The following is a 72089-nucleotide window of genomic DNA, read 5'->3' as shown; positions in this document are numbered from 1 at the left end:
CAGGAAGCTGAAGATGTTTCTATTAAACAGGAAGCTGAAGACGTTTCTAATAAACAGGAAGCTGAAGACCAGCCAAACCTCAGTAAGTTTCATGTGCTCTTCCTTTCTTTAGTCCATTAAGACCTGAGACCAGTAATTAATTAATATCAAGTAAACTCTACAGCATTTCTCTTAGCAAAATACAAGTACACCATTCCCGATGAAGCCAGTCGATTTGACATATGGCTCAAGTGCATGCCGTCCAAACTGTGGGAGGAGTAGCGTTTCCAAAAAAGAAAGAATAATAAAGTGTTACAAGTACTATAGTGTAGTTGCCCAACGACACTAATAAACTGTCTCAGCGATATTGTCAGGGAGTTGTCTTTGTGTCGTCACAACTGTAAATAAAGAAATGTGTCAGTTGATTCTTTATATTTATATGAGTCAAACCACCGCAATAATGGGAAATGCATGGGAGTTGACATCCCTAATCATTATTCATTTTGGTGTTAAAAGTAACAAAATAAATTACTTCACATTACTTTTTTAGTATTTTGCTAAAATCTTAAGAAAACTTTCATAACTGTAATAGTAACCTGTAGTTAGTAACGGTTTAGTCAATCTTATCTTGGTAGGTAAAAGCAAAATTTGTTCATGGAACATGGAAGAAGAATGGATTTACATTTTAGGAATCCAGTGTTTGAAAAAGAGAAAATAACCCGCACACTCATCTGCTCCAAAAAGTAAAACTCTATTGACCAACTTTCTAGCCAAGGCTCTTAATCAGGTATTATCTTATATCCTTGAATTATCAATTCAAGGATATATAAATATACATAATAGTTACAGTGAAGAAGATATAAAAAGTGTCTGATAGTGGCTGAAAGGAAATGTCCGAGCATAGAAGCAGCATCCGCAACCAATATCCTAAGAGCCCTGTTGCAATGCACTTCTTGTCCGCTAAACACACTGTGGACACTTTCATATCAGGGGATTGAACATGTAAAATGTCCCAGGCGAGGAGGAGATCTGAATTGAATGCTGTTACAGCGTGAATCCTTTTGGATTCATACCTTAAAGCTGCTATAAGCAATATTTATCAATTTTGTTTGGTATTCAGACAGCCAATGAATAAAAAGCTCCCAAAAAAGTAGTTTCTGTGACACATCTAGCGGCCACAATCTGCATTCAAAGGTTTTCCAAGAAGCTTTGTCATTGGTCGAAAGAAAACCCTGAAATGACCAACCAATCAGGAAGTAGACAGGCAAATCGACCAATGACGAAGCTTCATTTTAACTATGATGACAAAGCTTCACTGTAACTATGATGTGTATATATATCCTTGAATTGTTGCCTAAGATAATACCTGATTATTCCACTGTTTATAGTGATATTTGGTTAATTGATTTGATGACCATGTTGTGTTGGTTCCACCCATTGACTAGTAACGTGACCCGTGGGTGTCTATTTAAATGGGTGGATCACTCACATCTTGAGTTTGACCAGATGAAGAGCCTTCACTGGAAACGTTGTCAATAAAGTTTAACAATTGGAACAGATGAGTGTGCGGGTTCTTTTCTCTTTTTATGATGCTACTTTTGAACACAGCACCTCTACCAAGTGATGTGCATATTCTATTAGTTTTTGTAGGAATCCAGTGTTGACCATCATGTTATGTTTCTGCTCCTAGACATCCTGCATATGGTTGTGTGTAAAGAGGAGGTTTCTCCTGAACAGGAGAGGAGCCCCAGTCTGCTCCAGGAGGAACCAGAGCCTCCACACATTAAGGAACAAGAGGAGCTTATAGAGGAACAGGAGGAACTACTTCAAAGACCAGAGGAACCTGTTGGCTCAACGTTGACATTAATAGCAGTGAAAGGTGAAGAAGAAAATGATGATGAAGAAGAAGAAGACATAGCTTCCCCCTGCTCTGAGGTTGAAGTTGAACTTGAATCTGACACTGAAGTCACTGAAGACGGTGATGTTTGGGAGGGGACCAGTGAAGACGATGATGACGAACGGCGTGACAAGAGTTTCAGTGACTCAGGTTCCCTGAAGAAACACCAGCGTGTCCACACGGGAAAAAAACCTTACCACTGTAAACATTGTGACAAGAGTTTCAGTCAGGCATCTTCCCTGAAAACACACCTTCGTGTCCACACTGGAGAAAAAACGTTCCAATGTAAACATTGTGACATGAGTTTCAGTCAGTCATGTGACCTGAAGACACACCAGCGTGTCCACACTGGAGAAAAACCTTTCCAATGTAAACATTGTGACAAGAGTTTCAAAGATTCAATTTATCTGAAAATACACCTTCGTGTCCACACTGGAGAAAAACCTTTCCAATGTAAACATTGTGACAAGAGTTTCAGAGATTCATATCATTTGAAGTCACACCTTCATGTCCACACTGGAGAAAAACCTTTCCAATGTAAACATTGTGACAAGAGTTTCATTCAGTTAGGTAACCTGAACAATCACCAGCGTGTCCACACTGGAGAAAAACCTTTCCAATGTAAACATTGTGACAAGAGTTTCAGTGATCCAAGTAATTTGAAGACACACCAGCGTGTCCACACTAGAGAAAAACCTTTCAAATGTAAACATTGTGACAAGAGTTCCGGATACTCCAGTGACCTGAAGAAACACCAGCGTATCCACACTGGAGAAAAACCTTTCCAATGTAAACATTGTGACAAGAGTTTCATTCAGTTAGGTAACCTGAACAATCACCAGCGTGTCCACACTGGAGAAAAACCTTTCCAATGTAAACATTGTGACAAGAGTTTCAGTGATCCAAGTAATTTGAAGACACACCAGCGTGTCCACACTAGAGAAAAACCTTTCAAATGTAAACATTGTGACAAGAGTTTCGGATACTCCAGTGACCTGAAGAAACACCAGCGTATCCACACAGGAAAAAAAACCTTACCACTGTAAACATTGTGACAAGAGTTTCAGTCAGGCATCTTCCCTGAAAACACACCTTCGTGTCCACACTGGAGAAAAAACGTTCCAATGTAAACATTGTGACAAGAGTTTCAGTTAGTCATGTGACCTGAAGACACACCAGCGTGTCCACACTGGAGAAAAACCTTTCCAATGTAAACATTGTGACAAGAGTTTCAAAGATTCAATTTATCTGAAAACACACCTTCGTGTCCACACTGGAGAAAACCTTTCCAATGTAAACATTGTGACAAGAGTTTCAGTGATTCATATCATTTGAAGTCACACCTTCATGTCCACACTGGAGAAAAACCTTTCCAATGTAAACATTGTGACAAGAGTTTCATTCAGTTAGGTAACCTGAACAATCACCAGCGTGTCCACACTGGAGAAAAACCTTTCCAATGTAAACATTGTGACAAGAGTTTCAGTGATCCAAGTAATTTGAAGACACACCAGCGTGTCCACACTAGAGAAAAACCTTTCAAATGTAAACATTGTGACAAGAGTTTCGGATACTCCAGTGACCTGAAGAAACACCAGCGTATCCACACTGGAGAAAAACCTTTCCAATGTAAACATTGTGACAAGAGTTTCAAAGATTCAATTTATCTGAAAAGACACCTTCGTGTCCACAGTTCTCACGGGACAATACAAAATATGTCCAATTTAAATGGTGTGACCAAAGTTTAAAATAACTCTGCTAAGACACCATTGCATTCACACCATGGGGTAAAAAACAAGGTTTCCAGTATAAATGAGCTCACTGGGAGGATCAAATTAAACAGCTGTATGTTCGTATGGAGGTCGATAGACAAGGGCAATATTATGGATTACTATACTGCTCCTATATTTCAAAACAAATATGGGTCAATTCTCCTTCTACAGAACGGCCACCCAGACGTGGAATGCCCTGACCCCTAACCTCGAAAAATGCAATCGCTTACATATTTTAATACAGGCCTGAAAGTCCACCTTTCAGCACGCCCAATGAAGAGGAAATGATCACTTCTCCTTTAAACAGGTGATTCCCCCCCATAACTTTTTTCCCACTCTGTACAGTGTTATATATTTCCCTGTAATGATATATTTTGTTGTCGTTATTGATGATCTTGAAGTTTTGTTGACACTAGCCTCTCCTCTCCTATGGGGCTCTGTATGTCTTTGTGTGAACGCAAACACGATGAGCTGATTGGCTAATGTACATATTGAGGATAAAAGGTTAGGGCAGAAAAGTCGCCAAAAGTGATTGGCCGGATTGTTATGATTGGATTGGCTTAGCATGGAATGTGATGTGTGATGCCCCACACATATAGACACACAGTATGTGTAGTGGTTAGGGAGCACCTGCCTAATTGTCTCCCTATACAGTAGGTGAGCCTGGGTGGGGCACTCCATCTTGATTGCTCATTGGAGAGCACCTGGGCCCGGTGCCTCCAGTGAGCTATAAAAGCAATGTCCCTGCCATTCACACTGAGAGATCCAGAGGCAGACCTGCTGTCCACTACCTGCTTGCCTCCATGTCCTACTAGTTATGTTTACCATCCATCCACACACACACCACAACATGTTCCACACATCCATCACCACCACCACACCACTGATTACTGACTCCACACCTCATAGGATCCGTTGCCTGATTATGTTGTCCTCCAGTTCTTTAAGTTAATGTCTACGCCTATTTTATAATAAATATAGTTTATTACTCTGTTGCTCTGTCTCCTGCCTCCCAATCTTTACCATAGCATGAGCCATAGCCATAGCATGAGCCAGCTAACAAATTGTTAGTGTCTATTTTACGTTATGGTGATGCACGATGATAGCTGTGGCCCTAATACATGGAATGACCTGCAAACGGCATTGAAACTGACCCCATTGTTACCCTCATTGTCTTAAAACCTTGGTGAGCATACAGACCCCCACAATATGTAATTGTTTTTAGATCGTTTAGAAATTTGTCTTAGCTTTTTGACAACCAGCAATGTCCGTGTACACCAACCTATGTACCTTGAGCCATGAGCCATGAGCACCAATATATGGCTATAGAGTACCAGTAGGGGGCGCCAGAAACAGAGAGAGGGATAGTGCTGCAATGTTGCCTGCTAATGAGAGAGAGAGGTGGGGGGGGAGCTGCACCACTCAGTTCACACAGGTGTGATTTTTATTTGTAAATCCATGTAATTCATATGTATATATTTTGTTTTTTTCTTTTCCTGATCTTCTGATGTATTGTGATGTTTTTTATACATAATTATTGTATTTCTCGACGACACTGAAAATGAGTTTAATATGAGTTTGTAGTCCCTTAGTAGTCAGTTGTTCATTCAGACACACAGAAAACAACTACTGTACCAAATGCAACTCATTGAGTCGCAATGAGTTGCATTGGTTGACCTTAAAAAAATGATTTGTCCCGACCCGACCCTTTGGTGTGTTTGGGCTTTAGACACAATTTAAAATCAAAATGTCCACTCATGGAGGTGAAAGGTCCTTTGTACATTTTGTGGAAAAACCTTCATATGTAACGATAAAAGACATCAGTGTCAGGCAAGTTCCATTGAAAAAGTTACAGAAATTGCACAGTAGGGGACTAGGGGTGCACGATTATGACATTATGACCGCTATCCGATTATTTGCAGACCTGACCGATTCCGACATTATACGGATTATGCTGCCTTCAAACATTCAAATTCACAGAACAAAACCGACGGAGACATTGACGGTATTATTGCTTCATCGATATCTGTGAAAATAATCTGGATTATTTTGAGACTGATCCGCAGTGGTGGAAAATAACGAAGTACAATTACTTCGTTACTGTACTTAAGTACACATTTTGATAATTTGTACTTTTATTTACTATTTTTATTTTTCTGTACTTTTTACTTTTACTTCGTTACATTTACAAGTAAAAAATCGTACTTTTAATCCGCTACATTAAAATTGGACACCTTTCGTTACTCGTTACACAGCCCCACGAAATATGCGGGGCTCACTTGATTCCACAATCTCCGCATTTTCCGCATAAAGTTTATAAAGTCATCGCCTCACTCATTCGTTCACATTCACACAGAAGCCTGGTGGTGCGGTGCGGTGCGGTGAAAAAGCTGGACATGAAGCGCCCGTCTCTCTCTCTTTCTCTCTCTCTTTCTCTCTCTCTGTCTCTCTCTGGTGCGGTGAATAAATAACAGCGAGCCGCGCTGTGTGTGTGTGTGTGTGTGTGTGTGTGTGACGTGCGCTGCATCTGCTGGTTATTGCAGTTCACATACACACATACACAGCTTAACGTCAGGAACGTTACACGACTCACCCATCCAGGTGATTGCAATAATAATCACTGACACTATAGGCATAGTCTTACCGTGCATTGCATGTAAACGTCTGTCGAACGGGATGGTCGTTAAAGTTGATATTGGTTTCAACTTTATCCCCCAATAATGTAATCCACATTTGTGCATAGGCCTATAGCCTACTGTAGGCTTTACTCTATTTAGAAGACATTTTCAAGCTCTTGCTACTGAAATGATCGATTATTTTTATGGAGAAATCATTTACATGCATCTCAATAGAGCGCCGCAGTCCCCGCCCCCTTTCAGAAAAGCGAGTGGCCCAGGAAGTGGAAGCCCCATGCATTCTCCCATCGGCACTTTTAATATAATTTATTTAAAGACGGTTACGCCACGGACAAAGCCAATTCGGATCGTGACGAATCATGACAATGAACACAATATTTTGGGACGATCAAATCATTAGAAAGAAGAAAAGAAAGTCAGGAGACAACACTATTTGTTTTATTTTTTGTCTTATAAATTATTTGATCGGCCCAAAATATTGTGTTCATTGTCATGATTCGTCACGATCCGAATTGGCTTTGTCCGCGGCGTAACCGTCTTTAAATAAATTATATTAAAAGTGCCGATGGGAGAATGCATGGGGCTTCCACTTCCTGGGCCACTCGCTTTTCTGAAAGGGGGCGGGAATGCGGCGCTCTATAAGGCCTAGCTGCTGCGTCACAGGCCACTCGAACAATTTCCTTCTGCCACAGAGCATGACAGAAGGGTGTTCAGCGAAGTATTTCGCTCACTTACTTTTAAGTTGTGTTCTCGAAATACTTCGCTTATGGGACCTTATGAACTCCCGTATCCAGAACTAGCCAGTGAGTCCTAGGACTTGGGGATAATTTAAGGGCTCGGGACAAACCTTAGGTTTGTGGCCCGGTCCCACCTAGTGGCTAATTGGGGTAGAGCGGAGGTTACCCCAGGTAGCCTGGGTTTATAGAGGGAGGAGGGGGCGTTGTCCCCTTCCCTCCGGGGCTCTGTAAGGTGGACTTTATTATAGTCCACCTATGGTGCGGCTGCTCCCAAGACCGCGTGCGCCATAGAAGGCACTGCCACATCTAGGTTATAGTATGTGGCAAAGGTCGAGGAGGAGGACCAGCTCGCTGCTGTGCAGATGTCCTGGATCGAGATGCCCTTGTGGAGCGCCCAGGATGCTGCCATGCCTCTCGTGGAATGAGCCTTTAGCGTAAGCGGAGGCTCTACTCCTTGAGTGGTATAGGCCAGACGAATGGCCTGCACTATCCAGTTGGAGATAGTGACCTTAGTGAAAGGGTTTTCCCCTGGTTCTTTCACCCCAGGATACGAACAGTTGATGGCCTATCCTGTAGGGGCCTGTCCTGTCCATGTAGGCGCGGAGCGCTCTTACTGGACAAAGGCGGTTCAGCCTCCTGTCCTCTTCCGTGGCGAAGGGGGGAGGGTGGAAAGCCTGTAGGTCCACCGGTACGCAGACTGAGAAAGCGTTCTTTGGTAAGAAGGCTGGGTTTGCTTTGATGGTGACCTTGGTTGACCTGTCGTCGAATCTCATGCACTCTGGAGTGGTCGAAAGTGCATGTAGATCGCTGACCCTCTTTGTGGTCGTCAGAGTGACTAGGAGGGCTGTCTTAAGAGTAAGAAACTTTAAGTCAGCCGTCTGCAGTGGCTCGAAGGGCTCATTGGTTAGAGCCCTGAGTACTAGTGACAGATCCCAGGAGGGGACCAGGGGCCTGTTGACCCTACAGTCCCTGCGTACGCCCTTCACAAACTGTTTTACCAGCGGATGTTTCCATACCGTCTGGTTGTCAATGCCCACGTGGCAAGCCGAGATGGCTGACAGGTGGGTTTTCACTGAGGAGAGGCCTAGACCTCTATCGAGGAACTCCTGCAAGAATGTCAGGATGTCGACTATTGAAGCTTGGAAGGGGATAACCTGGTTAGGTCGTTCTAAGCACCACTGCCCGAACACGCTCCAGGCTGTTTCGTAGCGTATTGCTGTTGACTGGGCTCTGGCCCTCTGAATTGTTGCAATAACATTCGGAGGGAGGCCGGTTTCTGTCAGCATCACCCTCTCACGGGCCAGACCCATAGGTCTAGGTCCCTGGGGCAAGGGTGGAAGATCTCTCCTCTCGCTTGCGTGAGGAGGTCCGCTCGTAGAGGGAGCTGCCATGGTTGGCTGTAGAGGAGGGGAGCTATCTCCGACCTCCACACGGCCCAGGCTGGTGCTACTAGAAGTAGCGTCAGACCCTGAGTCCTCACTCTGTCCAGAGTATGGAGAATGAGACTCAGTGGAGGGAAGGCGTAGAGAAGGGACCTGGGCCATTGGTGAGCTAGAGCGTCTAGTCCCAATGTCGATGGTCCTCTTATGGCGAAGAAGAGAGGACATTTCGTGTCCTGCTCTGAGGCGAACAAGTCTACCTCGGGCGCTCCGAACCTGCCCCAGATCTGGATCGCTACCTTGGGGTGTAGTGACCAGTCTGCGTATCGGAGGTCTCCCCTGGACAGCAGGTCCGCCCCTGTGTTTAGAACACCCGGGACGTGGAACGCTGTAATGGACAAGAGACGAGCGTTGCACCACAACGTGAGTTTCTGAGCCAGTTGGTGCAAGCGGGGGGACCTGAGTCCCCCTTGCTTGTTGATGTAGCACATCGTTGTCGTGTTGTCTGTCCTGACCAGGACGTGGCAACCTTGGATGCGCGGTTCGAAGCTCCTCAGTGCGAGGAACACCGCCATCAACTCCAGATAATTGATGTGGCAGGGCAGTAGTTGTCCTGTCCACAGTCCTCTGGCTGTAGTGCCCTCCAATGTGGCTCCCCAGCCAGACATGCTGGCGTCTGTGGTGACGACTTTCCTGGTCAGATGTCTGCCCATAGGGACGCCTTCTGAGAGGGCTCGTCTGTCCGCCCACCATTTCAGTGCTAGCACGCATTGTGACGTCACTGTTACCCTCTGGCGGCGACGGTGCATGGGTATGCGCAACGCATTCATCCACCGTTGAAAAGGTCTCATATTTAGCCTGGCTAGGCGTATTATGTAAACCACTGAGGCCATAAGCCCCGACATCCGCAGGCATGCATGAAAAGGAATCGAGCGATCCCTTTTGAATGATGCCGTGGACTGTATTATCGCCTCTATTCTTTCTTGGCTCGGACGAGCCGTGAAAGAAATCGAGTCCAGCGTTATACCGATGAAGTCTATAGACTGTGTCGGAGTTAACACGCTCTTCTCCTGGTTCACTCGGAACCCTAGAGAGTGGAGGTGGTTGAGCACTTGTTGAGTGTGCAACAGCGCCTCCTGTTGTGAGTCTGCTGACAGGAGCCAGTCGTCTATGTACGTTGCTAGACGAATGCCCTGTCGTCGGAGTGGAGCTATAGCCGCGGCTGTAACCTTCACAAAGACTCTCAGACTCACGGACAGTCCGAAGGGGAGGACGTTGTATTCGTAAATTCTCCCTTCGAACCCGAAGCGCAGAAATTTTCTGTGCGGGGGGTAAATTGGAACGTGAAAGTAGGCGTCCTGTAGGTCTATTGACGCGAACCAGTCCCCCTCGCGGAGTGAGCGTAGTAGGACTGGCGGCGTCAGCATCCTGAATCGAAACTTCCTCAGAAATTGATTCAGGGCTCTGAGGCCTAGAATGGGGCGAAGCCCGCCCCCTTTCTTTTTTACCAAGAAATAACGGGAATAAAATCCGTTGAGGGATTGGATGGTAGGGACCTCTGAGATGGTGCCTTTCTGCAGGAGGGAATTGATTTCCCCCTGTAGAATGCGCACCGCCTCCCCGCTTGCTTTTGAAAAGATGACCTTGTCGAAAGTGGGCGGCTTTGAGGCGAATTGGAGCATGTAACCCTTTGCTATAGTGCGCATGACCCATGGGTAATTCCCCTGCGTCTGCCACTGGGGTAGGTGACGTAACAGGGAACCCTCTATGTTCAGAGGGGATCCTGTCCGTGGTGCTCTGGCGCTCTCTAGCGGCTTGGGCGCGTAGAGGCATGGCCACTTGTTCCTGCTCCACTGTGTTAAAGTGTGAGAGGAAAATCGGGCGTGACGGCTCTGGCCTACGACAGCTAAGGCTGTCGTAGAGTGGGTTATGCCTCCCACATGTGGGCTTGTGCCCGTCAGAGTGCGCTTTATTGTTTTGTTTTTATTGAATTGAAAACATAAACATGTGAATTCTTTGCACATAAAACAACATTTTTTTGAGAGACAAATACAGGGGCAACAGTTGCATGTACAGTCTCTCTGAAGCGCTTGTGTTGCGGTTCGGGACTGAGGTCCGTGACCACTAGTCCCCTCGCTGAACTCTGAACTGTAGGAAGAAGGGGGGGTGCGGCTCCTACCCCCCTCTGTACCCGGCCGGGCGCATCACTTACGCTTCCCATAACCGCGTCCTCTGGGAGCGTCCTTCTTGTAGGGCGGGGGAGAGCGGCGGCTGTCGTCTCTCTTGGGACGTCCCCGCTGCATTGGTCTGTCCCCGCCACGGTCCTGGTTCCTGGGTGGTACCTTGATGTCCGATCTGGGCTTCCATGGCGCCTTCTTAGCCTGTTTAGGGCGGGTGGAAGGGGCCTGGACAGCCAGAGGTTCGAGAGCCTTCATTGTTTTAGTGGAGGACTCGGCCTGCTGTATAGAAATGGACATCTTCTCTAGGACCCCGTGGAACAGGCTCGTAGGAGAGATAGGGGCTCCTATCATGTCTCTCTTGACGGAGTCTGAGAGAGGGGCTAGATTGACCCACCTCATTCTCTCCTGTAGAACGGAGGACACGAGGGCTTTCCCCGTGTGCTCCGCTATCTCGCACTGTAGAGACGCCATCTCGTGATTGAGACGGCGGAGCTCGGCGAGGTCCTCTGGGCAGGACATGTTGCCCATCCGGGCCAGGAGTCTCTCTGCAGATCCCTGTAGGAGGGCTCCGGCGTTGACCGCCTTGGCCACGAAGCACATGTGTGCATGCATCCATTTGTTGACCTTCGCTGCCTCCTTGTCCGCTATGGAGGAGAAGACAGGGTCCCTGTTCAGTGGGATGACGCGTGGGACGGATGGGTTGGCCAGGTAGGCCGCCACGGCCTTGTCCATTGGCGGTATGCCAATGGTGCTAGCGTCCACCATCTCCATGACACCTCTGGTGCTGCGGGTGGTGCACTCTACCTCCGTCAGTGGGTCCCTCCATGCCATGGTAATGGTGTCGAGGAAACCCTTCCGCTGGGGGAGCTTCTGCTTCTTGAGTGGGGGGGGGGGGAGGACAACGTTCTTCGTTCCTGGACTGGGGCCATTCGTGGCCGCAGCGTAGGACCGCCGTCTTGTAAATGCCCATGATGTCAGAGTCATCTAGCAGCATTTCTTCGCGGTCCTGCTGCTGCTGTTCGTCGGTCTGCATGTCTCCGCCGTCCTCCTCATCGAGAGCGCCGCGGGGCATGCTGCCGTCGTCCTCGTTGTTGTCGTCTTCGTAGCCCAGATAGCTGGCCTCGTCAACGACAACGTAGTCCTCGTCGTAGGGTCTCGGCTGATAGGAAGGGAGGCCACCCTCTTCTTCCTCCTCGTAGTACCCTGGGGACTGGTCAATGCGGTCAGCCATCCTCCTAGGCGCGACAGTGTGTGCTGCGCGCTTCGGGGGAGGCTCCGCGGCAGCCTTGACTAGCAGCTGGCGCGGCCTAGTCAATGGAGCAGGGGGAAACTCTTCTACGGTGTTAGGCCGTATAGGATGTAACTTACCCCGCTCAGTCGGCTGCTTTGGCTGGGTCGTGTTTTTCTGCTTCGCTCCACTGGCCCCGTAGTCCAGGGTTTCGGCCCTGGCTATCGGGACCTGGGAGGGGGCAGCGTTGGCTGTGGCCGGGGCGCGGAGCCGGCACAGGCTTTTCTTTGTTAGCCGAGCTAGCACGCGGCACAGGAGTGCTACGAGCTAGCGGCGGCCAGTCGACCCTCTGTCTAGGCGTGGAGCGCGGAGGCCCTTCGCAGACCTGCATCTCCCTTTGAGGAGGCAGGTCTGGGTCGGGTCTCTCGCACTCGAACCTCTCGTAGAACGTCTTGACGCGGTGGAGACGGGACCTCTTGAGGGCCATGTCCAGAATATTGTCGCAGAGGATGCAGCCGGGGCCTTCCCCGGTGATAGCGTCGCGAGCATGCGTCTGCCCCAAACAATAGAGACAAATAACATGATCGTCTCGTATGGCCATGGTGTTGTTACACCCCCCTACGGCACACTTCTTACCGGCCTGTTCCTCGGAGAGGTTCTTCGTCTTCGACGTACACTTAGACATTCTTTTGTTAGCTATTATCACAGTTAGTGAAAGCTAGCTCAAAGGAGCGGGTTGACCCTTTCCTTTGTTCACAAGATAGCTATTTAAGCTAGCAGGCGCGGGTGTTAGGCCCGTGAGAGCGTAGCTAAATGCTAGTTCGCTTCCCTCGAGCGGGAAGTTAGCTTCCCTCGAGCGAATTAGCTGTTGTATAATAGCAGTTTCCTGAGTTTAAAACAAATTTTAGCGTTGAGGAAAAGCTGTAAGAGTTCTTTCTGCTTTACAAGATAATAATGAAACTAACCAGGTACACTAGGGAACCTCACGGAGCTTGAGTTCCTTGTCTCTCGCCCGGTTTGCGAAGCATTGAATTGCCCAAAGCATAGACTGGCTAGCGTTACCATGCGACCTCTGTGGCAGAAGGAAAACGAGTTGCCTGTGACGCAGCAGCTAGGCCTTATATACGCCTAAGGCGCTGGGTGCCTGCGTCACGAGCCTTAAACCCACAGTGCATATAAAATGCCTGTGTGAGTTCATAAATGAAAATCTGCACCTCGCTTTCTCAGATCGAAACCTCCCATAAGCGAAGTATTTCGCGAACACAACTTAAAAGAACAACACTGCTCATAAGTATTGTGTAAGCTTGTGCTTGTTTTACACAAGCGCGCGCACACACACACACACACACACACACACACACACACACACACACACACACACACACACACACACACACACGCACGCGCGCGCTTGAGCGAGCGACAGACCAAACGTGTTGTTTCCCCTGCAATAAATGCCCATATTATGGTGACGTAGGACTAGGTTAGGGAGCCGCGTCATATAAAATGGCTATTTGATGGCGGCTCTGCCGTGGCATTGACTCCGGTGTGAAACCCAACCCTAAAAAAACCTTTAGAGCCTCGTGAAACCTAGAGAGCGTTCGTCTCTGCCCCGAATAAACGTTCAATCGAATCTCCCGCTTGATTTACGAGACGGAGTAAATCTGAACACACATTCTAGTAAACATTTAACACCTCTGGGAATTTCTTATTTTTTTGTCATAATCTTTTACTGTTAATTGGCTTTGGGACACTATACAAGCTGCTAGTACATTGGCCTGCATCGGGTGGAAAACTCAGTCACATGTCCCAAACCTCAGTCACATGTCCCAAACCTCAGTCACATGTACCAAACCTCAGTCACATGTCCCAAACCTCAGTCACATGTCCCAAACCTCAGTCACATGTACCAAACCTCAGTCACATGTCCCAAACCATTACTTTTATCAAGATTCAACTACAATCTTGTGTGCGTGTGTGCGCAGTCTGCGCACTACTGGTGAGGGTCAAATGTCTCCAAAACAAATTGGCTAGGGAAATCGACATTGTGAGGACAATTTATCTGGTCCTAACAAGATACATGTTTGTTTTTATGGTTACGTGTTACAATTAGGAACATATTCTGCATTTAGAAGTCAGGTTCAGGGTTTGGGTTAAGAGTTATATGTCTAATTCATGCTTTTTTGCATGCCAGTTGCTCGACATCGCACTTAAGTCTGAGTGTAACTCCGTTTTTTCACTTATTCGTTTAGTACAAGACACAGAATAAACAAAATCGTATCCATGGTCAGGCAATGCCCTTTTGATTGTTTACTGTCTTAGTATACATATGATACGGTTGATGATGATGCGTGTTTGATTTTTTTTTATTGTATTTTTTGTATTTTTATTTGTTTATCTTGTCTATCCTTGTTTTATATAATGTTTTTGTGTTCATACATAATGTCCATGCATACGTATTCTGTTGTTGTTGTTGCTTGTGTTTGTTTTTTCTGTTTATTTGTAAAAGAAAAGTCAAATAAAGTACTGATCATAAAGAATAATCGTATTAGTAGTATCAATACTATTTATGACTATTATATACTGTAGGTTCACGCCATCTTCATCTTGGGGTCTTTCTGTCCTAGTGAGAACTCTACACAGATAGCTGGCCTCGTCAACGACAACGTAGTCCTCGTCGTAGGGTCTCGGCTGATAGGAAGGGAGGCCACCCTCTTCTTCCTCCTCGTAGTACCCTGGGGACTGGTCAATGCGGTCAGCCATCCTCCTAGGCGCGACAGTGTGTGCTGCGCGCTTCGGGGGAGGCTCCGCGGCAGCCTTGACTAGCAGCTGCCGCGGCCTAGTCAATGGAGCGGGGGGAAACTCTTCTACGGTGTTAGGCCGTATAGGATGTAACTTACCCCGCTCAGTCGGCTGCTTTGGCTGGGTCGTGTTTTTCTGCTTCGCTCCACTGGCCCCGTAGTCCAGGGTTTCGGCCCTGGCTATCGGGACCTGGGAGGGGGCAGCGTTGGCTGTGGCCGGGGCGCGAGAGCACGGAGCCGGCACAGGCTTTTCTTTGTTAGCCAAGCTAGCACGCGGCACAGGAGTTCTACGAGCTAGCGGCGGCCAGTCGACCCTCTGTCTAGGCGTGGAGCGCGGAGGCCCTTCGCAGACCTGCATCTCCCTTTGAGGAGGCAGGTCTGGGTCGGGTCTCTCGCACTCGAACCTCTCGTAGAACGTCTTGACGCGGTGGAGACGGGACCTCTTGAGGGCCATGTCCAGAATATTGTCGCAGGGGATGCAGCCGGGGCCTTCCCCGGTGATAGCGTCGCGAGCATGCGTCTGCCCCAAACAATAGAGACAAATAACATGATCGTCTCGTATGGCCATGGTGTTGTTACACCCCCCTACGGCACACTTCTTACCGGCCTGTTCCTCGGAGAGGTTCTTCGTCTTCGACGTACACTTAGACATTATTTTGTTAGCTATTATCACAGTTAGTGAAAGCTAGCTCAAAGGAGCGGGTTGACCCTTTCCTTTGTTCACAAGATAGCTATTTAAGCTAGCAGGCGCGGGTGTTAGGCCCGTGAGAGCGTAGCTAAATGCTAGTTAGCTTCCCTCGAGCGGGAAGTTAGCTTCCCTCGAGCGAATTAGCTGTTGTATAATAGCAGTTTCCTGAGTTTAAAACAAATTTTAGCGTTGAGGAAAAGCTGTAAGAGTTCTTTCTGCTTTACAAGATAATAATGAAACTAACCAGGTACACTAGGGAACCTCACGGAGCTTGAGTTCCTTGTCTCTCGCCCGGTTTGCGAAGCGTTGAATTACCCAAAGCATAGACTGGCTAGCGTTATCATGCGACCTCTGTGGCAGAAGGAAAACGAGTGGCCTGTGACGCAGCAGCTAGGCCTTATATACGCCTAAGGCGCTGGGTGCCTGCGTCACGAGCCTTAAACCCACAGTGCATATAAAATGCCTGTGTGAGTTCATAAATGAAAATCTGCACCTCGCTTTCTCAGATCGAAACCTCCCATAAGCGAAGTATTTCGCGAACACAACTTAAAAGAACAACACTGCTCATAAGTATTGTGTAAGCTTGTGCTTGTTTTACACAAGCACGCGCAAGCGCGCACGCGCGCACACACATACACACACACACACACACACACACACGCGCGCGCGCACGCGCACACACACACGCGCGCGCGCTTGAGCGAGCGACAGACCAAACGTGTTGTTTCCCCTGCAATAAATGCCCATATTATGGTGATGTAGGAGGTTAGGGAGCCGCGTCATATAAAATGGCTCTTTGATGGCGGCTCTGCCGTGGCATTGACTCCGGTGTGAAACCCAACCCTAAAAAAACCTTTAGAGCCTCGTGAAACCTAGAGAGCGTTCGTCTCTGCCCCGAATAAACGTTCAATCGAATCTCCCGCTTGATTTACGAGAGGGAGTAAATCTGAACACACATTCTAGTAAACATTTAACACCTCTGGGAATTTCTTATTTTTTTGTCATAATCTTTTACTGTTAATTGGCTTTGGGACACTATACAAGCTGCTAGTACATTGGCCTGCATCGGGTGGAAAACTCAGTCACATGTCCCAAACCTCAGTCACATGTCCCAAACCTCAGTCACATGTCCCAAACCTCAGTCACATGTACCAAACCTCAGTCACATGTCCCAAACCATTAATTTTATCAAGATTCAACTACAATCTTGTGTGCGTGTGTGCGCAGTCTGCGCACTACTGGTGAGGGTCAAATGTCTCCAAAACAAATTGGCTAGGGAAATCGACATTGTGAGGACAATTTATCTGGTCCTAACAAGATAAATGTTTGTTTTTATGGTTACGTGTTACAACTAGGAAAATATTCTGCATTTAGAAGTCAGGTTCAGGGTTTGGGTTAAGAGTTATATGTCTAATTCATGCTTTTTTGCATGCCAGTTGCTCGACATCGCACTTAAGTCTGAGTGTAACTCCGTTTTTTCACTTATTCGTTTAGTACAAGACACAGAATAAACAAAATCGTATCCATGGTCAGGCAATGCCCTTTTGATTGTTTACTGTCTTAGTATACATATGATACGGTTGATGATGATGCGTGTTTGATTTTTTTTTTATTGTATTTTTTGTATTTTTATTTGTTTATCTTGTCTATCCTTGTTATATATAATGTTTTTTGTGTTCATACATAATGTCCATGCATGTATTCTGTTGTTGTTGTTGCTTGTGTTTGTTTTTTCTGTTTATTTGTAAAAGAAAAGTCAAATAAAGTACTGATCATAAAGAATAATCGTATTAGTAGTATCAATACTATTTATGACTATTATATACTGTAGGTTCACGCCATCTTCATCTTGGGGTCTTTCTGTCCTAGTGAGAACTCTACACGAGTGATTATGAATGTAATTTAATTATAATCCCCCCCCCCAGTTTGATATACGTTAGACCACAGACCCCCACAAAAGTGTACTAATAGAACCACATGGACCGGTAAGTCCATGTGGTTTGATTTGGTTCCATTTGTACACTCTGAGTTACAGACCTGTAAGGTCCATTTTGTGTCTAATATTTTTTTGCTGCATTGGAAAACCCCAAGGGGTCCTCAAAGACCGCAGGGGGGTCCGCAGACCCCACTTTGACATCCACCGCTCTACACATCATACATTCTCAGAGTGCATTGACACGTTCAGTCCAATCTAATCCAACTATATTTATAAAAGCACATTTAAAAAACATCAGAGTTGGCAAAAAATAAATAGGAGGCTCGCATAAAAAAGCAATGACCAGAATACATTAAGAACAATAAGACTGGAAATAGAAATAGGCACTCAGTCTCAAGCTGTGTAAAAAGTCAAGGAGTTAAAATTTGTTTCAAGACATTAAACAGGTAGCAATTTATCTGTCCATTTTGACACCAAAAAGGACAAGACTCTAAAATTGGACTACTTTTGATCAACATACTGTAACATCAATCTGGAGGGGCTGAAGAGGCAATTGTAGACGTTTAGTTTGAATTCTAACCAGGCTGTTTCATTATGCTTTAAATGCCAGAGTAGATTCATTGTGGGGAGAAAACAGACAGATTTTACTCAGTGAATTGCTTTTCCACCAGTATTGATTTTGACAGTCAGTTTGATTTAGTTTAGTCGTCATAGTAATTTGAATACAACTCTGTTAAGTCATCTGAAATGATTTAGGCAACTTTTAGTCTAGTTTTAGTCGACCAAATATAAGCTTTTATTTTTAAATGTATTTTTGGCGGGCTGTGATGCCATTTAAATGGCAATTTTCACTTGCTTGTAGATCTGCTAATTTCAGAGTGCAACACCCCCCGAGCACAACCAAACTTCTACTGGATCTCCTCCACCACTAGCCCCTCCCGTCTAGCTTTTTATCTGTTGACGATTGTCAATATATTTAGTCTCAGTTTTAGTCATCATATCTGTTTTCATCTGTGAGACAAAAGGTAGCCAGAGACAATTTTTGGTTATGATTTTACTCGACAAAATCAACACCGTTTTCCACATCATATTAATCAGAGAAAATAACCCCCACCCTAGTTCCCTCTCAATATGGTGCATCTCTAAGGCGTGACCCTGGATCAGTGGAGGCTGTGTGATATCTGATGCTTAAAGCCTGTGGTCACTTTAATCCCCTCACAATGAGATTTTCCCTATGTTGGAATAGCGGGCAGTGACCTCCCATCAGATGTGTGTCTAAGGCGTGTGCACGCGCGCGCGCGCACACACACACACACACACACACACACACACACACACACACACACACACACAGAAAAAGAGTGTTGATTAATGATTCCCCTGCCCTACCTCTAATAAGTGGTGGACAGAAGCCTACTAAGTGCAGGGTAATATTGAATGTTTTACTCCATAGCTTTTGATTGTTACTGCAAAACATGAGACATGGACTGAGTAGGCCTAGAAAAACTTTGTGCTATTTTATCAACATCATTAGTGAAGACCAATTATATGAACATAGGTTGAACAGTGGTGAAGATTTGGTTCTCAAAGTGGGGTCCGGGGAACATCAGGGGTCCCTCAGTAGTTCCCCCAGAAATAATTGTTATCATATCCATATAGCGTCACATCATTTTAACCACTTTAACCATATTTCACACGTATAAACAAACCATGAAACCATGTGTTCAACTCAAATCTTTGCTTCTGGAGGTCCCTGAAAATATGTTTGAAGTGGGTCTTCAGCCAAACATATCATTCTGAGCCTCCTTGACATGCAAAAGTTTGAGAACCATTGTCTACAGGTGATTTTGGTGTATAAGTGGTGATATTAGTACTGTAGTATTGCATTGTTTTTGCACTATTTTAACTATAGGGTAATCTGTAAGCCAGTGGGAGCAAAACTTTGGTCATTCATGCTTTGTATGTATTTGGATGACAATAAAGATCTCTCTCTGTCTCTCTCTCTCTCTCTCTGAAGTACTTTTACTTTTGCTACTTCAAGTTAGTGATAGCGAGATAAATAATTGTGGGTTTACGATCACGATAATGCATGCATTTATTTCACATGTATAAAATCACGAAGCAAAACACGAACAATGCAGCAGCCAAACAACGCAGTAGCTAAATAATACATGCAAAAGTATGAATGACACATAAAAAGTACATATTTAAACATCCATGCGGGGCTGCAGGACCTCCGCCTTCAAAGCACTTAAACTGTAATAAAAAAAAACTATTTTCACTTCTTTCGCTTCTTTCTTTTTTCACAGAGACTCAGTTAATTAATTCTGTCCATGTTTTAAATTCACGGATAATAGTAAAACCGTTTAATAGTCCCGTCCTTACTTCAAGTATGCCAATACTTCTGGCCGCGCGCACGCACGCGCACGCACACACACACACACACACACACACACACACACACACACACACACGTTGCAACGTTTACTTAAGTAAAACAGCTCCGACTACACTGTGTGTGTCTAAGACAGACCCCCCACTGACCCCTCTATATGCCACACCTTAGTGACCGGTCCAGTATAAAAGGCCCGGTCCTCAGCAGACAATCATCATCAGTCCTCCAGCAGCAGCTCACATCTGGAACATCCTCACCTGAACCTGACAACCAAGAGAACCATGGAGCTCAAAGCGACCATATTGGCCCTTCTTCTCATGGTGTTCCTGGGACACTCTCACACACACCCGGTAAGAACCTGCCTGATGGCTCAAACTTGCACTATACTATCAACTTTATAGTTTACATTTGTGTGATTATTATAATCAGTTTGTCTGTTATACATTGTTACAGCAGCCGATCTATTACGTCACATCTGCTATTTTCCCTATTTTGGGGAAATGTTTAAGCCTAGAATGCTTTCACCTAAAATGAAATGGCCAAAATGTTGATGCCAGGCTGAAAGTGGTTAAGGGAAGATCATCTTTCCCCACCAAAAAAAATCAAAACAAAACAAATGGATTAGTTCAATAGCACCCCTACTGTCCACGGTAGTGCGGGTGACATATGATAATAACCCCTACTGTCCACGGTAGTGCGGGTGACATGTGATAATATGAAACATTGACCCTGTCTTTTCTTTCCGTCTCAGCACCAGGGTACGAACGGCCACGGTCACGGTCCCGGTGAGTGCTCTCGTCTATGCCAGTTCATTTCTGCATGTCTGTCTTCATTGATGACATTACACTATATACGCCAGTGGTTCTCATCCTTTGGGTCAGGATGAGACCATTATTACTGCATCAAAAGTAACCAACAAACTATACTATGAGAGTTAAACTAAATGTAATGCTTCAAGTCAAATATCATTATTATTATTATTATTATTATTTGGGGGGTCCCCTGTTCAATTATGATTATTTATTGTATTTGTCTTCTACTGTACAGAGGAGCTGCTGGGATTCGACGACACGGACTTCACAGACATCATCTTGACCATGAACAACGGTTAGTAGTCTCTACAGTAGTCTATACTGTACGGGAACTATGGCTCAATGCCATAGTTCCTGTAGATATGCATTAGGGCCATTTGATAGGATTGTTTTATCGAAAGGGGTTGTGAGCTACGTTTACTTTGGTACTTTAAGTCTATTTTGATGCCAATACTTTTTATATTTGTTTCGTACAGTGCACAGTATCAATTATGGAATAAAAGCGTCTAATATATTATTTATGCCCCAAAATCTATAAATCTCAGACACTATTAACAGACAACGTTTAACCATAACACATATAAAGAAAACCTTGAACAAGATGTCTGGCTGACAATCTCATCTGTCTATGTTGTGTTATCTCTGACTACAGGGTCTAGGGACTTTCTGCTGGAGGGAGACATATTTGTTTCTAGAAAAAGGAATGCCATGACATGCTCCAGCACAACATTCGACTGCCGTTGGCCAAAGTCAGCCAACGGCAACGTGGAGGTCCCATTCACCTTCAGCTCCAAATACAGTAAGGTTTCCTACTCGCCTAGAGTCATGGTTTACCATGGTACATCTCTAAATACAGTAAGGTTTAATAATCGCCTAGAGTCATGGTTTACCATGGTACATCTCTAAATACAGTAAGGTTTAATAATCGCCTAGAGTCATGGTTTACCATGGTACATCTCTAAATACAGTAAGGTTTAATAATCGCCTAGAGTCATGGTTTACCATGGTACATATCTAAATACAGTAAGGTTTAATAATCGCCTAGAGTCATGGTTTACCATGGTACATCTCTAAATACAGTAAGGTTTAATAATCGCCTAGAGTCGAGGTTTAAAATGGTACATGTCTAAATAAGTAGGGCATTCATTAAAATAAGAATAAGAATAATGTTTATGGAGATGCGGAGGTTTCTGCCCAGCAGCAACACATTATTTTCTGAAACCTTTAACTTTTATATTTTTGGAAACCTTTCGCCTATGATGGCATACTCAAAATAGTGATCAATATTCTAAGCGATTATTTTTATAAAATTATCTATTATCAGGGTTTTTTTTAATCGATTAGATCCATCAGTTAATTAACCGTTTCTTCACCAATAGTCATTCCACACATCTTGCTCTCCTCTATGCTTTCTGCAGACTCGGCCGAGATAGACGTGATGCTGGGCGCCATGGAGGAGTTCCACTACAGGACGTGCGTCCGCTTCGTCCCCCGTCCCGCCGGGGAGAGGATGTACCTCAGCATCGAACCCAAATACGGGTGAGGCAAAGGCGCAACACGGCCCGACGGCCGTTCACCACTTGCACACTTGTTAACACTGAACCCATTCCCATGGAGCATCACCATACCGCTATAGACCTGGAACGCATCGGTGTCACTTTTTTAGCCTGTGTCATGCCGTGCTACGAGCTTGTAGATCTGCTATTTATTTTTTTTTAATCGTGAAAACGTGTGCAAATCTTTGAATATATATTCTTTCACAGCACACGTTTTCACCTCAAATATTTGCTTCTGGGGGGGGGGTCCCTGGAACAAAATATCTTCGGATGGGGGTCCGCAACCAAATACAGATAATTCTGGGGGTCCTTGACATGAAATAGTTTGTAGCAGCACTGATAAGTTGTTCAGAAAACTGATTTTAGAAGACATTTTGTTGAATCAGGCCCTCTGGTCTTATAGGGTTAAGGGCAGCCCACACCAAGCACTGTAACTGCGTCGTTTAGCACTGTCATCATTATAGCTGTTGGTGCGTGGACTCCACTTGAGTTAGTACGATTATTAAAACTATAGCTTTATAGTTATAGTTTCAGTTATAGTGCTTTAGAGTGCCAGAGAGTAAAATATTGTATTTACACTAATGCGTTCTCTTACAGTATGCTTATATAAGTTTGTTTGATCCTATACAGTATGTTGATGCCAGACGAGTGGACACAATGAAATATAACTTCCGGAAATGTAATGAAATGACAATCCCGAGAGTCAGGACTGTGTTTGAAAGTTAATTTCCAGCGGCTCTAATCTGAGCGCCCTAACGCAAGACTGCACGGCTCCAAATACCATAAATCAAACGCGCAATTATTAGCAAAATGCGATTGGTCTCCAGGCGGCAAAGTAGTGTCTCTCTCTCTCTCTCTCTCTCTCTCTCTCTCTCTCTCTCTCTCTCCCTCATGAAACAAGACAGGACATTCTGCATAATTTACTTTTGAAGTACATTTTGAGTGTTTCTACATTGCAGTATCGATATGTACTTAAGTAAAAAATGTGAGTACTTTCCCCACCACTGGTTACAATACTGATTACTCTCTCTCTCTGCAGGTGCTACTCGTCAGTGGGGCGCATGGGGGACGTGCAGGTGGTGTCGCTGCAGAGGATCGGCTGCGTGACGCACGGCGTGGTGCAACACGAGCTGCTCCACTCGCTGGGCTTCCAGCACGAGCAGAGCCGCAGCGACCGCGACGAGCACGTCCGCATCAACTGGGAGGACATCCTGAAGCGTAAGAGAATGAAGCAATACTAGAGCGGCGCCCGTCGGGCCCACTGGCCCACTTGGAACGATGCAAGTTAGGAAATGCATGCGCCATGCAGGCACCGCCCTCCCTGTGGTGGTGTGGAAGTGGAACATGTGTGTCTTATTTGACAAACCTTGTGTTTTTCCACAATATTTATCTGTGGAACAGAGTCAAACTAATTCCTACAATTCCAAGTCCCTGTCAGGGTGGGGGTCCCCAGTTCAATTATAATTGTAATCATTCTTTATGATGTAGGAAGGCCATTATCTAAATCCTTCCCTACAGCAGATTAAAAACACGGCAGGCTAGTGCATTAAGGAACACAGCTGCAGTGAATCAAATTGATAATGGCCGTGTTGCATTAAGGTGTGCCACTGTGCAAACAAAGTATTGACAACACACACCTACATCCAACACAGCCGTTATTAGCGAGCAGGGGCCATGTCGCTTACACCACACTACAAAGTCAGTCCTGTGAAGCCTAGCCATGTTTTTACCTGCTGTACTTTTTACTCTGAACTGAAAAATAACAACAACAATAATACAATAATAATAATACAAAATCAGCCAAGGGTTTCATTGATCTTTAAAATGAGATTAAGTCCAGGACTAATAAAACGTTATTAAAGTGAATGTTGGTCCACCTTGACACTTGTCTCCTTTGCCTCATCAGATTCCAAGGTCAACTTCAAGAAGCGGGAGACCAACAATCTGGACACTCCATACGACTACAATTCTGTAATGCACTACGGAAGGTAAAGGCAAAGGAACACTTAAGCCACATTAGCCTAGCGTCCGTATTCTGGGCATGGCAGGCAAACATTGGGCCGATCTACTGTACATGCTTTGCATTGTGAGCAATATGTGTCTTTGAAATGTATTACAAATACTTAAAGTACAGACAATCCAAAAAGTACAGTATGCATGTACTTCCGTAACTTTCCACCCAGTGTTGATTTTGAAAAATATTCAGCGACTACTGTAAATATTTTCCAGCCTCGTTCGCCCAGACTTTTTTTTTTCCTTTGAAAACAAACATCACCACACTAACTGCACTGCATCTAGGCCACCCCTGACCCCCCCTGACCCCCCCGCGTCTCTAAATCCACTCCAGCCCTTTGTTTTCTTTCTCCTTTTCTTAATGCTTACGGTAATCCTCTTGCTTCCCCTCTCCGTAGGACCGCCTTCGCCAAGAGCGCGCGGCATGATACCATCACGCCCATCCCCAACGCCAACATCCGGATCGGGCAGAGGAAGGGCATGTCCGACATAGACGTGCTGAGGATCAACAAGCTCTACAGGTGCCCGCCGGTCACCAAAGAGCAGCAGAGGCAAGGCGAGGCGGTGAGGCAGGCCAAGGAGAAGAAGGAACGAGAGGAGGCGGCCAAGCCCAAGGTCAAGAAACAGTACTTCAAGAACAAGTCAACAATGTTTGGTTGATCTACAAGCTTGTGGATCTGCTACATGTTGATGCTTGTGTGATACTGTAGTAGGCCTATGTTCAAGTTAGAATATGGAGATGAGGTTTATTTGCCACTCACTGTATGCAGGCGCATACGCTCTATATACTTTTCAGAGCATTATAACACTGTACACTTAATGGGTGTATTCATCTTGTTTAAATCTGAATTGCATGACACTACACTATATACAGTATACTGTGCATTCACACTGCAGAGAAGCTTCTCTTGGAATACTTGCCAATGCATACATTTTAAAGCCATTAATGTTCCGGACGATAAAACATAGTGAGTTAATTTGCAGTTCTAACTACTGCATCGTGACTGTAATTACATTTAACGCTAAAAGTCTCTGCGCATATACGAGCCAACAATGTGCGCCAGGGTGAGGTAACTTCACACATTCTAATGTAATTTATGCTGTCATGGAAAGTGTCAATTTGTTTATGTTACTGTGAAATATGTATAAATAAAAAAAGCAAGCAAACAAAATGACACAAGTTGCAATTATTTGACTCTTTGGAGATGAAAGCGCACTGAGTGTGGTGGGCCCTCTTGTCATTTGTTTATTCAGTGAACGCGTTGTCGTTCAGAAATCATCATTGAGCCAACTAGCCTCCAGGCTCTACAACAAAGCATGAGACCCTGGCCTGTTCTTGGAGTTCACATGGACTACTGTCATGTACTCTCTGTGAAACCTCTATGCCTTTTAACAAAACACTTTTAAACCAAAACTCTCACCCCAAAACACAATCGTCCCAGGCACAAATCCAGTGACCTCGCTTTATGCCTAAAAAAAAAAAGCTAACCATATTCCTTAACCTCAGTAAAACGGTGCCAAAATCTAACCCTATTCCTAAACTTAACCTCAGTATGCCTAAACAAAAACTAATAGGTTACAAGCATACAGCCCCAGCATGCAGTTGGCAAAAATAAATGGGGGCGTGCATGTTTTGGGGTGAGCCTTCCGGTTACCCTTTTAACCACTCAAAGGACAACTTTGAGCCTCTCCATATAATCGGTCCTCACTAATGCTCATGATAAAATGCTACGATTTTTTTCAGAGGAAGGCTGTGGCAGTTCACAAACCATCCTACCAGTGACATAATTAATTATTATTATTACTATACCGGTAATTATTATTAATGTGAAAACAATAATAGCATAACAAATGATAGATTTAGCTTTAATCAAGGCAAGTAAACGAGCGTGGAGTGACGGGTTGTCAAAGAATGACGCTGACGTTTGAGCTTGTATTGATGAGGTCAGGAGACGAGGCGAGAAGGAACTCTGGCTGTGTCTGTTTCTTCTGGATCACGTAGTGAGAACAGGTACGTAGATGTTGGGGCACGGGTGTATTTATACTGTGGTGATTGTGACAGGATTGGCCAGGTGATAATGAAAGGCAGGTGGGTTTGATAAGGAGGGGAGTGATTGATAAGGAGGGGGGAGTGGTTAAGGTCGAGCGGAAGGAGGCCTCTTCTCCCGAAACTACATTGTATAAATACAACGACTTCCCTTATTATAGTATATTTTCAAGATAAACCCATATTTGCACTAGTTACTGTATACAAAAGGAAATCAGGAAGATTTTTGCACTAATTCAAAATGTTTACAATTGTTCCAAAAAACTTGACACCTTCCAGATAGTCAATATTTTCTTTTCCTAGAAGTTTACAGGTGTGCTGTAAGGGCACTGTCACACCACACGTTCATTCTGATTATGAGGGCAGATTTTCCTATTTGCAGAATTATGTAAAAAAATATATTTACAAGAAAACACTCCATTCCAATTGAAATGCATTCATATCATCATAGTTAGAATAAAAGTGCGGTGACCCTGCCATTAACCTATCTTTTATTTTTTTTACCTTATAACCTTTTGTTATGATACTGTACTAAGTACTGTACCCTCGTCTGGTTCTGACCAATCTGAGAATCCCATCGTCAAATATTCGGGAAAACAGCGCCTCCGCTGTTGTTCCTCGAAATTAGACTCTGGGGGCAAGCTCTGTTTAGAATTTCGATCAACCGGAAAAGGCCCTTGCTTTTCCGCCGAGTTCCACTACTACCGCTGTGCCGCACTGTTTTCATTCCTACTTTCAACCATTCCTTTGCGGAACAAAACATGGATGTAACGGAGGAGGACATTTTTGCTAGTGTGCTAAGGAGAGTTGCTGTTCTACACAATGTTGAACATATCAAACCGCTTCAGCACATTTGTTTGAAATATTTAATCGATCGACGAGATGTTTTATTATGTTTACCTACTGGTTTTGGAAAAAGCCTCGTATATCAAGTAGGGATGTCAGTAACGGATAGTTTCCCAACCGGTTAGCCGACAGGATTAACCGGGTCATTAACGGATAGTGGTTGATTTTTTTCTTTTTTTTAATAGGCTACCCCAAATGTAATATGCATGTATAGGCTACATAATTAAAGTTGGTAGACGAATGGTATACATTTATTTATGCTCCTTTTTTAAAAGACAAACAAAAAAGCAACATTTAACAATATAAATAAATTGTTGTAGGCTTAATCATCAATAAACATCGCATCTGCGCGTCTACAGTAGTCCTACAGAGGTCCGCCGGTTCTAGTCCAAAACATAAATAAATCCAGTCCAGATCTGAGCAACTTATACCTATAAAGCCACTGGACGCATGGGCTAAGCCTTTTTTTTATTATTATTAAGGAAGATCAGCAAGCATGTCACCGTGTTCCGTTTGTTGACTTTTCGCTGACGAGAAAACCCTCAAACATCGATAGCACATGGCTAACTTGATAGCCGTAAGCCGTGCCAGTGTGGGGAGACGGATAAGAGGAGGAAGCGGCAGCGGCTGTAAACGTTCTCCCTCCAGGCCAAATGGCCAATAATGGAATTAATAATGCCAAGTAGGTCTCTGCATTTATACGGTTGACATGTGTTCATCTCGTCTCGCTGTCACTCGCTTACATTTCGACTACCGCAAGTCCGCAAAGCTACCCTTGTAGCCAACTAGCCAGAAGTACAACAGAGAACTTTGGGACATTGAGGGGGCAGAAAACCGAGCCAGAGCGCTGTTCATGCAGCCTGGAGTGTGACAAGCTGGGCGGCGCAAATAAGAACAATTTTAGGCATGTGTGCAACATGACAACTGTTTTAAAGTATTGTACAGTGACAAGTACAGTCTCTGTAATGTTTATGTTGTACTATTACTAAAAACGATCTAAAATAAAGGGATTTAAGATCAGAACACGTATTTATTATTATGCAAATTAATCGTTAAAGCTGATAAAAATATCCGGATGTTTTTTAACGGTCGGCTAACCGGTTAGCCGGTTGTTTGGTGTTGTTTGTTGACCAGAGGAAGCCATGTTCAATAATAAGAAGCGTGTATAGGTTTGCTTCCAGTGGGACGAAATTTCCTAGCCGCACACACATGTAAATCCCGCCCACTAAATGTGATTGGGTGATTGCGCGGCTGACTTCCTGAACTACAGCGTCCATACTTGTAGGCCAGTGATACGTTTCTTTCTACTGCTTGCCGACAGACTAGTTGACGCGAGGCAACAGTCTGTCTTGAGAGACTAGGTTCTGACAGACCGGTCTTGGAGGTTGGTGTGTGACGACTCGGTTGAATCTTTCCTTGGTTCGGCGGCGGACAGACGGACGGGCCGGCCCGGGAGAAGCAATTAACATGACATGAGTCTGGTCACGCTAACACGTTCACAAAGTGTATTACATTAATACAACACATATATAGCTCTGGATCCACATGTCCTAATGACGTGCCACTGAGACATAACAATAACAATCGGCTAGCAGCAAGTTGACCTTGCTCTCTGAGCTGTCTCCAGTGGCTAACAAGAAAGTCAGTCTGTTACTCTCCAGGCAGTACACATAATACATATCAAGTACATTGTATATTCACGTACAACTACCTTGTACAAGTACACAGCATGTTGTATATTACAACACCTTTTACCTATAAATCTTCAATATGTTTTTATGTACCTGCAATATTCTGAAATGTGTGGAATAAATACAAAAAAAACAATACTTGCCTCAAGTCAATAAGACAAAGAAAGATGACCAGTAACAATTTTATCTCAATGTGATTTAGTCGAGACAGTATGGTAAAATGACAAATGTTAGGTGCTGAAGTAACAGAGACAGTAGAGAAACAATGGCATTGGCAATCACTATTATGGTACAGTATGTACACTATGTTGAACAGTAGCAACATTCAGTAGCAGCAGATATGTACATGAGATTTAGACGGATGCCAGGTCTTTTTAGACCCATACACCTATATTAGACACAGTACGATGATAGGCCCTGTTCAGTTTGATAGTAGCCTGTTAGATGTTCCAGACGTGGTGGTCTTGCCGTTGTCTCTTCCTGGACCCGGTGGTCAAACTGATTTTTCCATTAAACAGCTGATGTACCTTCATTCGTTGCCCTACAAAAGGAATTGCATTCATTAGCATGTTGACAGTACATAGCATAAGTTGGACATTTTGTACCGATATGCGTTACCGATATGTCACATTTTATATGAAGTACCTGTCCTCTCCTCTCCTTTGCTGCGTCGCGACTAGTTCGTCAACAGGCACTCCAATGTTGAGACTTCTTGTTCCACAATCTGCCATGGCTAATAATGTTTTAGAATGTTTAGTGTCATCGAGCTGTCAAGTGTAATCACACAGTACTAATATTCATGACATATTTTACATTATATTTACATAATGTTGCATCTAAAGAAATAAATAGAGGGTTTATTTACATATTTTTGCCGGTCTTGGTTAGAATTGGGGGTCTTGCGTTGTCGTGGTTATAGTCGAGGGCTGCCAACAACGTCCTTGCACCATAGGCCGGTGGGTTAAAGGAGAATCGCTTGCTGGCATACATACTGTAAGCATATGTGAATGAAAGGACTCTAGGTCAGTGGTTGTCCTGTGGTGGCAGAAAAAAACACCTTCAGTAAATGCAATTACATTCTTTGTGACAGCAAATAGACACAGACATATAGATACAAGACCAGCAAGTATGGTTTGCCTGTGCTCCTCCCAGAAAGGGAAACTGCCCATAGATCCGAAGTCCCGTTAGTCCGAACATGCACTGCTCCCGTGCTTGCGGTTAGGTTTAGGTTTGCTCCCGTGCTTGCGGTTAGGTTTAGGTTAGGGTTAGTGTTATGGAGACTTGTCCTACCTTAATTTTCAAGTCGCCGGCTCAGAGACGGTGTAGTAGTTCAGACGCACATTCAAGGGTCCATTATTGTTTGCACACAGCGTTGTATGTGTGTGTGTGTGTGTGTAAATAAATCAGTGTAAATGTAAGAGTTCAATATAATGTAAACAAAACTATTCTCTTCTTATTTCTTCTTTCTATTGTGTTGTGGACTTGTTTATAATTATGTGGTCAAAAAACTGTTTGCTGCCGTCCTCACTCACGCGTGTGCGTGTCCAAACATTTTCCCCAACTGTCACACCCTCTCTCTCTTCCTTATCAAGAGGTTCCATCCTGCTGTGTGAGCTGTGGGCCTGTGGCAACTATTTCATAGCCCAAACAGCGGGGGGCAGCAACGAGTGTCCAAGCAAATCAATAAATAAGATAGAAATAACTAAATTGGCTCTTGGGCGCCAGTCACACCTATCAGACAAGCGTCTTATCAATGTTTTATGGTTTCATCTGGGCGGTGCGTGGGCGGTGCGAGGACATGCGGAAACAGATCCACGTGTTGCCTGTTGTTGTCCTTACGCTGTTAGCTGCGGGACACAGTAGCTAGTAGCTTGTTGGTTGTGTCAACGTGTTGCGTCTCCACTTTATCAGTACCACTACCACAGTAGGTGCCAAGTCTGGCACTGATTCCGTGTGTAATGTATGTATATAGCCTCCAGGTACGCAGACTAAGCATGGCATCATTGTGGAAAATTAATATTTTCTGTTAGCAACGACTCCATTATTTTTAATAAAGCGCATCCATTTTACCACAACACAGGACTTGCTGCATTTCAGGCTGTTAGCCATGACGCAGACGTCGATGCAGGCTATAGGCGAAATATAGGATAAGAGATGACATGCGTCTCCAAGTTGGAGCCTATAGTTGCGCCTGGGCGCACGGCTCTCTCCTATCTGCAGTCCGACCGTTCAGCGTTACTTCAGGAGAGGAGACGACAGATTGAAGAGTGCATGCCACTGCTTTGGCATTGTCAGTGGACACCTCGATGTTAATGTTATTTAAAAAAAATGAGAGAAAAAAAAGGGGGGGAATCATATTTGAACCATAATCTGAAGTAGGCCTAATGTACAGTAGGCCCATTGGGCATAGCCAACACGGCACATCATTATCACATCTACATTTATCCTTCAACATTTCATGCCCAAAATTATTTTTTGGGAGCAGTAGCATTTTCTGAAATATAAGTCATGGCTACGACTCTTTCATAATATCCAGTCCAATGCGCACTGCCCATGCGAACTGAAAACATGTTCATTCATATTAACAGTTTTATTTTATTTTAACAACCAAATCATATGGAATGGTTTGAAGTAGGCCTTCATTTATAATGTTGCATCCTCTGTGTAAAGCACTGATGTCCTTTTATATCGTTGGTCCGTGCAGTCAGACGGATAACTATTGATTATGAGTCGGGTGGAATAACAAACTGATACGAGGTGGAACGAGAGATCTGAACGGAGTCGACGCGACACCTGAATTATATAAGCATTAGGCTATATAGACCAGAGCTAGGTTAGGAGTGAATGATAAAATGCATGCACCTTGAATTATAACGTTTGTTTTAATTTTCTGTTCGGCCACGACGGGCAGGGATTATATTTTCCTGTTGAATTGCTTACTGGAACAGACCAAACTACTTTACTTAACAATAAAATCATTTTCGTTACGAAAGTGCATAGGCTCTTTCCTCTTCCGTGTCTGCACTCTGCAGAAAAAAAACAACAGAGTGTGAAAAGACCGCCCAGTGCAGCGTAACAAACGGACCTTCTCTCCTATTGGTTGGCGGGTAAACCCAACCCTTTTTGTCTTGTCTGAAGTCCCGCCTTGTTCTTCAGTTTGTCGCCTACAAAATGTTTTCTGTCTTGTGTCTTGCCCCCCCCCATTTTATCATGAGCATTAGTGAGGACCGATTATATGGAGAGGCTCAAAGTTGTCCTTTGAGTGGTTAAAAGGGTAACCGGAAGGCTCACCCCAAAACATGCACGCCCCCATTTATTTTTGCCAACTGCATGCTGGGTCTGTATCCTTGTAACCTATTTGTTTTTAGGTTAGGCATACTGAGGTTAAGTTTAGGAATAGGGTTAGATTTTGGCACCGTTTTACTGAGGTTAAGGAATAAGGTTAGCTTTTTTTTTAGGCATAAAGCGAGGTCACTGGATTTGTGCCTGGGACAATTGTGTTTTGGGGTGAGAGTTTTGGTTTAAAAGCGTTTTGTTAAAAGGCATCTGACATGGTTTCACAGAGAGTACATGACAGTAGTCCATGTGAACTCCAAGAACAGGCCAGGGTCTCATGCTTTGTGGCTCAATGATGATTTCTGAACGACAACGCGTTCAATGAATAAACAAATGACAAGAGGGCCCACCACACTCAGTGCGCTTTCATCTTCAAAGAGTCAAATAAATGCAACTTGTGTCATTTTGTTTGCTTGCTTTTTTTATTTAAACATATTTCACAGTAACAGAAACAAATTGACACTTTCCATGACAGCATAAATTACATTAGAATGTGTGAAGTTACCTCACCCTGGCGCACATTGTTGGCTCGTATATGCGCAGAGACGTTTAGCGTTAAATGTAATTACAGTCACGATGCAGTAGTTAGAACTGCAAATTAACTCGCTATGTTTTATCGTCCGGAACATTAATGGCTTTAAAATGTATGCATTGGCAAGTATTCCAAGAGAAGCTTCTCTGCAGTGTGAATGCACAGTATACTGTATATAGTGTAGTGTCATGCAATTCAGATTTAAACAAGATGAATACACCCATTAAGTGTACAGTGTTATAATGCTCTGAAAAGTATATAGAGTGTATGCACCTGCATACAGTGAGTGGCAAATAAACCTCATCTCCATATTCTAACTTGAACATAGGCCTACTACAGTATCACACAAGCATCAACAAGTATATCCACAAGCTTGTAGATCAACCAAACATTGTTGACTTGTTCTTGAAGTACTGTTTCTTGACCTTGGGCTTGGCCGCCTCCTCTCGTTCCTTCTTCTCCTTGGCCTGCCTCACCGCCTCGCCTTGCCTCTGCTGCTCTTTGGTGACCGGCGGGCACTTGTAGAGCTTGTTGATCCTCAGCACGTCTATGTCGGACATGCCCTTCCTCTGCCCGATCCGGATGTTGGCGTTGGGGATGGGCGTGATGGTCTCATGCCGCGCGCTCTTGGCGAAGGCGGTCCTACGGAGAGGGGAAGCAAGAGGATTACAGTAAGCATTAAGAGATGCAGTGCAGTTAGTGTGGTGATGTTTCAAAGGAAAAAAAAGTCTGGGCGAACGAGGCTGGAAAAGATTTACAGTAGTCGCTGAATATTTTTCAAAATCAACACTGGGTGGAAAGTTACGGAAGTACATGCATACTGTACTTTTTGGATTGTCTGTACTTTAAGTATTTGTAATACATTTCAAAGACACATATTGCTCACAATGCAAAGCATGTACAGTAGATCGGCCCAATGTTTGCCTGCCATGCCCAGAATACGGACGCTAGGCTAATGTGGCTTAAGTGTTCCTTTGCCTTTACCTTCCGTAGTGCATTACAGAATTGTAGTCGTATGGAGTGTCCAGATTGTTGGTCTCCCGCTTCTTGAAGTTGACCTTGGAATCTGATGAGGCAAAGGAGACAAGTGTCAAGGTGGACCAACATTCACTTTAATAACGTTTTATTAGTCCTGGACTTAAACTCATTTTAAAGATCAATGAAACCCTTGGCTGATTTTGTATTATTATTATTGTATTATTGTTGTTGTTATTTTTCAGTTCAGAGTAAAAAGTACAGCAGGTAAAAACATGGCTAGGCTTCACAGGACTGACTTTGTAGTGTGGTGTAAGCGACATGGCCCCTGCTCGCTAATAACGGCTGTGTTGGATGTAGGTGTGTGTTGTCAATACTTTGTTTGCACAGTGGCACACCTTAATGTAACACGGCCATTATCAATTTGATTCACTGCAGCTGTGTTCCTTAATGCACTAGCCTGCCGTGTTTTTAATCTGCTGTAGGGAAGGATTTAGATAATGGCCTTCCTACATCATAAAGAATGATTACAATTATAATTGAACTGGGGACCCCCACCCTGACAGGGACTTGGAATTGTAGGAATTAGTTTGACTCTGTTCCACAGATAAATATTGTGGAAAAACACAAGGTTTGTCAAATAAGACACACATGTTCCACACCACCACAGGGAGGGCGGTGCCTGGTGCCTGTGGCGCATGCATTTCCTAACTTGCATCGTTCCAAGTGGGCCAGTGCCCCGACGGGCGCCGCTCTAGTATTGCTTCATTCTCTTACGCTTCAAGATGTCCTCCCAGTTGATGCGGACGTGCTCGTCGCGGTCGCTGCGGCTCTGCTCGTGCTGGAAGCCCAGCGAGTGGAGCAGCTCGTGTTGCACCACGCCGTGCGTCACGCAGCCGATCCTCTGCAGCGACACCACCTGCACGTCCCCCATACGCCCCACTGACGAGTAGCACCTGCAGAGAGAGAGAGAGAGAGAGAGAGAGAGTAATCAGTATTGTAACCAGTGGTGGGGAAAGTACTCACATTTTTTACTTAAGTACATATCAATACTGCAATGTAGAAATATTCAAAATGTACTTCAAAAGTAAATTATGCAGAATGTCCTGTCTTGTTTCACGAGAGAGAGAGAGAGAGAGAGAGAGAGAGAGAGAGAGAGAGATAGAGAGAGACTACTTTGCCGCCTGGAGACCAATCGCATTTTGCTAATAATTGCGCGTTTGATTTATGGTCTTTGGAGCCGTGCAGTCTTGCGTTAGGGCGCTCAGATTACAGCCGCTGGAAATTAACTTTCAAACACAGTCCTGACTCTCGGGATTGTCATTTCATTACATTTCCGGAAGTTATATTTCATTGTGTCCACTCGTCTGGCATCAACATACTGTATAGGATCAAACAAACTTATATAAGCCTACTGTAAGAGAACGCATTAGTGTAAATACAATATTGGCACTCTAAAGACTATAACTGTAACTATAACTATAAAGCTATAGTTTTAATAATCGTACTAACTCAAGTGGAGTCCACGCACCAACAGCTATAATGATGACAGTGCTAAACGACGCAGTTACAGTGCTTGGTGTGGGCTGCCCTTAACCCTATAAGACCAGAGGGCCTGATTCTACAAAATGTCTTCTAAAATCAGTTTTCTGAACAACTTATCAGTGCTGCTACAAACTATTTCATGTCAAGGACCCCCAGAATTATCTGTATTTGGTTGCGGACCCCCATCCGAAGATATTTTGTTTTTGAAGATATTTTGAAGATATTTTGTTTTTCCAGGGACCCCCCCAGAAGCAAATATTTGAGGTGAAAACGTGTGCTGTGAAAGAATATATATTCAAAGATTTGCACACGTTTTCACGATTTTTTTCCAAAAATAGCAGATCTACAAGCTCGTAGCACGGCATGACGCAGGCTGAAAAAGTGACACCGATGCGTTCCAGGTCTATAGCGGTATGGTGATGCTCCATGGGAATGGGTTCAGCGTTAACAAGTGTGCAAGTGGTGAACGGCCGTCGGGCCGTGTTGCGCCTTTGCCTCACCCGTATTTGGGTTCGATGCTGATGTACATCCTCTCCCCGGCGGGACGGGGGACGAAGCGGACGCACGTCCTGTAGTGGAACTCCTCCATGGCGCCCAGCATCACGTCTATCTCGGCCGAGTCTGCAGAAAGCATAGAGGAGAGAGCAAGATGTGTGGAATGACTATTGGTGAAGAAACGGTTAATTAACTGATGGATCTAATCGATTAAAAAAAACCCTGATAATAGATACTTTTATAAAAATAATCGCTTAGAATATTGATCACTATTTTGAGTATGCCATCATAGGCGAAAGGTTTCCAAAAATATAAAAGTTAAAGGTTTCAGAAAAGAATGTGTTGCTGCTGGGCAGAAACCTCCGCATCTCCATAAACATTATTCTTATTCTTATTTTAATGAATGCCCTACTTATTTAGACATGTACCATTTTAAACCTCGACTCTAGGCGATTATTAAACCTTACTGTATTTAGAGATGTACCATGGTAAACCATGACTCTAGGCGATTATTAAACCTTACTGTATTTAGAGATGTACCATGGTAAACCATGACTCTAGGCGAGTAGGAAACCTTACTGTATTTGGAGCTGAAGGTGAATGGGACCTCCACGTTGCCGTTGGCTGACTTTGGCCAACGGCAGTCGAATGTTGTGCTGGAGCATGTCATGGCATTCCTTTTTCTAGAAACAAATATGTCTCCCTCCAGCAGAAAGTCCCTAGACCCTGTAGTCAGAGATAACACAACATAGTCAGATGAGATTGTCAGCCAGACATCTTGTTCAAGGTTTTCTTTATATGTGTTATGGTTAAACGTTGGGTAAACCTTAATAGTGTCTGAGATTTATAGATTTTGGGGCATAAATAATATATTAGACGCTTTTATTCCATAATTGATACTGTGCACTGTACAAAACAAATATAAAATACAAAAGTATTGGCATCAAAATAGACTTAAAGTACCAAAGTAAACGTAGCTCACAACCCCTTTCGATAAAACAATCCTATCAAATGGCCCTAATGCATATCTACAGGAACTATGGCATTGAGCCATAGTTCCCAGTATAGACTACTGTAGAGACTACTAACCGTTGTTCATGGTCAAGATGATGTCTGTGAAGTCCGTGTCGTCGAATCCCAGCAGCTCCTCTGTACAGTAGAAGACAAATACAATAAATAATCATAATTGAACAGGGGACCCCCCCAATTTAAAAAAATAATAATAATCATATTTGACTTGAAGCATTACATTTAGTTTAACTCTGTTAGTATAGTTTGTTGGTTACGTTTGATGCAGTAATAATGGTCTCATCCTGACCCAAAGGATGAGAACCACTGGCGTATATAGTGTAATGTCATCAATGAAGACAGACATGCAGAAATGAACTGGCATAGACGAGAGCACTCACCGGGACCGGGACCATGGCCGTTCGTACCCTGGTGCTGAGACGGAAAGAAAAGACAGGGTCAATGTTTCATATTATCATATGTCACCCGCACTACCGTGGACAGTAGGGGTTATTATCATATGTCACCCGCACTACCGTGGACAGTAGGGGTGCTATTGAACTAATCCATTTGTTTTGTTTTGTTTTTTTTTTGGTGGGGAAAGATGATCTTCCCTTAACCACTTTCAGCCTGGCATCAACATTTTGGCCATTTCATTTTAGGTGAAAGCATTCTAGGCCTATTTCCCAAAATAGGGAAAATAGCAGATGTGACGTAATAGCACGGCTGCTGTAACAATGTATAACAGACAAACTGATTATAATAATCACACAAATGTAAACTATAAAGTTGATAGTATAGTGCAAGTTTGAGCCATCAGGCAGGTTCTTACCGGGTGTGTGTGAGAGTGTCCCAGGAACACCATGAGAAGAAGGGCCAATATGGTCGCTTTGAGCTCCATGGTTCTCTTGGTTGTCAGGTTCAGGTGAGGATGTTCCAGATGTGAGCTGCTGCTGGAGGACTGATGATGATTGTCTGCTGAGGACCGGGCCTTTTATATACTGGACCGGTCACTAAGGTGTGGCTTATAGAGGGATCAGTGGGGGGGTCTGTCTTAGACACACACAGTATAGTCGGAGCTGTTTTACTTAAGTAAACGTTGCAACGTGTGTGTGTGTGTGTGTGTGTGTGTGTGTGTGTGTGTGTGTGTGTGCGTGCGTGCGTGCGCGCGCGGCCAGAAGTATTGGCATACTTGAAGTAAGGACGGGACTATTAAACGGTTTTACTATTATCCGTGAATTTAAAACATGGACAGAATTAATTAACTGAGGCTCTGTGAAAAAAGAAAGAAGCGAAAGAAGTGAAAATAGTTTTTTTTTGTTACAGTTGTAGTGCTTTGAAGGCGGAGGTCCTGCAGCCCCGCATGGATGTTTAAATATGTACTTTATATGTGTTTCATTCATAATTTTGCATGTATTATTTAGCTACTGCGTTGTTTGGCTGCTGCATTGTTCGTGTTTTGCTTGTGTGGAATAAATGCATGCATTATCGTGATCGTGAACCCACAATTATTTATCTCGCTATCACTAACTTGAAGTAGAAAAAGTAAAAGTACTTCAGAGAGAGAGAGAGAGAGATCTTTATTGTCATCCAAATACATACAAAGCATGAATGACCAAAGTTTTGCTCCACTGGCTTACAGATTACCCTATAGTTAAAATAGTACAAAAGAAATGCAATACTACAGTACTAATATCACCACTTGATGATATGAGATGAAATGATATGTTTGGCTGAAGACCCACTTCAAACATATTTTCAGGGACCTCCAGAAGCAAAGATTTGAGTTGAACACATGGTTTCATGGTTTGTTTATACGTGTGAAATATGGTTAAAGTGGTTAAATTGATGTGACGCTATATGAATATGATAACAATTATTTCTGGGGGAACTACTGAGGGACCCCTGATGTTCCCCGGACCCCACTTTGAGAACCAAATCTTCAAGTAAAACATTCAATATTACCCTGCACTTAGTAGGCTACTGTCCACCACTTATTAGAGGTAGGGCACGGGAATCAACACTCTTTTTCTGTGTGTGTGTGTGTGTGTGTGTGTGTGTGTGTGTGTGTGTGTGTGTGTGTGTGTGTGCGCGTGCGTGCACACGCCTTAGACACACATCTGATGGGAGGTCACTGCCCGCTATTCCAACATAGGGATAATCTCATTGTGAGGGGATTAAAGTGAGTCGAGTAAAATTATAACCAAAAATGGTCTCTGGCTACCTTTTGTCTCACAGATGAAAACAGATATGATGACTAAAACTGAGACTAAATATATTGACAATCGTCAACAGATAAAAAGCTAGACGGGAGGGGCTAGTGGTGGAGGAGATCCAGTAGAAGTTTGGTTGTGCTCGGGGGGTGTTGCACTCTGAAATGAGCAGATCTACAAGCAAGTGAAAATTGCCATTTAAATGGCATCACAGCCCGCCAAAAATACATTTAAAAATAAAAGCTTATATTTGGTCGACTAAAACTAGACTAAAAGTTGCCTAAATCATTTCAGATGACTTAACAGAGTTGTATTCAAATTACTATGACGACTAAACTAAATCAAACTGACTGTCAAAATCAATACTGGTGGAAAAGCAATTCACTGAGTAAAATCTGTCTGTTTTCTCCCCACAATTAATCTACTCTGGCATTTAAAGCATAATGAAACAGCCTGGTTAGAATTCAAACTAAACGTCTACAATTGCCTCTTCAGCCCCTCCAGATTGATGTTACAGTATGTTGATCAAAAGTAGTCCAATTTTAGAGTCTTGTCCTTTTTGGTGTCAAAATGGACAGATAAATTGCTACCTGTTTAATGTCTTGAAACAAATTTTAACTCCTTGACTTTTTTACACAGCTTGAGACTGAGTGCCTATTTCTATTTCCAGTCTTATTGTTCTTAATGTATTCTGGCCATTGCTTTTTTTATGCGAGCCTCCTATTTATTTTTTGCCAACTCTGATGTTTTTTAAATGTGCTTTTATGAATAGAGTTGGATTAGATTGGACTGAACGCGTCAATGCACTCTGAGAATGTATGATGTGTAGAGCGGTGGATGTCAAAGTGGGGTCTGCGGACCCCCCCTGCGGTCTTTGAGGACCCCTTGGGGTTTTCCAATGCAGCAAAAAAATATTAGACACAAAATGGACCTTACAGGTCTGTAACTCAGAGTGTACAAATGGAACCAAATCAAACCACATGGATTTACCGGTCCATGTGGTTCTATTAGTACACTTTTGTGGGGGTCTGTGGTCTAACATATATCAAACTGGGGGGGGATTATAATTAAATTACATTTATAATCACTCGTGTAGAGTTATCACTAGGACAGAAAGACCCCAAGATGAAGATGAAGGCGTGAACCTACAGTATAATAATAGTCATAAATAGTATTGATACTACTAATATGATTATTCTTTATGATCAGTACTTTATTTTATTTTATTTTTTTTACAAATTACTGTACTCTACTGTACATTACTCTACTATGCATTGCTGTACTCTACTGTACATTACTGTACTCTACTGTACATTACTGTACTCTACTGTACATTACTGTACTCTACTGTACATTACTCTACTCTACTGTACATTACTCTACTATGCATTGCTGTAATCTACTGTACATTACTGTACTCTACTGTACGTCACTGTACATTGCTGTACTCTACTGTACATTACTCTACTCTACTCTACATTACTGTACACTACTGTACATTACTCTACTCTGCATTGATGTACTCTACTGTACATTACTCTACTCTACTGTACATTACTGTACTCTACTGTACATTACTCTACTCTGCATTGCTGTACTCTACTGTACATTACTGTACTCTACTGCACATTACTCTACTCTACTGTACATTACTCTACTTTATTCTACTCTACTGTACTGTGCTCCACTATACTGTACTGTACTGTACTGCACTCCACTGTACTGCAATCCACTGTACTCCACTGTACTGTACAAACATTGAACACAAGCGTGAACTGTAAAAAAACATTGATTTTGGTAGTGTATACTGTAATATGAAAATAAAGTAGCACCTTGAACTCTGGAACGTATTATTATTTTATTTATTATAACTTTGAATGGCTCAAATGATTTTGTTGATTGTAAAACAATCTAAATTGAAGTAGACTTCGTAATCTTTCATTTGAAATATGTCGTGACTATGTAGTGGAAAGTGTGCTGTCTTGGTCTCCGGCCCCAGTACAACCATATGCTTGGAGGGAGACAAGTGCGCTACTAACTGGTCTTTCCCGTGTCTCGTCTCTGTGTATATGCAGAATCGTTGGATGTTTTAAATTACACTCATCACAAGTCAGACGAGCTCTACATTGCTTATTTATATGTCCTGCATTTAGGCATCCGAAACAAATTCCTTTTATATTCGTCCCGTTTTTTTTTTTTTTTTGCTATATTACACCCTTTTATTTAAAAACATTGTCTTGTAAATATGTTTCATCCAGACGGCTGTTCAGTTCATATCATCTTTTTGATGAACTTTGCATACCACATATAAGAAGTTGCAGCACACAGACCATACCAGGTTATTACATACTGCATGTGTTCATTCCTCAGGGTGACCCTGGTCTGTCCACATATTGGTCCGCCAGGAATGGTGCTGCCAAAGTCTGCATCAATGAAGATGGGCTCAGCCCCGGTGACACTGGCCATGGCCTCAAGATCGCGGTAGTGCCAGCGACTTCGCTCCGCATCATTGTGTGGCACAAAAGGTTTGCGGATTTCTGTCAGCCTTACTATCCCTACCACGTCTACTTCTCCTTCCACCTGTCCCTTTTCCCTTGTCTCAGGCCTTATCTTCTTCCTGGGGACATATCCTCTGTTCACCAAGATTGTTATGCGTAGGTCGGTACAGTAGAATGGAGTGATGACATTTGCTCCAGTCTCTCCACTGGAGGACAGTCTGCCAGCCTCCCTGGCCTCCTTCTCTGGGTCAACCGGTGACCGGGGCAGTATATACAGCTCTTGTGAGTGGTCGTACTGTCCTCGAACTTTCACCCTTCTGTATTCTAGGTTATTTAGCTCAAGAGGATCGATAGGCTCCCGGTCGCTGCCCGCACAGAATACAAAACTCTGATGCTGGCATTCAAAGCAACCAAAGGTATGGCTCCCCCATATCTTGCAAGTATGATTGAACCCTACAAACCCTCCCGCGCACTCAGATCAGCTAACGCAGGGAAGCTGGAAGTACCCTCACTAAAAACGCCGGGACAACGCTCCACACGTCCCAAACTCTTCTCCCTTCTGGCTCCAAAACTGTGGAATGCACTTCCCATGGCAGTCAGAACTGCAGCATCACTCCCAATCTTCCGCCGTAGTCTGAAAACCCACCTTTTCAGACTCCATCATGGCCCATAGCACTTACTCTACCCTAGATAGCACTTCTGTAGACTTAGATAGCATTTGAAACAGACTTATAGCATGTTATGTAGACAGCACTAGAATTGCATTGTATATAGTCATAGCACGCCATAGTACATATGTATAGCATAGTAGTATATATGTAAAGTTTATACGTATAAATTTCATTATATAGATATTCCACTGTTACTTTCTTAGCTTACGCATGTTTCATGATGAATGTTTTTATGTGATGTATTCCCATGCTTTTGTTCTTGCTTAATGTAAGTCGCTCTGGATTAAGAGCGTCTGCTAAATGCCTAAATTGTAAATTGTAAATTGATAGGAAGAGGAATAGGCTCTGCAGTAGTAAGACTCATCAGGTCTGCAAGGAGTTGCATTTTCCACTGACGCCGTTTGACCTGCCATGCTCCAAGGCCAAACGTTGTGGCAGGAATCAAAAGCAGGAACCATTTCAGAAATGAGTCCTCTCCCTTTACACTACTGGAGGTTGCGGTACTTGACTGGCGCCCAATTGAAAACAACTTGCCCTCTGTATGTTTGAAGATGTACTGCCTGGGCAGGAGAAGAGTCCTCTTTATGTAAATTACATTTGTGTTCCTTTTCAATATCCTCAGCGTCCCAATGGAATACACCAGCATAGATTTCAAATAAGTCATGTTTATTATTAACCAGTAAGACGCGCAAACGCGGGAAGCGAACGCAGCTCGTACATATTTGGGTTTTTTAAGATTTATATAAGGAGTCCCCAAAGCAGCTCCATATATGGGCACAAGTTGGACCACGCCATCACAGTCATGTCACCATGACTCAGCCATAACCATATAAGGAGTCCCCAAAGCAGCTCCATATATGGGCACAAAAGTGTGACACACGGACAGACAGACAGACATGATCTGCTAGGTCTCATAGTAAGTGCTACATTACGAACATTTTTTTGAATAACACACCGAACTTCGTACATCATGATGACGTAGTACACTATGACATCATCAGACACTATGACGTAAAATTCTCGATTCAGGACAAAGTTTGTGAACACTAAAAGCTGGACATAGGAGGGGATAGCGCCCCTCAAAAATCCAACATAGAACATATCCCATAATCTCTGTACATTGAACGTTCAATGAACTCTAACAAACATAATATCCATCAAAATTGTTTAACATAACAATATGTACAATCTCTCATTGCCTTTGTTGTTGAAAAACACAGGCTGTTGAGTCTACATATAAGCATAATCTCCATCATTTTCATTGTCATCACTCATCACTGTCACTTGCATACGTGATATCGCGACAGTCTTCCTCATTCTGGCAGTCAGAGCTACAATGGAATATTTCAAACACTTCATCACATCTCTCAAAAGACAGGAGACAACTTTAATCAAGACAAAGGGACCTTTAATCAAGAACTTAACAAAAATCACACCTGTGTGAAGTGAGGGGTATCATCGTACATCATCTGTGCAGGGGATCAGCCCCACTGAATTGCACGAGCATCTGTGTGAAGAGCAGTCTGCTTTACATCTGACCATCTCAATGATAGATTCTGGTGATCCCTCAGCCGACAGCGCATTCAGGCCAGCCAGCAGTTCATGTTGCTTCCTTTGGTACAGCTCCGGAAGCAACTGACACACCGAAAGTTTCAGCCAACGTTTTCTGCCCCACGGTGTCGAGAATGTCGTCATCAGGCTGCTCTCCTCATCCAAGCGGCACTGCAGAAACGCACCACGTGCATCCACCAGGGTGAATATACGCGCCTTCGGTAGCTTATATGCAGCACGTCATCCAAGGTGGGCATAATAACGAGACCGTCTCAGAGCTCGGTCAACTGTGTGCCACTGTACTTGCAGTCACCTGCGCCTCTCATGCTCAGCTGATGCTGTGCAGATATGTGTTGGTGGGCTCAGACGGCCTGCTGGCAGTCCTCCGTTCGTACCACTGTCCTTGTGTGGCATTAATACCATACCATACCATACCATACCATACCATCTTTATTTCTATAGCACATTTAAATAACAACAAGTTGTACCAAAGGGCTTTACAATAAAATAATAAAAATCACAACTTAATTTAAAAACAAACAACATACAGTACACAGTGTCACTTTCAACATCAAAGGCTCATACTATGCTTGGAAAAGCCAAAGAATAAAAATATGTCTTGAGGCGTGATTTAAACACCTGAAGAGTGGGGGCTTGTCTTATGTGCAGAGGCAGCTCATTCCAGAGTTTGGGAGCTGCCACTGCAAAAGCCTGGTTAATGCTGTCCCCCGGCCCGGAGCTGCCCAGCGACATGGCTTTTAGCTTGCTATATCCATGACCTCGGATGCACGGCAGATCCTGATGGCATCGTCCAATTTAAGGTCTTCTCTCTCAGTAAGCGACGTCTTGCACCCTCGTCAGTTATCCCGAGAACAAGTTTGTCCCTTATGAGTTCATCCTTATAGCTCCATATTCACAAGAGGCAGCCTTTTCTCTCGGCCAACAAAATAGTCGAAAAGCTCTCTATCCTCTTGTTTAAGCTGGCCAAACACATACCTCTCGAAAATCACGTTCCTGGCGGGCGTGAAGTATGTCTCCAGTGCCTCCAGTATAGCACCGAAAACTTTCTGCTGATCCGCCGTGAGCCCCAGGTTGTGCGTGTAGACATGGCGACAACATTATTGTCACGATCGGCAGGAGACAGAACCCAAGCGCAGAGCCACAAGCAGAGAAGTTCAAATAAACTATTTATTAATTCCAAAAAAGGTAAGCTTACACAAAAATACAACAAGTTGCAAGCAGAACTCAGGGACACAAACGCTAAACTGTTCACACTCAAAACAGGGATGCAAAACAGTTCAAAAAGCAAACCTTACACGAAGCCAAGGTAGTAATGTCCAAAACAGTATACCAACATCTCACAGAGACAAACGAAGAAGACAGGACTGCACGGAAACATCTCAGGAACAGAATGTATGTACTGGCAATGTTTGTGTGGAATGAGTCCAGTCTTATGGGGAGCATAAGTGTCCTCAGGTGTGAAAGGGGCATGGCACTGTGGGGATAATGAGGGAGTGTGAGCAGGTGTGTGGCAAGGACTGAGAGTTGGAATGTAATGTGGGAGTGGTTGACATGGAGACATGGTCTGTAGGGCGCCAGACCATGACAATTATGTATGTATACAAATTGTTGCTATGCTGCTCTCAATGATGACTGAATGCCTGTCTTGCCCCCATGGTCTCACCAGACTGCTTGTCCTCGCGAGACGCGAGGTAATTACTCTGTGGTGGAAAATAATAAAAAAGAATTATAAGTGCAAGAGAATGATCCATTAATGATCCATCAAGCTTGACTTATGTTTTGTTTGTTCTTTGTATTTTGTCATCTTGTCTGTTTGTTTACTTGTTTTGTATAATTATTATTGTTTGATTGATTAGGTTGTTTGTTAGTTTCTGTCTTGTCTACATGTTTTTTCTTTATTGTTTTGTTGTTGACAAAGTGTATCTGAGTCAAAACAAACACTGTTTTACATGGTTAAGCAGTATTATAAAATGCTTACATATTGTGTCTAGAACCTCCTTAATGAAAACGAGATAAGGGTTTATTATTCATATGAATAAAGAATGTCAATCATCATCACCATCCATGTGTTCAGTAACAGTGTTTAACATTCATATTATTCCTAAAGCTAGTGGAAGGCAGTCCATTTACATTTATTCAGTAACAGTTACACATTTCCACCAGGTGGCAACAGAGAGGCAGCGGCGCATGCTCTGTGTGACACGTTGCCCCGGAAGTAGATGCGTGTTGTTTGCAGGGTTGCCAAGTCTGCTTATTTCCCAATACTTTTGGCTTAAGGCTAATTATTAGTAGGAATAAATGATCTTAACATTAATTATCATAGACATTGACAGTATTTATAATGATAAATGCATCAAATATTTTTATTAGGATTTTATGGTCATATTATTGGCTTTGTTTTTCTTGATTTGGCTTCAAGAGTTGTCTTGTTTTTGCAGGCGGATTGGCTTGTGTCTCTCACAAAATGTGGCAACACTGGTTGTGTGTTTTCAGCGTAATGGCGGAATCGGAGAGAAGCTCTTTCTCTTTGTTGTTGTTGATCCTCGTCTAGAGAAAAGAGGCATTTTCCACATTCTATAAGTTGTAAGTATATTTAACAGTGTAACGTTTATCACCCTGAGCTGGAATCGACCCCCGATCTCCAACTCTGGAGCAGCCACGCCACTGACGCCAGGAGAGCTAGCTCCCTGTTGGTGGAGAAAGTTACGGTCGCGTCGTAACAAACAACTGAAGCCATCTCGGCTCTCCAGCGGTGTTTCCTCCTTCATTCAGCCCAGCTTCCCATTTGTCCAGCGGAAGAGAGTCTGTTTCGTGTAAATGTCTCCTAAAGGAAGTAAAACGAGTCCAATGGAGTCTGTACGGCTGAAGATACACGAACACATGACGTCAGTGGTGGGAGAGGACATATTGTCTGCTTTGGACAAACACACAACAAGCGGTGATGTTTGTCGGCTCAGAGTGTTTGTGTTGGAGCGCCTCAGTGCTGCCGCACAGTTCATGGTCAACCTCTTCCAGAGAGAGATGGAGACACTAGAAACCCTGCTGGAGAAACAAAACAAACTGCTGGACATTGACTTTGATATGGACATCAATCTACACACTGCAGGTATGTGTGTTACACACACAACACCAAACTACACACTGCAGTAGACCTAGCCCCTCTCGGAACCCTACATAAAGCTTTTATGAAATTTGGACTTTAAGCTTTAGGGTAGGGTCCCTGGTCATGCTAAGATTTTCCAATGCGATTGTTGGAACGCGGATATAAAAAACTCAACCTTTCTTCGATCGGCGCGCTATCACCGCGCTTTTTATTGTCTTTGTTTATTAATGTGCGAACTATAAGTACCTTACATACCTCTGATAAAATCTCCTGTGTCGCGGAAGCCGTTAAGTATTTTTAATCCATGTTTGATTAAAAATGTCGCTTTGATTTCTTCTTGTTTATTTACCGTTTATTGTACCGCCTCCCGATGTGCGGTTGGCTTTGCGGGCTATGTCCCTGCCTCTGATCTGCTCCGTCATAGCTGTAGCACCACAGCTAGCCAGATAGGCGGTACAATGAGGTGTCAATAAACAAGGTAGGAAGAAGCGACATTTTTAATCAATCATGGATTAAAAATACTTAACGGCTTCCGCGACACAGGAGATGTGTCGGTATGGTATGTAAGGTACTTATAGTTCGCACATTCGTATGTCAATACATGAATAAACATGGTAAAAGCGCGCAGAAGTCCGTCTCATGGCGTGTTTACATTGTATTTGTGTGTGCGTAACTGGCGGCAGCCCAGCGTGAAACAGGACCCAATGGGTAAAGTAAACAAAGTGTCAGAAACTTTACTACATTCGGGTTCTGCTTGCGGGGCTACAGTAGACCTAGAAAGCCTGTGATCATTTAATTAACTTCGTAGTTTTTCATGTATCAGAGGCATAGAACGGTTCTATTCGGACGTAAGATTGGCGGCCTAAATGTGATAAATGCTCCGTTTGTACTCACCAATTAAATAATTCCAAAGACGTGGAGTGAAACATGGCCCTAGTTTTATATCCATGTGAAAGTTCTGGCACAAAACGTGTATTTAGTCAATTATCTCCACTTTTTCAAGAGATGCACACAGACGTCGAGATGGGCCCGGAATGATCGATGAACTGATTTTAGATACTTCCTGTTGTTTATCGATGTCATCACAAATTGACAGGTGCGCTGATATTTGCTCCCACCAACCAAGACCTTGTGGACAGCCACATTTTCCAAATGCAACAGCCCATTGAGGTGTGTGCTGGCCACTGTGGCATTTGGCTTTGTACATTGGGCCCATCAAATGACCTCGGAAGATGTGCACAGGGTCCTTCCTTGACCATCTTTTTGTCAAGGGCACAAAGAAGTCGGCTATACATGATTACATCATGCCATGCTGCTGCAGTGTCTGTGACAATGTGGAAACCGAGTGGCACATGTATCATTACACCATTTCAAAGGTTCTACAGAACATGTTTTCTTTTTTTTTGTTTATCTGGTCTGTTAACTATTATTAATATTTTACATTAAGACATTCAACTGTTTGCATAGTCTATATTTTGCTTGTGTTTGTTGGTTTTCACATTACTTATAGAGTGTACTGTAAGTAAGTATCATACTCACGTTACATGGAATTATTCCGGTCCCGCAGATCCATCTCAAATGCCAGACGTTTGATGGTTTTCCCCATCTTGTCTGGCTTTGAGATGGACTGTGGATAGGTGACTTTTGGTGTTGTCGTTCTGGTTTGTAGGAGAACAGGGCATCAGTTTGATACTCTTCTGCAAAGGTAGCAATGTCCACTTCTTGTTTAGCCACAGTGTGAGTTGTTTGGGAGCCTGAGAAATGGCCTATCCCAGAGGACAGGAAGAATTCTTCGAAATGTTTCCCAAATGGGCCAGACATTTCCGCACACCTAGCCACCTGCTCTGGTGTGTGTAGCGCCCCTGGGTCCACTTGAGAGTTTCTGAGAGAAAACAAAAACAACACCACAAAGTTAGTTTTGTACTTTATAATACAACTGTTAACTGGCTAAAAACATCTTTCCTACCCTGTTGAAACACTTATACTGCCACCTGCTGGATGCAGAGACAACCTCAGACTGCCAAGCCTATTTCAATTCAGCACACACCGGACCCACATCCCTTTTTGGGCGTCCATGTATAATGCTAATAAATAATGTCAATGACGGTTCTTGTAGGCAGGTTTACCTGAAAATAACAAAGTTTTGTTGCTTAGTTGTGTAAGCAAAATAACAAAACAAAAGTATGAGTGCATATTATTATTATTATTAATATATATTTTTTCGTGTAGTAGGTGGCATGTCTCGCGTCTCTCGTGAACCACTTACGTGGCTGTAACAACAACAACCCAACAATATCGTTGATAACTTTTTATTTTAGCTACATAAACAACTAAAGCGTTATCTCGAGTACTGATTATTATCATGGAATTATTATTCATGCTGGAGTCTAAGTAAACCGGACATGAGATGTCTTGTGAGCCAAGCTAGACTATCCCAGTAGCCCTGTCGTGTAAACAAAGGCTAGAACCACGTTATATGTAAACAACAGCTATTGACGTTTGGATTCTAACTTACCTGTCTGAAAATGCCGTGCACACAATAATGTTGTTGAAAGATATGTTCCAAACCATACGATATGACGTTTCTTTGATAACTCTGACATCTCATGACTGAGACTGGCGTATGGCGTAACATACTCTGCACATTCCGTATCTGCACCATCATCGTCTGTTGTTTTCACTATACATTGGTTACTTTTTTGTCAGATCAAACATGATTCTGCGCGCAGTGCCGTGTGCACTTAGCGGCTCGGAGCGGCTCGGCGCAGAGGACAGACAGTTCTTGCTCCGGAAGCCACTCTGACCCATTTTAAAACCCACTCCGTGCTCACTTCAAAATCCATCCGCTACACTCTTCCACTCACATGCTCTGCTGGAGAGGGAAGTCTGGTGGAGCTATTGCCCCGCGACTCGACTACGGATAAGTGGTTGAAGATGTATGGATGAATAAACGGGGGAATGGATCCCCCAAAATAATGATATTTGAACTGGGGACTGGTTATGATGTCACAAAAATTGTGTTAGGCTATTTCGATTCAACCTTTTGTCTTGAAGGCTTTCAGGAAGAAACGAAACAAATACACAGGGAAGTCATTTGAATATTCCAACCACACCTGGGGGTCTACTGTACTGTTAAGAGTACTGTTAACTTATACAAAACACCTGGGGATCTTATAAGAGTAATGTTAACTCCATAGACACATAAAAAAAACACCTGGGGGTCTATTAGAGTAATGCTAACTCCTTTGACGCATACAAAAGACCTGGGGGTCTATTAGAGTAACAGCAGTAACTGAAACACAGGACCGGTACAAGATTGAGAGATAATGGCAGAATGAAAGTAAATCAACCAGTAAGACACCCTGACGGTGAGAAGAACGCATCAACCTGGATGGCGGCAGACTACTGGACGAGTGCTGGCGCTTTGGCATGGCGGGTCAGATCAACATATGGAATGAATTCTGTGCTGGCCATATATGGAGCGTGTCTTGAGTGTACATGGTGTGATGAGGTCAGATCAACATTATGTAATGTCAGAACATGTCAGCTCCATATATGGAGATCTAAGGGTTTGAGGTCAGATGTAGAGTTGCTGGCCAGCTCCATATATGGCGATCTAGGTGATGATCCAGTCTTTATGTACGGCTATCCAGGATTAGATGAGGTCAGTGTCATGATCTTCATATATGTATATGACCATATATTGAGGTGTGATGTCACAAGGCATGACCATATATGGAGGCATGATGTCACAAGGCGTGACCATATATGGAGGTGTGATGTCACAAGGCGTGACCATGGAGGCTTGGGTGACTAACTAACTGACCGACGGGAGATGCAGGTTTTCATAGTAAATGCGTCGCAATAAATAGCCTGACCCTAGACATCTGCACTTGGGCTGTTGTAGCCTATATCCCTATGCGTAGGAATAGTTGTATTATCAATATTAAAGCTGTTATAAGCAACAATATGTCAACATTTGTTATTTTTTCTTTTCCCAGATGAGTAAGCCTGGGACCAAGGCTAGCCCCTAGATGTGCCACAGAGACTAAAGCCAATTTCAAAAATCTCTGCCACTCGCTCACTCACACTCGCACACTCCACCATGCTGGTGGTGTTACGGTGAAATTGGTGACCTACTGAAATATGTGACAATTGTTTAGACGTCACATAATGTCAGTGTCCGGATGCAACTCGTTGCAGTTTGTTCATTAGCAGAGTTCAACCTAGCTGGTATTCGGGCCATGTATTTAAAGACCTTCATGTAAGTTGTGTGAAGTCCACAAGATGGTCACATATTTCGACAGGTCACCAATTTCACCATAATTTGCCATGCTGGAGTGACCGAGATTTTGGGTATTGGAATTTTGCTTAAATTTGTTTGGTAGCGTTTTACTCATTTCTGGCTGTCTGAATACCAAAAAGAAGAAAGGAATAAAAAGGTAATTAAATTGTTGACATAATATTGCTTATAGCAGCTTTAATGCATTTAGAATAAGTAGGCTGTCAACAGGGGATAGTGAGAGACCGATAAAGTATGTACAGGTGGCTGATGTCACCTCCTCTCTCCTTCAAGACCTCTCACTCCTCCCTGTGTGTAAAGAGGAGGTTTCTCCTGAAGAGCTGAGGAGCTCCAGTCTGGTCCAGGAGGAACCACCACCTCCACACATTAAAGATGAACAAGAGGAGCTACTTTTAAAACCAGAGGAGGCTGATGGGGTTGACTCAACCTCAGGTAAGAACTGCATTACTACTAATGTAAAAAACATGAACAAGGAGACTGAATTGTTTCGACACAAGTCTTTGACTGCTGTTTATGTCACTGGGGAGAGAAAGCAGTATCTCTTTGACTTTGTGTCTATGTAGACCTGTACCTGTTCCACCAAAGAGCTCCTGTCTAGATAGACATTAGCCTGGCCCAGCCAGCGTGCTTTCTCGTCTAGAGGGGCAGGTAGCCTGGCCCAGCCAGCGTGCTTTCTGGTCTAGAGGGGCGGGTAGCCTGGCCCAGCCAGCGTGCTTTTCTGGTCTAGAGGGCGGATAGCCTGGCCCAGCCAACGTGCTTTCTGGTCTAGAGGGGCGGGTAGCCTGGCCCTATATAATTTTTTGCACCGATACCCATAAAAACTATCAAGTTGACGATTATCGGCTGTTAACGATTATCGGTCGATCCCTAAACTCAACTGTCATTGCATCTCTGTATGTATTTACTTGCGCAAGCAGAGAGTGCAAGTAATAATTTCCCCCGGTCTTCGTTCACCATGACAGCCAACCGCCATTTGATGTGTATGCAAAAAAAACAGCAAATCCGTGGACCAGATTACATAAATGACCATATGTCTTACGTCATCATTTAGAGCTAGTCATACGTATACTATATACATAATAAAACAGCAGATTTGTGCCTGATCTGCTGGGACCAGAGTACGTGGTGTGTATATGTATGACTAGCTCGCAATGATGAGAAATATGGCCATTTGTGTAATCTGGTCCCAGCAAACCAGGGACAAATCCGCTGTTTTATTTGCATACGCATCAAATGGCGGGTTGGCTGTCACGGTCTTTTTTTTGTTGGTCTGGTCTGGTTTGCTGGGACCAGAGTATGTGGTGTGTATATGTATGACTAGCTCTCAATGATGAAGTAAGAAATATGGTCATTTGTGTAATCTGGTCCCAGCAAACCAGGCACAAATATGCTGTTTTATTTGCATACGCATCAAATGGCGGGTTGGCTGTCACGGTTTTTGGCGCAAAGTAACCACAGTATACCGCTAATCAACTTACAACTACATACTCTATATAGTATTTGTATATGTATACGTATGTCTTACGTCATCATTTAGAGTTAGTCATACGTATACTATATACATAATCAGTAAAATAAAATAGCAAATTGTGCCTGATCTGCTGGGACCAGAGTACGTCGTGTGTGTATATGTATGACTAGCTCTCAATGATGATGTAAGAAATATGGTCATTTATGTAATCTGGTCCCAGCAAACCAGGCACAAATCTGCTGTTTTATTTGCATACGCATCAAATGGCATACGCATCAAATTAGACATTTCAAACGTTCCTTCACAGAGATACTGAGATTCCACAGTTTACAGAATAATTATACTGTATAACATATTTTATTTCAGTTTATATACCTTTGTTTTTCATCACATATCAATGATTTATTTTTCTTTAAAAAACTAAAAAGGGATCCAGAATATATCTACATTGATAAAACTGTATTTCTTATATAGATATAAACTTGAACCATACTTAATAATACTAGGTGTTTATATGCATAAAGTAGGTAGGTACTAGGTAGCAAATAGTTACACCTAATAATTATACATTTCAAACGTTCCTTCACAGAGATACTGAGATTTGACAGTTTACAGCGTTCGAAAGTACTTGCGCGCTCTGCTTGCACACTAGTTGGCCATTTATGGCCTACTAGTATGCAACAAGCAAGTATGCACTCGACAGAGTGCAGTTCTAGTTATAATTGTATTTGGTCGACTGTGTGCCCCAATGGAATTGCGATGTTTTACTTACGTGGACAAAGAGTAATCTGTTGATACTTCTTCCAGCCTCTACTCTGCACTGAGGTACAAGATTCAAACCTTTTATAGAGTATCTTTGTATTATTTTCCTAGACGCTCTGCATGTCCCTGTGTGTAAAGAGGAGGTTCCACCTGAAGAGGAGAGGAGATCCAGTCTGGTCCAGGAGGAACCTCCACACATTAAAGAGGAACAGGAGGAGCTACTTCAAAGACCAGAAGAGGCTGGTGGGTCAACGTTGAAATTATTCAGACTAGAAGTCACAAGAAAAGTGTAACACAGAAAGCCTGTAGAATTACGTTACGGTAGGTCCACGTCGATATTTGATGGCGTTGCGTAGAGTGGTCCTAACTCATAATGGGCAAAAGAGGTGGCTTGAATGTGCCTGAATAATGTATTTTATATTAAATGGACAACATGTGAAGACATAGAGGGCGGGATAATAATAATACCTTGTCAGAGTACTTTGAATATTCTGTGGAAGTGTGGAGGCAAGTGGAGTGTTGCTAAGCTCTGCCCTAGCAACCAGACACCACTCCCTGCAACCAGACACCACCCCCAGCAACCAGACACCACCCCCTAGCAACCAGTCACCACCCCCAGCAACCAGACACCACCCCTAGCACCTACTATGTCCAAGATATGCCATGTTTTACAAGCTCACAATGCCACACATGTTGAGCTTTTTGATTGGCTATTTTAGTTACTTTTTGATTGTTTTTCTTTTACAAATTAAATATAGTTTTTATGTTCACCTGATGTTTACATCGGGATTGGAATAATTATTTTAGCACTTAGAGCAACTAGTGACTGCTCCTTTCAACTGAACAGGACATCAAAACGTCTTCTATAGTTTGATTTGATTACATGGCATAATGTAAGGTCTTTCTACTGGTGATTTCCACAGAGCACCACAGGGAGAGCTCTACAGCATCTAGAGAGATGGCCTCCAAAAGACATTCAACGTTGTCAGAGGAACAGCCAGAGATGGACCAGAGCCGTGGACTGTTTGATTTGATAATGCAACCTGTAGTGACGTTGTACAGGATAAGTATGTAGTGTTTTATTCACGGTTGTTTAAATTAGAGCTCTGCCTCCCTCTGGCGGTTTAATTAGTATTAAAGGAACACAGTCAGGTGTGCAAGCAGTGTTTTTTTAAATATCAAAGTCATGCAAGGTAACACACATCACAAACCGCCGCCGCCACACCATTCATAATGAGTATCATTCAAAATGAGTCATTTAAGTGTAAATGACAAATATATTGCAAGCAATAATATGCCGTCTCGTTCTTGCAACTGTGTTGCATTTCCTTAAAAAATCAATAAAAATCAGCGATTTTCTTAATTTTAAGCGTAACTGTACACTCAAGGGTGTGGTTTAACGTGATTATTGCCACGACAGCGATGCGGTCAAGAACGAGACAAAGTCGAGTTCCGCAAGCATCACTGAAGTGTAATATTGCTTAAATATAAACTCCTGAAGTGTAATGTATCCTTCATCATATGACGGGGTCCTGCACCGGGAATAGCCGCTCTACAAGCTAATCTGGTTGTCCTTCTCTTTGAATATGTTGCAGGCCTCTGCCTAGACCATAAGTGTCGTAACACAGTGAATATGTTGCAGGCCTTTGCCCCTGCCTAGACCATAATGGTTGTAACACAGTGTATCTTTTCCCCTAGGCGACCTGCACCTCCCTGTGTGCAATGAGGAGGTTCCACCTGAAGAGGAGGTGAGCTCCAGTCTGGTCCAGGAGGAACCACAACCTCCACACATTAAAGAGGAACCGGAGGATGAAAACGGAGAGACGGAGCCTGTAGCCGGCACCTTAAGTGAACACTTGGATACACAAGCTGATGTAGAGGACTGTTCTGAAGATAGTGACGAGTGGGAGGAGGCTAGGGAAGAGCAGTCAACTTTAAACACACTGAAATCACAAAACACACAAAATGTGGGAGTACAGCCCCAGGACCTGAAATCATCCAAACAACTTGACTCCATGAGGAGTCACACAGGGAAGAGACATTTTAGCTGTACAGAGTGTGACAAAATGTTTAATCAAAAGGTACATCTAAAAACACACATGATGATTCATACAGGTGAAAAACCCTCTATTTGTACAGTATGTGGTAAAGGTTGTCGTGACGCAGGTAATCTAAAAACACACATGAGGACTCATACAGGTGAAAAGCCGTTTCCTTGTACAGTATGTGGTAAAGGCCTTACTCAGATGGGTCATCTAAAAGCACACATGATGACTCATACAGGTGAAAAACCCTGTACTTGTACAGTATGTGGTAAAGGTTTCCGTGAAACAGGTAATCTAAAAACACACATGATGTCTCATACAGGTGAAAAGCCGTTTCTTTGTACAGTATGTGGTAAAGGCTCTATTAGTACAAGTGATCTAAAAAAACACATGTGGACTCATACAGGTGAAAAACCTTGTACTTGTAGGCCTACAGTATGTGGTAAAGGCTTTACTCAGATGGGTCATCTAAAAGCACACATGATGACTCAAAAACCCTGTACACACATACAGGGGAAAGCCTTTAGTTAATTATAATTTAGACTCGCAAGGGAACTCGCTTGTGACTTCGTCATAATCACAGAAGCATTACATTATACTAAAGTTCTCAAACTCTGCCCGAACCCGACCAGGCCCGGCCCGACCCGACGTTTTCGGGCCGGGCCCAAATTATTATGCAAATTAGTCGGGCCGAGCCTCGGGCTCAGTGATTTTCCGCAATTTTGTTATTTTTTCTGTCTTTTTTTAAATTATTATTATAATAAAAATAGCAATTCTGTTATTTGTGTAATGTGATTGTGTATACATGTATGTATTTATTATGAAGAGGGCTGCGCTAGGCGATTAAATTGTGACAGGAGGAGGACTGGAGACGGGGGTCGCATCGCACTGGCATTTCAGACTCGGAGGCCTCGTACACACATGTCAAACCACGTGACTTCCATTGGAAAAGCATTGAGCCCAGGCGGCCATGAAACACAGACAGAACAGATCATGTCCGTCCGGCATGTGTGTACGAGGCCAGAGCAGCATGCAGCGATTGAAGCCTGCCCCGCAGTCCTGCACTGCACGCAGGCAGTAGCCTACAGTAGAGAGAACAGTGAACGGTGTGAGACTTGCTTGCTTGCCTTGCTACCGCTGGTTTCCCTCTGGTTTGCGCACCAAACAAGCTACTAACCACCAGTTAACTTGCCAAGTTGCCATATGCTTAAATATTTTATAAAATCAATCGGATTATCACAGCTGAAGAAGCATCAGGTTTTCGTCGTTGGCACTGATCGAGTCTCGTTAACCCAGCTGGCTGCGATGAATTATTAATTAACGTCACCAAACGATCCATGGTGATATATAACTTAAACGCTACACGTGAAGCACCAACCTAGATTCATAAAATTAAAAGTTAGTTAGTCTTTAAGACAACGCTGTGCTGTCATTCTCAGCTCTGACTGCCCACACTTTGATGCGACACCCGCAGCAGCCTGCCTACTAGATCCAAGTGTGTCTGTTGTTCTGCAAACACCAGAGATGGCACCACTGAGGAGGGCAGCAGAGTAATTTGTGCAGAACCTGGCAGCCCAGCTACTGCTTCTCGTGATGTTCCCACCATTGCCACTGAAAATGCACCACACTCCGCTCCTACTGTCCTCCAGAAATACCGCTTCCTTGCGTCCCGTCTGGAGGTCAATGCATCTTCGACAAATCAGGGCTTTCAGTCCTGGGGACTGATTTCAGTCCTGAGGATCTCATAGGGGTCATTTTATGAGCTCAGTGCATATTTGCAAAAACACATTTTCAGTCTTGGGATTGTTTTTGGCTTTAAGCCCTATCATAATTAATTGTGGAGTATGTTTTTGGATAAATCTGCCAGGAAAACAACTTAGATTGTAGCTGTAGTAGTACTGTTGTTTTCAACTGAAAGCGTTTTTGTGCTGGTTTCTATTTATCCATTCAAGCTGTTTGACTGAACATGAATTTATCAGATGTGGCCTCTTCCTCCGGGAACTGCCCATATATCCGAAGTTCAAGTCCCGTTAGTCTGAACATGCGTTAAGGTTGGCGAACATGCACTGCTCCCGTGCTTGCGGTTATGTTTAGGTTAGAGATGGGGATAGTACTTTCGGAACAACGAACCTTCTGACTAATGACACGGCACCCTTCCTCCTCAGTCTCTCTGCCTTCCTGCTCAGTCTCTCTGCCTTCTTGCTCAGCCTTCCCTGACAGTCCCCAGTCTCAGTGATGCTTTTGACGAAATGCCCCCTCAAGAGGTGGCCCCAATGGACAATCTGCCCCCTCCAGCCTCCACCGTCCCGACGACAACCGACCACCCGGGGGAATACGGATTCCAGCTCCGTTTCCAGAAGTCGGGCACTGCCAAGTCCGTCACCTCCACTGTGAGTCGATCACCTCAGTCAGCCACACAGGATCTTTGTTGAACACCACTACCTCTCAATATTCTCCCTCCTGTCTCTCTCCACTATCAAAGGAAACAACGCCCTTTCTCTTCCTGGAATGTGCTGAAATGGAAGCCATTGTTCTTGCATTAAAAAATACATTAAAATTCCTACCGATTATGTCACTGGTATAGGCAGGTTTCTGTTTCTGAACTGTCCACAGCCCTCCTCTGAGACATACCAAATAGATAGAAATGGGACCGTCCTATAATGAGCATTAGTGAGAACCAATTGCGAGTCTATATATACACGGTATGAAGATAAATGGTTAGTCGTAAGTGGTGAAGAATTATTTCCCTCTCACAAATACTTTACACAAAAAGTTTATTGGGACCTAAAATACATTTTAAAAAGTTTCAAGTTAGAGTGCTGTGCTGTGGGTCCCCCCCCCCTGCCCCTCGTTTCACTGCTGTGGCTTTGCTGCCTGCTTGCATCGCCCTGCTCTGACATGACGGGACATGTTCCTTTGCCTTCTTCCTCCAGCACAGAAAGGGTTAAAAATGGACGAAAGTGAGGTATGGATCGATGTTTTCACTTTGATATGACTTGATTTATTTCTCCCATTCCCTGCATATTTAGAACTTTAAATTGATTTTTATTGACACGTTTTAAATTTGTACATATCCGACAAAAAATCTTGAACTTATTTCCATTTTGGCCCTTTAAATGCATGTGTTTGTGGGGGAGCATAGACATACAAGAAAATATATTCTATACTAAATTAAATGTATACATTTTAAACATGCTAGACAAGTAAAATAGCAAAGAAAAACATGGGCACTGTAAAAGTTACGTTGTTCAGCCAGCTCTTGATGGAGATCTTGAAGCTCACAATGGCGCTAATCTGTTTAAGTTGGATATCTTGAAATTTAATTGATTTGATTCAGTGACGGATCAATCAAGTCTGTGCACATGATCAGATATTAGCTCTTAGAAAATAGTTAACAAAGATGAGCAGATTAAAATTATAAAATTATTCCGTTTTTTGTTGCTTTCTGTTTTGTGTTTTAGTACTCTGCCCAGCTGAATAAGCTGTACTGCCAGCTGGCTAAGACGTGCCCAATAGAGGTGCTGGCGACACAGGAACCACCCCAAGGTGCCATTCTCAGGGCCACTGCTGTCTATAAGAAGACTGAGCATGTTGCAGATGTCGTCCGCCGCTGTCCACACCACCAGAGTGCTGACGGTGAGAATATAAACTGTGAGAGTGACCGTGAAATAACAAAAAAAAAAACAAGTGTAATGCACCCAGTAAAGGTCAAAGTTAAACACGGGCTGTTTGCATTCTCAGGGCACAAAATGTCCCCATAAAATATGAAATAACTGAATGCCATTAGCCTTGCCATGGAAACAGAAACAGCCCCCCCAAAATAAATCAAAGCCTATAGTGTTGCACACACTTCAGTGCCCAACATCTTGAGTTTCTAAAGAAGATGGCATTGTGGGAATGTTCTGGTGATTGCAGATAGCATGGAAATTAGACTTGAACTAACAGTGTATGTACTAGTGGTGTATTATCGCTTGGTCTGTTTGTCAAACAAAACCAACTTGATGGGGGGTTTGGTTGGCAACCAAAAACCCTAAACGCTTGAGTTTTCAGTGGGTCAACAGCACTACGGAGTATATGGCATGTTGGTAACAATCATTTCTTCCCTGTCGTTGTTTTGGACTATAACTTCCAGTGTCTGCCTCCCTCCATTCCTTTGCCTAGATGTGGAGTACCGGAGCCACTTGGTCCGGGTGGAGGGGAGTCAGAGGGCCAGCTACTTGGAGGACCAGCATACCAAGAGGCACAGTGTGATCATCCCATACGAGCCCCCACAGGTACGATCTCCTTACTCAAAACGGATATAAAGTATTTATTTTGTGTGATCTGCAGTTGCTGCCGTTTCATCCTCTCATGGTTTTCCAGGGTTGGTTTATGCAGGCTCAGATTTAGCTGCAGACAAAAACAACTTTGTGGTCATGGTTTTCAGCTGGGCTCCGAGATCACCACTGTCCTGTTAAACTTCATGTGCAACAGTTCCTGCATGGGGGGGATGAACCGCCGGCCCATCCTGACCATCCTCACCCTTGAGACACCCGAGTAAGCCTTTTGTTCTTCCGTTTGCCGGCGACCATTTTGCTCTTTGTTTTTTTTCCCATTTTAAACTCGAAATATTGATGGCCTGTGTGGTCACTCCTAGGCTTTATCTGTATTCCATCCTTTAGGTTTCAGGTTTTGGGGCGCAGGTGTTTTGAGGTGCGTGTTTGTGCCTGTCCAGGCAGAGACCGCAAGACCGAGGAGGAAAATGCCAGCAAGGCAGAGAATGGCACTAAGCAGACCAAAAAAAGAAGTAAGTCTGAAGTCATTGCAATACTTCTACTCCCTATGTCCTCGACTCCTCCCTGACCTAATTCTTTCTCTCAGAGAGCGTGCCTGCACCCCAACCAGCAGCAAAGAGGGTGAAACTTGACTCCAGTGCTGTCGAAGATGATGAGCTATTTCCTTTATATGTGAGTGATGTATACATACCGTAAGGGGGCTGGTCATTGTGTCAAACATAATTTCCATGAGGAGTTTTACCATGCCATCATTTTCAGCCGTCGCACTCAGAAAAGTGGACTCTTCATATTGTGCACTCCAAATTAACAAACTGGAACGCTCTGAATTTGATCTCGCCCTGTGATCTCTCCCTCAGGTGCGTGGACGCCAGCGTTACGAAAAGTTGAAAGAAATGAACGATGCATATGAAGCATTAGCCAGAGAGGAAGGGTAAGTTGGCACAAACACTACCACTTAACCCATTAACACCAGGAAAGCATCTGTGCCATTTTAGTTTTGCAGAAAACTTTTTCAAGATTTTGATCAGTGTTTAGAACAGTGATTCTCGAAATTAGCCGATATACAAGCCACAGCGTGTCACTTCGTGCCATGCTGCAAGCTTGTACATCTGCTATTTTTAAAGTGTTTGAAAAATGTATATATTGATATATATAAAAAAATATAATATATCAACTTTGGGAGGAAAACGTTTGAGAACTGATTTAGAAGGCATTTGTATTTGGCCTCAGGTCTTAATGGATTAGTAGTGGTAGCAGCACTATGTTCATTCCTTGTAAAACTTTCATTTGTCTTCTTTCTTCAGTAAATCAAAGAAAGTGAAACAAGAAGCACCGATGCCGGCCAGTGGAAAGCGCCTTCTGAAGTGATAGAAGTGACACTGACTGAATTTGCTCTTAAGTCCTTTCAAACAGGCAGTGATTTAACCATAGACTGTAAAAAATATGGACAAAGCGTTCTCCGGAACGTAAAATGAAGCCTGTCAGTCCTTGTATTGTAAGGGCCGATACATACTCCCATTTCGGCGCTGTAGTGCCGAAATGATTTCGGCTCGTCAGAAATTTTCAGTAGCACCGAAGAGACGACTTTAGGACGGTACCCGCCCCCCGAACCTCAAATGACGTCAAATTGTAGGCTCTACAGCGCCGAAACGACTTTTATTCGGCTCTAAAATAGGAGTATGAATCGGCCCTAAGTCGCCATCTTTCTAGATCCGTTTTGGCCCAGCTGGCCATTGGCTGGCCCAGACAACGAGGCGGGACTTCCCCCCTTCTTCTCCGTTGGTTTTTATTTTGACTCGAGTGGGTGGGGGATCCCGTTCATAGACTGTAACGGTAGCCACGCCCCTCAGAACATACGCGACTTTATGGTCATTTTTTTTATTAATGGGACCATAATTTTCCAAAAAGAATATTATGACATTAGAAATGAGACTTTAAACTCGTGACTGGAAGAAGAAAGTATTCATGACCATGTTTATTAAGGTAATACAGTCTAGGTGAAGTTGGACCCAAATACATGGACTTCTATGGGGCTATGGGTTTTTCTGGGTCCAATGACAGCACCACAACAGGCCATTATATGAACTTTCAGGAAATCCCGATTTCCTCAGTGGCTTCACAAAATATCTGTCTGACTGCCCCCCTGGATTTAACACACACCATTTTCCCCCCTTCATTCTTTGAGAAAAAACAAAGAGCAAAAAAAACATATTTGTCTGACTTTATGTAAGTAGAAGAGAAACAATGGAACTATCCCTTTCAACTTGGGTCTTTGATTACTGCCAGCTTTGTATTCTACATTGCATTCACCCTTTTGGACCCAGTTCTCAGTCATGCTGAGATTCAGATGGGATGCGTGGGAATGCCAGTAGTTGACCAGATACAGTTTGCCTATGTCCAAGCTTAAAATCTGTCTAATTACTGTGTCTTCCCCCCTCCCTGTTTCCTATCTCTTTAGTGTGCTGTCCAAACTTGACCTTTTTTTCTCTGTTCAGCAGCAGTACTTGAAGTATAGGACCAATTACTGTAGGAAGACCAGTTTTTTATACTGCATTCTGTTAAGGGCATTTAAGCATACGGTTTCTCTATAGTTATGTTTTGTGCATATATTGTTTTGTATAAGAAGTTTATATTTATTTTTTTCACTTTTTCGCGTTTCTTTGTATTTTGTATTTTTTCTTGTGAAAGGAGGTGCTACTTAGGTTTGTTAAATGTGTCTTCCAAGCCAAAATAAATGTATCATGCAACTTGTTTCCTTGATTAATTGGCTGTTTTTATTGGCTTTTTCACAGATCTGTGAGCAGTTTCACAGTGAAACTCAGGAAACAATTCAAAAGACGAAAACAGACATTTTTAATGTGTAATGCATTCCTATGGTCAACAATGGTTGTACACATTTTAATTATGGTAGGCATAGCCACTTAAACCATAAGTCCTTAATTTTATCCCCAGGGTTCTATACTTGGTCCCCTACTTTTCCTCCTCTACAACAAATCTCTTCTCCAATAATGGCTGATCTACAGTAAGTCACCTGTTTTCGGAAAATGTTCGCCTATTTTCGCTCAATGTTTGCCTATTATTAAATGACTAGGATAGGTAGGGATGCTAGGATTGAAGTCGTCAAGTGTTTCTAATGCCCAAGACTTGCATACATTCATACTGTAACAATAATTTGCCTGTGTATAGTTTGCATTCTCAGGGCACAAAATGCCCCCATAAAATATGAAATAACTGAATGCCATAGCCTTGCCATGGAAACAGAAACAGCCCCCCAAAAATAAATCAAAGCCTATAGAGTTGAAATAAATACTTGCACCTTGAAACCTATGAATATATGTGAAGCGATTTCCTTTTGTTACCGTAAAAAAGTAAAAACAACGGTTTATTTTGGAGTACTGCATTGATAAAGGGGTTGATTATTTTTATACATTAATTTTATTCTCCCCATTATAGGCCTAAACCTGTTTTGTGTTTTTTCTCTCTCTCTCTCTCTTTCTTGCAAAATGATTTTCAAGTTTTGTTACATACATGGCATGTTTTTTTTGTAGTTTTTGTTGATGATGAATATTTTTGCTGTAAGTGATATTTCAGTTCCATTGTGAAGTTTGTACAATTTTTAATCATGCTGGTGTTGGCATCTCTTGCTCTGAATAAACCTTGTGTTGCAACACGAACAACAGTTTTATATCCATGTGAAAGTTCTGGCACAAAACGCGTATTTAGTGAATTATCTCCACTTTTTCAAGAGATGCACACGGACGCCTTTCTCTCCGGCGAGGGGGGGGCGGAAAGATCGATGAACCATTTTACAAATACGTCCTGTTTACCGCAGACGTCATCACCAATTGACCAGGGAAACACAAAAGTTTGCGGTCACACAATTGGCAGGTGCTTTGCGATAGGTGCTGGGTAGGCATACGCTCAGGGCCGGTTCTAGGCATAGGCGAACTAGGCGGTCGCCAAGGGCCTCAACCACTGAGGGGGCCTCGTCACAGGGAGAATATTTTTTTTTTTCATGTATCCCCTATCCCTTACATGGCCACATGTGGCCCCCACCTATAGCTTCTTAATTTTGATCTCAAAGTGCACCAGATTGAAGCATTTTCTTTTTTCTTTTCTTGTTTTCTCAATTTTATTTAAAAATAAAACAGATTTACGAAATACAATTCACAGAAAAGAAAACCTGCAGGTTAAATATATTTTAATATAAATGGTGTGGTGAATGGCAAACGGTTTGCCATATCCTATATTGGTCAGCAGATGGTGGTATAAGGAATACTGGAGAACTCGGGTCGCCGACTGTTCTTCATCTTTGCCGAGATTTCTTCCCCTTTCGCCGACTCTTCGTCACTTTCCGGTCCGAGTTCTGTCTGAGAACTCGGACGGAAAGTGACGAAGAGTCGCCGAAACGGGAAGAAATCTCGGCGCTGGAGCGCGCATCTAGCTACTGCATGATGATCATGCACGCTGATCAGACAGCAGATCAATAAAAGCATGCAAAAGCATGGACCGCTACTTTGCATTCATATTCATGTCATATTTACAGTACTACGGCCTTCACAGTGTGTGTGTGTGTGTGTGTGTGTGTGTGTGTGTGTGTGTGTGCCAGGAGGCGGTGTGTGTGTGTGTGTGTGTGTGTGTGTGTGTGGGTGTGCGCACACAAAGTGACCTCACAATCTCCGATCATCTTAATATATTTATATACGCTCCAAAAAGCGTTCATATTTTGCGGGACAGACGGATGAGGAGCAGAAATGAAGCGCCAGCATATCGATCCATTTATCACCACGGAGAGCGCCCTGGATGAGGAGATACGAGTCATTCATGGGAGTCAATGACAAGCTAATAGTTGCACAGAGCATTAGCATACGGCAAGCGAAAAGCGAAATGCCAAAAAAACAAATAGGAATCATTCTGAATATTCTTATCTCGCCCCGTGTCGTTTGGACGTCGCTAGGACGTCCACAGACGAACGCACCTCTCGGTTCCAATCCTTATGACGTTTCCAGACGATTTATGTACTAAATGTGCGCGCGCGTGTGAGAGGCACGCTAAACTGTCAACACTTCTACAATAAGCAACAATATAGCTGACTGTCAAACATCATTGTCCAATGTTCTTTCAGAGCAGTGGTTCTCAAACATTATGCATACAGTATACACAGCACATAACCCAAAGTCTGCAAATACTTTGAGTGTGCATATCCCCGGGTATGTACTAGTCAACATAATTTATAATAATCAATTGTTCAGAACTTTACAACAACAACATGAACTCTGTGTGGTAGATCACTCGACTTAGTATACCAAGTGATGATCAATTGCATTCGAGGCTGCGGGCTATATAATTTTGCATATTTGCATCTCGTTAGTTAGCCTATTCTGTACTGTTGTAGTAGGCTAGACATTTACATAGGCCTAGCCTATTCTGTACTGTTGTAGTAGGCTAGACATTTACATAGGCCTAATTTATCTGCATTGTTAGCGTTGCTATTCAGATGTAATTCAGTCAGGAAGTAGACAGCTATTTTTCTGGTTTGGGTTTGTTTTGGTTATCGTCGTTAGCACAGTAGCTAACATTCAGAAACTTGCAGCTGCAGCTGCTGAAAGTGCCCCGAAACGTGGAGAATAAGCGTTGCTATTCAGATGTAATTCAGTCAGGAAGTAGACAGCTATTTTTCTGGTTTGGGTTTGTTTTGGTTATCGTCGTTAGCACAGTAGCTAACATTCAGAAACTTGCAGCTGCAGCTGCTGAAAGTGCCCCGAAACGTGGAGAATATTCGGCAGAATCTTAAGAAGATTCGCCGCGCGACGACTCTTCTTCAGATTCTGCCGAATATTCTCCACGGTTTGCCGACTTGTCTTGAGAAGTCGGCAAAAAGGGTAAATCCGCCGAGTGTTCTTGTTACCGGTATAAGCTAGAGCGTGACATCAACATAGGCTTACTTACAGCTTTGAACAAACTCCGACTGTCCTGATTCATTAAATCATATATATTTTTTAAACTGTCCACTCCAAAATAGAAGAATCTAAGTTAAATGTAAAATGTTAAAGGGACACTTCACCCTTTTTGCAAAAAGATATATGTTAATGACGTTTAGAAGCTTTAGATCACTTTCCTGGGGGTATTTATGTGTGTAATTGTGGTTTTAGATATTTTAGATTGTAGCAGTGAGCCTGTTGTCTCTGATGTCATGGACACTGGTCTCACTACCTTCCTGGACTACAATTCCCATAATTCTTTGGTGCACTGCTCCTCCTTGTGGAAAGGGGGGAGAGCTGTCTTACTGAGACAACATGTAGTCCAGGAAGGAAGTGAGCCCAGTGTCCATGACATCAGAGACAACAGGCTCACTGCTACAATATAAAATATCTAAAACCACATATTACACACATAAAGACCCCCAGGAAAGTGTTCTAAAGCTCCTAAACGTCATTAACATATATTTTTTGGCAAAAAGGGTGAAGTGTCCCTTTAAGCTACACCGGCTAATAGGTTAAAGATCACTCAACATTTGCAGCATTTGCTGGGATCATGGGCTCCGTGATCTCAAACACTTCAATTATCTCCTTCCAGCTTCCTATACTTTGTTCGGATTTCTCTCCTCAGGGCGGGATCATCCTCCTTCTCCTCCAGCCCACCAGCAGGCATTACATCGTCATCTCGACTGTGGCCAGCGTTGCTGGCTGTGGCCCCTCCGCTACCTCCTCCTCGGCTCATGTCTGTAGATATGATCCTACTACTCTTCAAAGTCGAGAAGAAAAAGCGCATTTTCATGGCAAATTTACAAAAAAAAAATTCTTGTTTTCTCAATTTTATTTAAAAAATAAAACAGAAAACAGAAATACAATTCACAGAAAAGAAAACCTGCAGGTTAAATATATTTTAATATAAATTTTATTCTGAAGGCAACCGGATGTCTTAAATTAGCTAGCTCTCAGACAGGAAGTTCTAAATTAGCTCATAAGACGGAGCCATATATGACCATATATTACTTCCGGGGCAACGTGTCTCACACATGCGCATTGCACACCATTCAGGTTAAACCGTTGCCTTGTTAGTGTGTTTCGCCCCCTGGTGGAAGAGGTGTGTAAGTGAAGATAGAGGCTGTAGCTGTGGAAAGAGATGTCTGTCCTCCCTCAATGTGAGTTTGTGTGTTTGATCTGAAGCTCAATCTATATTATGGCAGTGGTTCCCAAACTTTTTCATGTGATGGACCCCAAAATTGACACTAATTAGCCCGTGGACCCCCATTTGAAAAGATATGCCAGGGACCTAAATAAGAGAAGATTCGTATGGCTAGCAGTACGTGATTCTCAACCCGGTTAATTTGAACGACCCCCAGTTTGACATGCATTAGTCTACGGACCCCCCGTTTAATGTCATTTATCTTCGACCCCCATTTGATATTGTAAATTTAACTCCATTTGTACACTCTCAGAGTTACAGACCCATGAGGGTCCATTTGGTTTCAAACTAGGCCTATCATTTAGCTGCGGACCCCCTGGAACTCCCTCAAGGACCCCTGGGAGTCCCAGGACCCCACTTTGGAAACCACTGTGTTATGGTCCAGCTTGAGCTCTAATGCTGCGCACACGGACTGATGCAAAAGATACACCCAGTATTTGTAGCTTTGCATCTTTGTAGCTGAAGTTGAAACCAGCTGGTCAGGCTTGGCCTCACTCCTTCTAGCCCACCTCACCCCTGCCCATTTTGATGGGCTGGAAATGGAATGGCTTATAACGACGCGAGTAGCCTACAGCATTTTGCAATGGGTATGGTCTACAATGATACTTCCTTAATCTCTGAAAAACTGCTCCTAAATCAATCAGCTCATCTTTTTTTTGTTGCTTTGTATTCTCCACGGTCACCGATTGATTGATTTATTCATTGAGAGCTTGTAGATCTGCTATCTTGAAAAGATTTTAATCCGTTTCATGCATTATGATACCTTGTGAAACGAGACATTCTAGATAATGAGTAGTACTTTAAAGGACAACTTTATTATACATATTTTTCAACCAAGGTTCATGTTTTAGGTTGTAATAGAGAAAGTTAAAAAATAAAGTGTTATTTATTTTATTTTTTCATTTGCTGATTTCTTTCAATAACAATTTTAGCTATTGACACGGGGGTGGGAGCATTCGATTGTAATTTATTTATTATTATTCACTATAGTCCTACTAGACCCCAGGAAACTGTGGCCACAAAAGATTGCTACAAGAAGAGACAGCAGCAAATGAAAAAAAGTAACACTCATCTTTTACTTTAACAACCTAAAACATTGAAAAAGTTGTTGTATATTTTGATGCCCCAAACCATTGTAAATGTTGATTACTGGAGTTAAATACTTGTAGCAGTGTTTCAGTTGAACAGTCAGGGATACTCAAATAGATTTACCTGTGGGCCACATTACTTATACGATACGATACTTGATAACTTCTGTCTTTCAATTGCTTTATTTTCGCAAAATGTATCAAAGTACAATGTGCATGCACACAATATGTAAATAAATAAATGTGTTCCATAACTGCACAAATTATTGCACATAACATGAGTAGCTGTTATAATAACATAATAACATAACATGAGTAGCTCTTTGCCTGCCTGCCTGCCTGCCTGCCTGTCTGTCTGTCTGTCCATAAGTAGTTATTTGTCTGTCTGTCAATGAGTAGCTGTCTTACTGTCTGCCTGTCTATGAGTAGCTGTCTGCCTGCCTGTCTATGAGTAGCTGTCTGTCTGCCTGCCTGCCTGTCCAATTGTCCATGAGTAGCTGTCTGTCTGCCTGTCTGAGTAGCTGTCTGCCTGCCTGCCTAATTGTCCATGAGTAGCTGTCTGTCTGCCTGTCTATGAGTAGCTGTCTGCCTGCCTGCCTAATTGTCCATGAGTAGCTGTCTGTCTGCCTGTCTATGAGTAGCTGTCTGCCTTCCTGCCTGTCCAATTGTCCATGAGTAGCTGTCTGTCTGTCTGTCTATGAGTAGCTGTCTGCCTTCCTGCCTGTCCAATTGTCCATGAGTAGCTGTCTGCCTGCCTGTCCAATTCTCCATGAGTAGCTGTCTGTCTGCCTGTCTATGAGTAGCTGTCTGACTGCCTGCCTGTCCAATTCTCCATGAGTAGCTGTCTGTCTGTCTGTCTGCCTGTCTATGAGTAGCTGTCTGTCTGCCTGCCTGCCAGCCAGCAAGTTGGTTAACAGAAAATAAATTGTTATGGCTGAGTAAAATAAAATACAATAAACACAATTTGCCTGAAAATAGATTACCCAGCTATGACCTTTTTCATGAAAAAAAATGAGTAGTGATATGGCTGACTGAGTAAAATAAAACAATCTACCTGAAAATAGATAGCTATAAGTGAAGAGCAATTTCCGCAATTACCATTTCCGCAATTTCCGCAATTTCCATTTCCGCAATTTCCGCAATTTCCATTTCCATTTCCAACTATTAATGGCAGCTGGGTTTCATCATTCAAATAAAATAGAATTCTGTCCGTTTAGCTATAAAATTATGTCAGGGAATAGGGATACACAGTATATGTCAGGGATACTCAAATAGATTTACCTGTGGGCCACATTACAAAAATGGCAAGGGGCCAGGGGCCAGTAGATAAAATTACGACATTAATGATACTTGATAACTTCTCTCTTTCAATTGCTTTATTTTCGCAAAATGTATCAAAGTACAATGTGCATGCACACAATATGTAAATAAATAAATGTGTTACATTTTCTTGCATAAACACAAAGAGCTGTTTCCATAACTGCACAAATTATTGCACATAACATGAGTAGCTGTTATAATAACATAATAACATAACATGAGTAGCTCTTTGCCTGCCTGCCTGCCTGCCTGCCTGTCTGTCTGTCTGTCTGTCCATGAGCAGTTATTTGTCTGTCTGTCAATGAGTAGCTGTCTTACTGTCTGCCTGTCTATGAGTAGCTGTCTGCCTGCCTGTCTATGAGTAGCTGTCTGTCTGTCTGCCTGCCTGCCTGTCCAATTGTCCATGAGTAGCTGTCTGTCTGCCTGTCTATGAGTAGCTGTCTGCCTGCCTGCCTATTATTGTCCATGAGTAGCTGTCTGTCTGCCTGTCTATGAGTAGCTGTCTGCCTTCCTGCCTGTCCAATTGTCCATGAGTAGCTGTCTGTCTGTCTATGAGTAGCTGTCTGCCTTCCTGCCTGTCCAATTGTCCATGAGTAGCTGTCTGCCTGCCTGTCCAATTCTCCATGAGTAGCTGTCTGTCTGTCTGTCTGCCTGTCTATGAGTAGCTGTCTGCCTGCCTGCCAGCCAGCAAGTTGGTTAACAGAAAATAAATTGTTATGGCTGAGTAAAATAAAATACAATAAACACAATTTGCCTGAAAATAGATTACCCAGCTATGACCTTTTTCATGAAAAAAAATGAGTAGTGATATGGCTGACTGAGTAAAATAAAACAATCTACCTGAAAATAGATAGCGCCTATAAGTGAAGAGCAATTTCCGCAATTACCATTTCCGCAATTTCCATTTCCGCAATTTCCGCAATTTCCATTTCCGCAATTTCCTCAATTTCCATTTCCGCAATTTCCATTTCCACCATTTCCGCAATTTCCATTTCCGCATTTCCGCAATTTCCGCAATTTCCATTTAAACCATTTCCGCAATTTCCGCAATTTCCATTTCCGCAATTTCCATTTCCACCATTTCCGCAATTTCCGCAATTTCCATTTCCGCAATTTCCATTTCCAACTATTAATGGCAGCTGGGTTTCATCATTCAAATAAAATAGAATTCTGTCCGTTTAGCTATAAAATTATGTCTTTCATTTGCATTGCATCTCCCCCCCCCCCCCCCCCCCCCCAAGCTTTTATTTTCGTTCGAGTAATAGTACAACTCTAATAGTATTACTTATAATAATGTAATTAAAGATAACTTCATTCAGATTAATTAATTTTTATTTCATTTTCCAGATTTTTTTTCTTCTTTTTTTATTTTCATTGGTGGGCCAGTCATAATGGTCCCGCGGGCCTGATGTGGCCCGCGGGCCTGAGGTTGAGTATCACTGGTATATGTCTTTCATTTGCATTGCATCTCCCCCCCCCCCCCCCCCAAGCTTTTATTTTCGTTCGAGTAATAGTACAACTCTAATAGTATTACTTATAATAATGTAATTAAAGATAACTTCTTTCAGATTAATTTATTTTTATTTCATTTTCCAGATTTTTTTTTTTTTCATTGGTGGGCCAGTCATAATGGTCCCGCGGGCCTGATGTGGCCCGCAGGCCTGAGGTTGAGTATCACTGCATTAAGTGCTTGTCCAGAACCAGTGAGTCTCCCTGTCTCTCCAGATCATACACTTTCAGGTGGGTTACAGTCAGATTTCATCCAGTCAGAGAGAGAGAGAGAGAGTGAGAGAGTAGCACACATAAAGCAGCTTAATATTTTGTTCTGGTCCAAATGCTGATTTCTAATTGGTATCCCGGCCTGAAAGAATAGCTGGAAAGACAGGGATACCCCCGCTACTGAACGAACACTCTACAGCAGTTAACTATCCTATCACAATCTACCTCTATTTAATTTAACACTCATTTTAACAAAATACATCACTTACACCACCTGAAAACATCTAAAGTAGACACTTTGAAAGTGGAGAACAGAGAAAGCCAGAGTCGACTGGTAAATAGCATAAACATTGAGGTTTTATTAAATGTTTCAGTGACAGACAACATAGATTCCCTTTTCTCAACAGGACTCCAGTATTTTGGACCTTACTGTACGTTGGTCTGTAACTCCGAGAGGGTCCATTTTGTACACTCTCAGAGTTACGGGGGTCCTTGAAATCAACATTTGAGAACCACTGCCAATTGAAGTCAAGTTCAACACTTGCAGCGCAAATCCAATTTCTAAACTGTTCAGAGTTAAATCAGACATATTGTTGTTTGTTTCGTTCTGGACGCTTGGACACGGAAGCCAGATTTATACTTTTTTTAATGCTTTATACTCCAGATCATTAATGCAACAATGTTAATGTACATTAACTATTTTAGCCCTATTTTATACTTCGGCTATTTCACGCAGCAAGAGTAGGCTATAAGTAAGCGCTAAGTGAGCGCTGCATGTGTGAACACATCCAGACCGAGAGAGCACTGCCCCACAGACGGCACAATAAAACCCACAATACACTCATGCACTGAACAGTTCATGCAATTTCTATACGAGTGTGTGTGTGTGTGTGTGTGTGTGTGTGTGTGTGTGTGTGTGTGTGTGTACACACGTGTTTGCGTGAGCGTGTATGAGCCCCATTGCTCCGATTCGGGCCTCACTGTGTGTCTTAGATTATGTTTTAATCAATGCTAATACTACTAGTTCATGCTGTTTACTCACTTTGTAAAGTCACTCTGGGTAAGAGCGTCTGCTAAATGCCAAAATTATGAAATGAAGAACATCTTTTTTTTTAGCAATCTGCTTCATGGCAGAGAACGTTTTGGCAGCTACGTTACAACAACCAACGCTAACACGAACTATTAAGCTCTGTGATATTGTTCATGACGGCTCACTGCACCGCACAACATTAAAACACCTGCATTCTCTACGTCTAGACACCAAACATAATGTTCCTGACAACACTGACACATAGCCTACAGGCAGTAGACAGAACAGCAGCGTCACAACACAACAGCTTCACTTCCACACGCAAACAAAACAATTACTTTTGTCAGA

General features: G+C 43.2%; 4 protein-coding genes and 1 pseudogene across 5 annotated transcripts in view; 2 read left to right on the top strand and 3 right to left on the bottom strand.

Moving 5' to 3' along the window:
* Nucleotides 1-19909: 19909 nt before the first annotated feature.
* Nucleotides 19910-24669, top strand: LOC308334125 (low choriolytic enzyme-like; the record flags this gene model as incomplete). The annotated part of the gene is made up of 8 exons (XM_080790711.1): nt 19910-19978; nt 20380-20413; nt 20676-20735; nt 21093-21239; nt 21859-21979; nt 23036-23214; nt 23903-23984; nt 24408-24669. The coding sequence occupies 8 exons, from the start codon at nt 19910-19912 to the stop codon at nt 24667-24669; spliced, it is 954 nt and encodes a 317-aa protein (XP_080646837.1).
* Nucleotides 24670-32841: 8172 nt separating this feature from the next.
* LOC308334124 (low choriolytic enzyme-like) lies at nt 32842-37385 on the bottom strand (the record flags this gene model as incomplete). Its single annotated transcript, XM_080790710.1, has 8 exons — nt 32842-33103; nt 33446-33527; nt 34214-34392; nt 35482-35602; nt 36056-36202; nt 36566-36625; nt 36886-36919; nt 37317-37385. 8 exons carry the CDS (start codon nt 37383-37385, stop codon nt 32842-32844), a joined length of 954 nt encoding a protein of 317 aa, XP_080646836.1.
* Nucleotides 37386-40915: 3530 nt separating this feature from the next.
* LOC308333951 (surfeit locus protein 1) lies at nt 40916-42535 on the bottom strand. Its single transcript, XM_080790492.1, has 2 exons — nt 42198-42535; nt 40916-41550 (listed from the first exon to the last, which is right to left on the bottom strand). The coding sequence occupies exons 1-2, from the start codon at nt 42528-42530 to the stop codon at nt 40969-40971; spliced, it is 915 nt and encodes a 304-aa protein (XP_080646618.1). The 5' UTR covers nt 42531-42535; the 3' UTR covers nt 40916-40968.
* A 3424-nt stretch (nt 42536-45959) lies between these two features.
* LOC308333946 lies at nt 45960-62086 on the top strand (annotated as a pseudogene). The gene is made up of 13 exons (XR_013966252.1): nt 45960-46544; nt 51118-51276; nt 53189-53320; nt 54001-54144; nt 54776-55158; nt 57288-57512; nt 58584-58758; nt 59284-59396; nt 59549-59658; nt 59784-59908; nt 59983-60068; nt 60254-60327; nt 60701-62086. The product of XR_013966252.1 is annotated as an uncharacterized misc_RNA (transcript).
* An 8966-nt stretch (nt 62087-71052) lies between these two features.
* LOC308334122 (kinase D-interacting substrate of 220 kDa B-like) overlaps nt 71053-72089 on the bottom strand; it is a 105104-nt gene continuing 104067 nt past the window's right edge. Inside the window, exon 38 of the mRNA XM_080790708.1 lies at nt 71053-72089. This exon is cut by the window's right edge and continues 2499 nt beyond it. The gene's annotated coding sequence lies outside the window, so the exon portion shown is untranslated.

This window comes from Protomyctophum bolini (assembly GCF_963924005.1).
Source record: "Protomyctophum bolini genome assembly, chromosome: 19".
Classification (NCBI taxonomy): domain Eukaryota; kingdom Metazoa; phylum Chordata; class Actinopteri; order Myctophiformes; family Myctophidae; genus Protomyctophum; species Protomyctophum bolini.
Note: the sequence above shows the minus strand (reverse complement) of the source record. Positions and strands in the feature narration are given on the sequence as shown.

What these genes read in the sequence shown, in the direction of transcription:
- LOC308333951 (XM_080790492.1), bottom strand. Translation starts at nt 42,530, where the DNA reads ATGACTTATTTGAAATCTATGCTGGTGTATTCCATTGGGACGCTGAGG. An exon ending in CTGCAGAGCCTATTCCTCTT is followed by an intron (nt 41,551 to 42,197) that starts CCTATCAATTTA and finishes AGCGACCGGGAG; the next exon opens with CCTATCGATCCTCTTGAGCT.